This window comes from Harpia harpyja, chromosome 8, assembly GCF_026419915.1.
Source record: "Harpia harpyja isolate bHarHar1 chromosome 8, bHarHar1 primary haplotype, whole genome shotgun sequence".
In the NCBI taxonomy this organism is placed as follows: Eukaryota; Metazoa; Chordata; class Aves; order Accipitriformes; family Accipitridae; genus Harpia; species Harpia harpyja.
Window position 1 is genome coordinate 41,281,283 of NC_068947.1, and position 72,089 is coordinate 41,353,371.

At 40.8% G+C, this 72,089-nt stretch overlaps 3 long non-coding RNA genes and 1 other non-coding gene across 6 annotated transcripts in view; 3 read left to right on the forward strand and 1 right to left on the reverse strand.

The window, feature by feature from the left end:
- The window catches only part of LOC128145067 (uncharacterized), a 16,061-nt gene extending 6,973 nt beyond the window's left edge, over window positions 1-9,088 (forward strand). Inside the window, exons 4-5 of the long non-coding RNA XR_008236319.1 lie at window positions 3,086-3,345; window positions 8,437-9,088. This is a non-coding gene — a long non-coding RNA (uncharacterized LOC128145067). The remainder of the gene's footprint in view (window positions 1-3,085; window positions 3,346-8,436) is intronic.
- A 12,642-nt stretch (window positions 9,089-21,730) lies between these two features.
- On the reverse strand, window positions 21,731-21,838 carry LOC128145335 (U5 spliceosomal RNA). The gene has a single exon (XR_008236439.1). It is a non-coding gene; the product is annotated as a U5 spliceosomal RNA (small nuclear RNA).
- A 3,594-nt stretch (window positions 21,839-25,432) lies between these two features.
- On the forward strand, window positions 25,433-42,900 carry LOC128145068 (uncharacterized). Of its 3 annotated transcripts, XR_008236320.1 has the most exons (4): window positions 25,433-30,775; window positions 31,159-31,339; window positions 38,030-38,095; window positions 38,557-42,900. It is a non-coding gene; the product is annotated as an uncharacterized LOC128145068 (long non-coding RNA). The 3 variants fall into 3 exon arrangements; XR_008236321.1 differs by having other exon boundaries at window positions 25,433-31,339; XR_008236322.1 differs by lacking the exons at window positions 38,030-38,095; window positions 38,557-42,900 and adding an exon at window positions 31,474-35,704.
- A 6,134-nt stretch (window positions 42,901-49,034) lies between these two features.
- Window positions 49,035-51,709, forward strand: LOC128145069 (uncharacterized). Its single transcript, XR_008236323.1, has 2 exons — window positions 49,035-49,446; window positions 49,538-51,709. It is a non-coding gene; the product is annotated as an uncharacterized LOC128145069 (long non-coding RNA).
- The last annotated feature ends 20,380 nt before the right edge of the window (window positions 51,710-72,089 follow it).

Here is a 72,089-nt window from a genome sequence, read left to right on the forward strand (position 1 = left end):
CATTCCGTACAGGGCATAAAATTGGATTTTGGTCACTCAGGGTTAAAACACTGAACACCTTTATTAATAAACTTGCCAGAGTGAGGTTACAGTCTGCAACAGGAAACACATTTGGGGGGTTCTAGTATAAATGAGAAAATGATGTAGCTCAGATAAGCGCTGTAAAACAAAGCCTCAGACTAGATCAGGGCCCTACAATTATATTAACTGTTTCATTGCAAATGTGAGTCAAGTGTACCTTTTGGCAGCAGGGAGCAATCTGAAATCATATGCTCATCCTTGCCGAAGCTGTATTTCTAAGGTCGCTTCTTATTTAGGTGCCTAGCTGCAAAACCAAAACAGCAATGCACTGGCCTTCAAGTCGTAAGCAGTTCCCATTAGCCAATTTAAAAAAAAAAAAAAAATGACGTCGACCTACATTACCAATATGTGTAGCGTGGCAGTTCATTACAAGAAGAAACCTTAAAGTTTCTATTCTCTCAGCTCTGTGCATTTCAATTTCATTTTTCCTGACGAATTGTGGAACCTGGGGCCGAGCCTTTCTCCAGCACGTATGTACATACGTGTGTGTGGTGGCAGGAGGCTAAGTCCCTTCCTGTGAGGCACAGCGATGCAGTTCCTTTACTGAAAGAGACAGCAGAGGTTTGGCTCTGCAATACAGCATTGCCACCTTGAAGATGGAAACTGCTACCCTGGACACAGAGCTGTTGTGCTTGGGTGGAAGGCTGAATGCATCCATAACGGCTCCAGCGAGCCCAAGAGGAACGTGCTGGTGCACTTGCACAGTGCCACTGAGCTCAAGGGGCTCTTCTGAAGAAACAAACTCATTCTCACCTCCACCAGACACTCCTGTTTCTTCCCTTGTGCTGGCACTAATGGTGGTTTGGCCCTTGGGAAGATAGTTCAAGGAGTTAAAGCAGCAGAAAATCAGCCCTACCGAAAAGAAATAGTCTTCTGCCTAATATGGGTTTGAGTCTCTGCAAGAAAAGTAAGGCATCCCATCTCAAGGAGAGGTTGCAGTTAAATCTATTCAGCTGTAAAAACTGGTAAGTAATTTGAGATACACTTATGGAGGTTGTGGCTAGCAGGTTCAAATTTATTGGGTTCCCAGTCTGTAAGCATTATAAAGAAAACATTGAGAGAGCACAATGGGCATTGTTTTGGCTGCTAGTAGTTACCTAGACTGCATTTTCGAGTCTGGGTGAGGCAAGCAAGACAGATTTTGTTTATCAGCAACATACAGATGTCTGGCCGTGCTATAACTGGTTGTCACTTTTCTGCATCTTCCTCTCTCCTGCTTTCTGAGGATTTTTAATTTCTCCAATTATTTCCCTTAGCCTTTGCTCCCTTGTCCCTGAGGGGGAGGCACACTGTCATACTTGAGTGATGACTTTTAGAGCATCTTTTCAGTAATAAGGTTTGGTTAGAAGAACCCTGAAAACTCCCTGTGATGCTTCTGAGCACGAGGCCTACATCTTGACACCTTTGTACTTCTGTTACGGCTTAGACATGGTTTAATGGTGAAGCTATAATGAGCTATATTACAGATTGTGGAGGAATGGTACACATTAGTTTCTAATGTATAAAGGCAGTGTTATAGAATAAGGATATCAGGCTCCAAGTTTGCCTAGTTTTCCCCAGCTGCATTAGTTGGACTAATAGAATGTTACCTCAGCAGCAGGACTCTCCACAGGTTTTGCAAACAGCTGCTTCATAACTTTTTCAAGAGCTAGTGAACTAATAAACAGAGACCTTGCTTATGGTGAGTCAGGCAAATTTGCTGATGTGTAGATTTAGAGAACAGTTCTGCTTCAAGGAACTTCTTTTGTCTTTGTATTTCAAATCAAGGAAAACCTTTTCACAAATAAAACAAGTCAATAACTGATTTCATAGTAATTATTTAGCTTATTCTGTGAAAATATTATCAGAGGCATTCAATTAAAAGGAGGAAGGAGAGGGTATTGCATGCTCAGGCATCCAGCTCTGCATATACAGAAAGTGGGAGTCATCTCCTTGCCAGCTGAACTGTCTTGAAGGTTGCAACCTTCTCAGAGCATCAGAGCTGCTTACTCTGAATAGAAGAGAAGTTAATCAGGTTTTTTTAAGATGCATTCCAAGAGGATTTTTTGTCTCCTTCAGAAAAAGCTCAATGAGTTAATTAGAGAACACCAGGAATGAAAACAGTGGGAGAAGCTCACTGACGTTTGCCTACAACAATGAAATCAGTTAAGTCACTAAAAATCTAATCAGAGAGTTACAAAGATCTTAAGGCCTTTCCCACACTGGGAATACAGTTGTATTAGCTCAGCTTACAACAGAACGATGCTGTTGCTGGCTTAGCTCCACTGTCTGCCCCGACCACCATGTACAAAGATTTTGTCTGAGCTGTTTTACATATGCATTTTGAAACACTGTTACTGGTCTCAGCCATGGACATGCGGGCCTTGTGTCATACAAGCGGTATGCGTAGCATACCAGTTTCCTCATCTGTAACTTCTTTTGTCCCCTCTGGATTTTACTCTGTTCTCTGTATGCTGCAAGAAGCTCATGCTTTCACTGGTGCATGATATCAGCAGTTTGGAAGAGTTGTTTTTCTACCTCGATTTTATGTGTGTTTGGGGTATTTGCATATTAATGCACACACATAATGTGTACGCGCATGTTTATATACACACGCACACAGAAGACACATGCAAAAGTTACTAGCAGGTATGAAAGCTTGAACTTTTTTCTTTTTTTTTTTTATATAAACAGTAATTTACATTAGAAATTACATCATTGTAGTATTCATTGTCAGAGCACGTGACATGAGTTTTTGGTTGGCTGTGGAAACTATTGCCCTGTATTATTTTCCTTTTTACATTGCATTTCCACCTCCCACAGTTAATTCGTTCCAAGAGACTCTGGTTGCCACCATCTTCTGCAATGCAACTTTGACAGCAGGTATTATTCTGTGTTCATCAGCATTGTCAGCTCCACCTTTGGATTTCAGAGCTTACTACTATCTGATTAAAATGTGTGTACATTAATACAGATATGCTCATGTTACCATGTCTTGTCTCTTTTATCTGGTTTGTTTCTTCAGGTGTTTCCTTCTGTCCCATGTTGCCCTTTCCCTTTGAGAGTACAAAGGCATGTCAAAGAAGAAGGAGCACGTAATGAGTCATGCTCCATCGCAGAGAAGTAAAGAAGGCCACTGTTCTTGCGTGTCTTATACACGTTTTCTTTGACAAGTTATCAGATTTTCTTGAAGTCATTACTTGTTCCTTGCAATGGAGATGTCTACTGGCTGCTAAATGAGGTTTTGAATGACAGTCAACATCTCTGCATCCAAAAGCAACGGATGTAAGTATTTACAGTATTTGAATCACTATTGAGTAGATCAGGAAGTAACTTGGGGCACAGGAAGGTGTTCTCTCTCTCTCTCTCACACATAGATAGTTAATCTCATTTTATCTGTGGACCTAGAATTATGTTTATGCTTAGATCTTCATATTCTTCCCTGCAAAGCACTTCTTTTACCAATTTTAAGAATAGGCAACAGAAGCTGGCTTGTTGTGACTTGCCTGCGTAAGTCAGCAAGTGGTGACCTTTGAACATGGGAAGTGTTGTGGTAGATTTTATTCTGAAAGCTAGTCACAGATAATGGAAACACTTGGAGATTTTGCTGTTCGCTAGAGCAAGAGTAAGCTTGTGACAAAACTAAGCGTTTTAATTTTTTCCCTCTTCTCTCTTCCTTTTGCTTCTTTCCCTCACCCCCCCAGTGAATTTGTCCATGGCAAGAAACAGTAACCGGAATTGCAAATTTCACATCAGTTACTGAATATAGGCCAATCTTGGTGTCAGGCTTTGTGTCTTGCTTGAGACAGAGTTCTGCAGACTGAAAGCGTATTTCTCTTAACCATATTAGCTCTGTCATCCTCTGCCCCAGCAGTGACAATAAATGGGAGCAAATAAGAAACTCAACAATGCTTTTTCACCCACTGATTCCCAGTTCAGGTAGTCAGGTATTGTAAACTTGAATGAAAGCAAAACATTTTATCAAGATTGTCTATCTCTCAGCCACTGACAAATACACCTTCTTCATTGTCAAAGGGGAAGGAACTGATAAGATTGTCCCACATTGACCTATTCCCTTATTTCTAGCCCAAGATTTTCCAGCATGCCTGTGCTCTAGGCTGGAACAGAGAAGGGTCAACCAGGTCACTGTCATCTTGGGGCAAAAGCTAGCATTTGCAGAAAGCTCAGATAATTTGGGCACGATTGCTGTGGTTCTGGAAGGTTGAGATGGGTCTCCAGGGAAATTATTTCCCCAGGGCAGCCAGAAATCAGCTGCTATGTGGTCACTTTGACCTAATAATTCTGCTGGGCTTTAAGACAATTTTAAGAATGATGCTTATTCAGTTTTTACATGTCATTTTTTGTATTGTATGGAGGATAGAGATTTTGATTACAAGAAAAATGAACAGGAGCAAAAAGGAAACTACATCGTTCAACCTTTTCTGAGCATGATATGTTTAAAGAGTAAACAAGCAAATTTTACATAGATAAAGAGCACCCTCCTGAAGCAGTAGCAGTTACCTTAGAAAACAGAGATGCTAGAGCCAGGAGAGAGTGAAAACTCCCTTATGCTCAGAAGGCAGATGATTTACCAATGGGACAGAATATAGCATGGGTAGGTTACCCTTCTGAGTACAAACGTTTTTTTCCTGGAAATGGGGGCAAATGTGGAAAAGAAGGAAATAAACCCTTTGCGTCTTAGAAAGATAGCTTCCCAGGAACAAGCGTCCCCCTGCATTAACCTTTGCATGTGCTTATGAAACAATATTTTTCTTTGATGGGGTGCAAATGAACTCAGCAGCTCAGCTGTTAAGATGTCAGAGCTTTATAATATGCTTTAAGGGCTTCTCAATACGATTACGTATTTTGTGTCTCTACATATATATCTATATGTGTAAGTATCAAAACCTTATTCTGCTATTGCGGTCAGTGTCAGCTGGAGTTTTTTCATTTGCTTTGAGGAGGAGAGGGCAAATTCTTATCTGTTACTGGGAAGTGCTTCTTCACATGAGGTGAGACCCTATGCAACACTCGGTACTCCTGTGAAGGAAGGAGTGTCCCCCAAATCACACATATTCAAAGGAAATTGAAAGAAACTCACTTTGTAAGGTTATGGTCTTTCTACATCCCACAGTGGTTCTTGATGTCTTTTCTGCTCTAATATGATGTTTCTAAAGGACACATATGAGAAAGCAGGTCAAATTGGAAGAAATTCACCATTTAGATCTTAAAAGAGCCTTCAGCTGCAGTGGGGTCAACACTTCATATACAAGATGAAACATTTTTATAACAACACTGAATAGGATTTATCATTTCTTTGTAATTCAAACCAGAAAAAGCCCAAAAACAAGGGATGGAAGGAGGAATAAAGGAACAAATATAAGGGAAAAAGAAGCATCAGGAAAGCAACAGAAGACACAGAGGCAAAACAGAGTGTGTTGCACAGAAAAATAAATGCGCTTCTCTGCAATAAATACGCCACAAATGCCTTAAAAAAACCCCAAAGCAGCTCACCTTTAATGAGAATGGCTGCGGTATGGAGCTGTGCATGATAAAGTGTGATAGGATATGTAGAGAAGATCCAAAGACTCAAAAGGTTACTGCATTTTCTTAAGCTTTCTATTCTTTTTCTTGTTGGCATGGCATTGTCAGAATTTTTATCTCAAATGGCTTATTTTCCCCATTATTTGTCTGTTTCAGCTGGAGAGGGTTTTGTTTTACCATTCGTAAGAGATTTTTGTAGTGTGGGGTTTTTTTAGTACTAGCCTAATCTTGTTATACTTGTAATACCATTAAGAGCATTCCCAGCTTTTGGGAGCATCATGTGAGTCTTTCCAAGGAACAGTGCAGAGGAGGCTGAAGAAGGTTGTATACTGAACCATGCAATACATGGGAATGAGGGAAATAGTCCTGTGTGCCTTATTCCCTTTCTGCAGGTCTACCAGAGCCAGGCAGGCAAGCTGGAGGGATTCTTTGACCTTTTCTGTGCCTCATTTTCTCTATCAGTTAAATACTTCCCTTAAGGCTAAAATTATTGTTAAACCCCCAGGTAGTAAATGTAACGTATTCACATGCTAAACATAATTGAAGGCCACAGTCAGCACCATTATAAAAAACCACACCCCTCAATAACCCGTTTTCAGAATGCATAGCCATTGTCTCTAGATTCACTGCAGCGATGGGCTGTTAGAGTGGTATTCTCCAGAAGTCAGTCCCATCTGTTGATAAAAGCCTGGGATTCTGAGCGCTTCCCGAAAGATGCTTCCTGCAGCCACTTAATACTGATGTTAGGGGCAAGATGCTTAAAAATGCATGTCAGATGGCTCACAGTGATGATGCAAGAAGATTTATCCTCCAACAGATGACATTTCATTCCCGTTCTTTTGCTGGTGACTTTTGTCATATTAAGCAAGACAGCAAAAGCTAGGGCAGAATGAAATATGATGTCTTTCCCATGAACATTTCAAAACACACTTGAAAAGTTTTTTTGTTTTGAAAATGAAGTATTCAGTTTTGCAATGTAAAAGGGAGGGATTTTTTTCATTTGCATTGGAAACGGGAAGCATTAATTTTGGGTTTTTTTGCTTTTCAGTGCTGGCTTTTTAGTTACTTGAAAAAATGAACTGGGAAGTAGTTGTGGTCCTCCTAGAACCTACTGAATTAAAATGTGCAAATACATATATGTATAAATTTATAAAAGTGTATATATATAGGGCATGAATATATGTAGATATAAGAATTTGCTTGAAAACAACTGAGAACGTCCCCAAGTCCAGCCTCTGTCTTCTGAGAGATTCTGAAGTGTTAGAGAGGGCCTGGACTTACCAGGTGTGATAACCTTGCCTTGCTGTATATAAGGTTTGCCTGTGTATCAGTGTCTCCTGTGACCTTTGATTAAGAATGTTACAAAAGTTCAGATGGGAAGAAAAGATGTGAGAAGTCAAGTGGATAAATTGGAGAGGGCTCCTGTACACCAAGGCACATTAATAGTCTCTCACCCAAATATCAAAAGACAGTAACTATAAAAGCAGAACTGTGCAAACAGTCTTTCTGGTGGTATGATTCTAGTTCAGCTTAAATCTTCAGCTGAGAGTAACAATTTTTCCTTCCGAGCTCTCTGGTGACAAAGAACAATTGCCCTCTGTGGAGGCTGAACTTTCCACCTCACCTTAAAAGCTGTCAGTGCTTTAATAGATCATGCCAAAAAGTCCTATCTTTCTGACAGATGTAGCATAGAGCTCAGAGTGCAAATAACTTCTTTGCTGTTTGCACTATTTTGTTGCTCGTTATTAAGATTAAGAAAAGAGTTAGGTGCTCTCTCTGCAGTATGGCTTTCCATGCAAATGCTCGAGTGGTCCCTTCACTCTTTTTCCTGAAGCAGCAGTCCCGTGCTGTGGGTGCAGTCACTCCTGTTTCACAGACATATAGCTAAGGCACTGTATGGAATCACCAGTTTCCACTTATTTCAGGCACCAAATTTGGGACACTTGGAAAATGAGTTCTCGGAGTGTTTTACTGTCGTGTAGTGCCATGCCTGTTCAGAGCAGATTCACCTTTAATGTCAGCAGGACTTTGACGTCCTCAAGAGTTTTAAAAATCAAACGTGAGGTATCTGGACAATAGATTACCTCAAATTTAGTAAGTGTGGATGAAAAGCTATGCTTTAGGCAACTCATCTACCATCATAGAGAATCTCACGTTAGCAGAGCCGTGGTGTTGCAATATAATAGAGTAAGCCATGATGCTGGTCCTTCTGTTGTCTTGGAGCACACCCAAACCAACATACTACTCAGGGGAGACGTTCTACTCCCGATGTAATGCCGTATGGAGCAATCTGAGACTGATTCACCCGTTTGTTGACATCTGCATCTTCCTAATCCAGAAACAGACTGAACAAAGTTTAGCTAACTAGGCAATTCCACATAGGATTCTGAAAAACAAAAGACAAATGCCAGTTTACAATGACTTATTAAACTGCAATATATGACTTTACAGTGAAATAGAAAATCTGACTGCGGCTTAAACAAGAAGACAAGAACACTGAGTTTAGGACTGAAAAGTGTAAAACAAGTAAAATCCACCTGGAATTAACATAATTCTTTTATATTAAAGCCCAAATGATCAAAACAAATGGAAATTTTGCCACTGAAAAGAATTGGGAAACTGATCTCTCAGAGAAGTAAAACACCCATCTGCCTAGGTTTTTAGCATAAGTGGCATATGAATAAACATCGAAAAGAGCTGTGTATCCTTTACAGTTCAAATACATAGTAAGCATAATAAAGATAAATGGGTTGAGGGTTGCAACTGAATTAGGGAAATATGAAAAAGGCATGCATTTCTCTCAATTTTTTATTCTTTTACTTGTGCTCTCAGGTTGTTTCACCTCCCTTTGATATTCCCTGTGAAATTCAGTTGTTCTCAGGTCAAGAACAGGACTCTCCAAATTTCAGAGAAGAACCCGCGTTTACTGGAATCCTTGGCACGAGTTCACTAGGAAAGGAACTTCCTGGGTAGAACATTTGATTGTGCCCTTGTAGCGAACAACTAATTAAAACCCTGAAGATAACGTGCAGTGGTCTCTGACAGCCAGCTGACAAACAGACCGATTTCCCTGCCTCTGAATACCAGAGGACAGGTTTGGATCTTGCCTAGAGCCAAGGGACGCTGCGTGCTGCCAAAGCACCTGCAGCAGTGGCAAAGGTGGGTTTCCACATGTGCGCGGTACCACCCCGTGCCAGGGGCTGACGTCCCCCCCACGGGGTCTGTGGCCAAGGCTTGGCGGCTCGGCACCGAAGACCTGGAGGGAGATGAGGAGCAGGGCTCTGCGCTTGGGTGGCTGAGGAGTGCTCTTGGGTTTTCTTAGGCCAGTTTTGGTGATGGAGGAACAGTAACATCTTAAAACAGCAGAGTTATTGAGGGGACGGGGGGCAGTGAAGATCTGTTCGTGGTTTGGCCCGTCAGCATCAGGAGAGTGAAAAGAGGGAACAGTACAGGAAAAAGTACATGGCCCAAGCCTTTTGTGGCTAACAATGATATGCACAAATGTTGAAAAACATGTTTTAATAAAAACTCAATGGTTTTTAAAGCTTTGGGATAGTTTTTTAAATACATTGTTAATGCTTAAGCTGTTTTCTATTTTGGGCTAGCCAGGTTATTAAATTCTAAAGAGGAGAAATTCCCTAACTGACTATGAAAGTGTACCCCAGAAGCAGACTGTGAGGCTCTGTCTCCATGTATAAGGCAATAATTTAAGATACTAGTTTTACGTTCCCTTAGTACTTGGGAGCATTAAAACCTGCAATAATATAAAGGGTTATAAATGAAAAAAATTAGTCTGTACTCAGTTTCATAGACCGATACTGCCTAAGTTTGCAAGCCTCTATGTACGTTGTATGTGATGTCTCTCCATCTGAGTCTAGCGTGAGGAGTTTTGAATGCTGCACCTGGGCAATCCCAAGCATCCAGAGGAAGCTGAAGTATTTGTACGTTCCTAATTTGGGGGAAACTGGAAAAACAGAGAAGGGGTTGGTAGTTTTTATAAGCGGTGACCACACATACAGCTTAATAATTCTCAGCCTCCCAGAAAATGCCTTATGATCTCTAGATAAATTAGGAATCAACAATTCCTAAAATTAAGTCGCTTTTTATTTCTTTTTAATTCATTTTGGATTTCTACTTCATTACTTCTACTTCACTAGTAAGGACAGCTGCAAAACTCTCCTTGGCTACTTCTTCCCTAGCAGACTTGGAACTGCTTTGGGGGATCTGAAGGAAAGCTTTCTGGTTTTAGCCAGCCAAGTCTTTGTCTTCCCTTCACTGATGTGTTTCCCTGGGATACCAGTCTGTCTTAAGACTTTCAGGAAGTGAAGCAATTAAGGGACATTATAATAAAGAGGAAAAAAAGCAAAAAACAAGCTGCCTTTTAACTCTATGCCCCATTAAACTTTTGGCAATTACACGTTCGTGGCCATTGTCCCCTTGCTCCCATTTTTCTTCCCATGCACGGCCACGTGTGTCTGTAGGCTGTGAAGTGCTATAGTCCACAGCCAGTATCATATTCACAGACTGTCGTGGTCTGTGGCTCTTCTGACTGCCCATAGATACTTTTGAAAGTGAAAACTAGTCTGTTACAGTGCAAATTAATGATACTCTAAAAAAATAAGACTGACCTGTCTGGAGTTGAAATTAAATAGTAGGAAGGCCGGGACAAAAGGATTGGAAAGATTAGGAAGAGGTCTAAAGATGAACCCATTAATGGGCCCATTAATCTCAGTGGAGCTGTGGGTCAAGGCAGGATTTCTCCCCTTTGGCTAGCATAGAAATAATGTAAAAAAGCTTATTTGAAAGCAATGCCTTCTGTTAGCCTGGAGACTGAGGGCTACACTGGGGAGACGGGAGTCCAATAAGATGAGGATTTTTGGACATCTGATTGAGAGGAAGAGAGATACTTCAAAGCAGGCACCAAGCAGGCCTAAAATGCATTTACTTTGCATATGGTTTTGTTAGTTTTAATAGATATGTCTGAAAGAAAAAGGCCAAGAGGACAAAGAAACAAGAGAAATAGCTGGCCAGATTGGCTAGCAGAGGAAGGAGGAGCAGAGCGTGAAGGGCAGCCAGCAGCAAGGGGTAGGACAGGAGTGGAAGGGATGGGGAGCAGCTCACCTGCAGGGCTAGCAGCACCTGGAGCTGTGCTGTGCTGCCTAGCAAATCCTGCCAGCTCTGCCAGGGAGGAGGGTATCGCTATGGCATACTGTCGCTGGGGGAGAAGACAAGCAACCTCCTCCTGCCTCAGCAGTTGCTTCACCAGAAAAAAAAAAAAAAGGTCTTGAAATAATTCTGAAAATTAGGTACTGCAACATGGTCAAATACCTTGCTTGAATCTTTCCGCTTTTCATAAACTCCTGGTTCTTAAGTATAAATTGATTGATGTCTGAATGCAGAAAAAAATGAGCTGATTAAACAGCAGAAAGCTCAGTGTAATCTTCATCTGTTGCTGGGTGAGGCTGGGGCTGGTGTTTTATAGCAAGCCCTTTCCCTTCAAGCCTAGTCCTTGATGCTGTAGTTAATTCTTGGCAGAATAGCTTCACTTATGTCCTAAAGATAGTTGGCAAGTTTAAGCTTACGTAGCAAGCTAACAAGAGTGCCGGGCCCTGTGGCTCTGTACTATCACACTTACTTGCACTACTTAGAAATTTAACAGGTTACAGTTGAAATATCTTATTGAGCCTTCACCAAAAGCCTCTGTAGACTTCCTGCAGTGGCTCTTGCTGAGCAGGTAAGGATCTGAGCTCGTATCATTTCCTAGTTTGAACTAGTTTTTAGATTTCTTCTGGCAATCATATTCGTCCTGCTGGGTAAACCGAGGCATAAATCTGAGAAAACCTTTTACACAAGAGGTCATTTTCTCCCTGTTAGAAAAGATTAGTTGTGAGAGTATGTCATGTTCTCCCAGCACGTACTGTCAAAGGACGATGTCTGCATCTTCACAGGAGGCACAAAAGAGTATTAGACCACAGCTGCCTGAAAGCTTAAGCCAAGTAAGGAAAGGGGAAATAATTACAAAGCACCTTTTTAGATGCTGTATTGGCGCTTGCTGGAAAGCAAAGAATAGCCCTGTCCTGCAGAGCTGACATTTGAGGGGGACGTTTTGTTTATTGGTTTGGGGGGTTTTTTATGGTCAGAAAATGTCTTCCTCTGCCCTGGTGGTGGGTTTTCTACCTACCCACTGACTGCCAGGGCACCTCTGCCCCTCCTGCCGCCTGCTTCTGCCCTTAAGCTGATAGCTCACATTTTCAAAAACGTTTGGGTATCTAGCTTGAAGTATCTTTTAAAGTGGCCTACAATTTAGGATGCTCTTGGAAAGGCAGACCTTTTCAATTTGGTAGACCCTGTTTGACTACAGGATGCCAGTACTACCTGGGATGGAATTGTCTCCCCCCACCTCCACCACCTTGTTTTAAATTCTGCCACCCAAATCTCTCTCACCCTTTTGCCTTGGTTCTCCATATTTCAATATGCAGCAGTGGCCCTTAAGCAGTGTATCAGCTAGGCAGAAATTTCTTCCTTGGGCTGTATTTGGGGGTATAATAACTTGCCTTGGGAGGGCCCTACTATTTCTTTGTTGCCCAAAACAAAGTGGTGAATCTGAAGCACTGTGCAGTGCGAGTCATGCTTCACTTCAAAAGTAAGAGCAACTTGAGAGTAAAAATAACATTGGAAAGAAAGAAATGGGTAGGTAACATCCACAGTAAGCACGCACCCTGTCTGTCCTCTGCAGTCAATGCTGCTGTTGCCTCCACTTCCCTGGGGTGTTTTCTGCCTGCTCTGCAAATGTGACAACTGCTGTTGTGTTAAACATAGAGAATGCATAGGGCTAGTAAGACCTTGTTTTCCTGCTAACTCAACAGCATGTACAGGTACCAAGTTCATAGCCATTCGTTTGCTAGCACTGAGTGGGTTTGGACATGTGGCCACATGCCTTCTGACACGTGTCTCAGAAGCATCTATACGGTCCTTGAAATGCCAGAGAGAGGGGGTGAAGAACAAATAGCAAGGTGAGTTTAATTAGCTCACACAGTACTACTGCAATGCTAATGCCTTCACGTGTAGAGTTGGTATTCTGATTTCAGCAGTAGCTAAAAATGTATTTTTGCTTGTTTGATTTATTTTATGCTTTTATGTTTCATTTATGGTTGTTTTTTGGTTTATTTTTCTTTTTTATTTCACACTGGGAAACACTGCAACGCTTACAAGACAGCATGGCTAATAAATAAGCATCATAAAAATTAAGTGAAAAATATTGGTCTCTTCTGTGGGCTTATTTGGTTTTTTATTAGTAATGCTAGCTGAAGTGCAGTCATTAAGATACATACATGCATATGCTGAATATAAACCAGGTGTGTGGGACAGGACTTTGGAAAGCACTTGGCGTTTGTCCAATTGTTTGCCTTAATGTGAATGGCAAAGCTTTTGACTTCCATGGGAGCAGAGTTTGGCTGCTGTTAGGTGCTTCTTTTTATCCTTTAAAAGAGAATGGAACCAATTTCATGCTAGCTGTTCTCAAGTGCATCAAAATGGCTAGTCTTCAGGGGCTTTTCAGACCCTGACCTCCTTGCTAAGAGCACCAATTTCTGCCAGGCATTTATGTGCCTGCCTGTCTGTTTGGAACTGCTTTGAGATCACCAATGTATTAACAGAGACTTGAGAAAAATCTTCATTATTTTACAAAGCCTTACACTTAATAAGTGTCTTTCTGTACAGAAAAACAAGGCTCTTATTCTGAAGAGCTCACAGCCTAAGCAGATGCGATGGCAGCAAGTGGAGATGACAAAGTAAAATGCCAAAGCTAAGTGACAAAGGACAGAAGCGGGATAGCAGTGATTTACTAAGACAATTGGTGAAAATGTGCGCCTGTCAAATTAGTCTTCATATTTAATGAAAAAAACCTCTAGCTGCATAGATGATTGAGGTCCTTCATGGACTGCTTTTCAGGAGATTAATGGAGAAGAAGTCATGGCAGCAAGGAACAACTGAGGAGGGAGGGATGAGGAAGGGTAAATGCAAGAGTGTCTGCAGAACAGGGAAGCTGAGCACCATCAGCAGAGGGAAGGATAATCAGGGGCAGTGCATCAAGGCAAGAAAAGGGGCAGTCACGCAGAACTCTGGCGTGAAGAGGCTGGTCCTGCAAAACCTGACACACTGAAAATGGCCAGACTGATTGCAACCTAGTTATCTCTTTCATACAGCCTTCACTGTAGATATTTCTACTAGGACAGTATTTGTTGTCTGGTTTTATGAGTCTCCAAAGTGGCTGTTCGTGTCACCAGATAGATAATACACTTGAGGTCAGAAAACGTTCCTGGGGAAGCTCTGTTTGTGATTATTGCTTTTGCTGCAGCAAATGAGCACTTCCTAAAATTCCTTTTCTGGTATCTAGGTATTGATGTGACCCGATGATGTCTGACAGCCCTTTGCCCTCCATCATTATGTCACTGGTATCAGTGATGTGTTTTTACTAAATATTGCTCCACCCAGGGGCTGTGCCTGCGGAGCCTAAGCTGTCTGAGTGGGCACCCATCAACCACAAAATTCATTCCCCTACCCTCAGAAAAGCACAAATTAGAAAATGTGGTGTGTGGCTTATGGCTCCCAGCCCTTGCCTGATTATTAAGAGCTAGTCATTTAGAGAGTTGTGAGTAGTTTCAGATCTGCTTGCTCTTTGTTTTGTCGGCACAATCTTTTCTGCTAGAGTACCTGCACGCTTCATCCTTTAACTTACATATTCCCAGGACACCCTTCTTAAGCAAAAAAAGACTTGTTACCATTAGACAGATGGGATATTAATGTACACAAAAACCCCAGCAGTTTGCCCAGATTCATAGAGGAAATCTGCCACCGAGTATTACATTGAAAACATATCTCTGTAAGTGCAGTGACCAGATGTGGAAGGCAGTTTAATATAAAGAGGTATACATAAAGTATCTTCTTGCAAGTTACTACATTGATTGCTACTGGACTCAGCACAGGTGCTTGTAAAGCTGAACTGTTGGATTTGGGTAAACCAGAATAGTAGAATTAATTATTTTGCACATTCAGATTAGCTTAGGCACGAAATGTCAGCTCTTCTTGGTTTTTCAGTACGTAACACTATACTAATGGATATGGGAAAAGACACTTAAAGCTTTTTATGCATTCCAGCAGAGTACTTTATGCACTTATTTGCCTAAAAATGTTGGGTTTGCATCACAATTTGTAACTCAAGTCTCCAGTCTCCTATAAATGATTAAGATGTCTTACATTTGCTGGTCTGGCATCTAGAAATCTTTAATTTGAACAAAAATTTTGCCAAGCTGAATTTTCAAGGAGGTAAAATTCACAGTTTCTGACTAACATTGTGACAACTATTTTTTTACCTTCTGCTCAATTACTCTTTTAGGTTTTTTGTCTTTTTTTAGATTCCTCTGTTTGCCATAACATTTTCTCCAGAGCTTCATTTTCTGAACAGGCGTTCTATTAAATATATCATTGGATTCAATGAGATATACTTGCAATTTGAGCAGAGTTTTTCTGCCTTCTCTGTAGTTCTAAACTGTATCTATTGCGGTGTTTCAAATACCAATCATGGCTGACTTGGTGGTTCAAGCCAATATTTAACCAGCAGGTATTCCTTGTCTGTGGCTGAGGCAGGTGGGGAGTCCCCAGGTGTAACACTGAAGCTGAATTATCTTTAGCCCTACAGCACTCTTCTTCAGAACAAAGGCTAATCTGTTTTATTAAAGAAACATAGGCAGGTATAGAGACTCTTAGAGTGGATATTTGACCAGAGACAGAGACAAACTTTAGAACTTTGAAATTATTCTTAAACAGACTGTGTGTTTGCATGTATTTTGAAGGTAGAAAAGGATGTGGCTTGATCAACCAAAAGTTGTATTTCAATAATCTTTAATACTTTCAGTTCAATTTCCACCACTTACACATGCTTTTCACTTTTACGTTGTCAATGTCTTAATCAGTTTTTACTTTAGGACTGGAAAATTGGACATATGTACTTTAAGTATAAGTTAAAAAACATGCACAGACATTGGAAATATGGTCCCTTTACTACAAAAGTTTCATTTTGATGAAGTCTATCTATCACAAACTTCCTGACCAGCTCTACTTCCCCCTCTTTTCCACATGCATTTAGCTAGCCCCCAAATGCATTCCTGAGACAAGGGATTTTCCTTGCTGCTTCTTTTAATTTAATGTTGATGTCATTCAGCAAAATAAACTCCAACAGAGGGGCAGAAACTGTAGAGTGAGATTGGAAATTTCTTTAGTTGGTCAGATGTGACGGCAGTGTCTCTCTCTGACTCAGGGGAGCATTTTGCGGAAGTGACTTGAATGTGCTAATTTATTCTGAATTTAATAAAGCACCTAGCCAAGCATTACACACTGTGCAAAAACAGTCCAAATATTACCAGACTAACCATCTTGAATGCAAAAGAAGAGACTGAGCCAGACCATAAAGTACAGCTGCCCATATGCAGATTTAGCAAAGTGGTACCTTCTCTACTCCCATCACAGCAACATTAGCCCTGGGAAAAGCCATTCCTTTACTGAAAACATATCAGCACTGCATAAATTCAACCTGAAAAAATATGCCCTTTTCAGAATAAAGCCTGCTATTATAAATTAATTTTTAATAGGGCCCTCATTTTTTCAAGCAAACCAGATCAAGCTTTTGCCCTTTTATTATAGCAGTAACTCCAATTATGAGAGCTGTAATTAAAGGCATTTCAGTGGCTCAAATAGTGCTCATGTAGTAGATTATCTAGACCTTTTACTAATGGACTGGGAGCAAAATAACTTCCTAAGGTATTTCTCCTCTCATCTCCCTTCCAACATGAACCGACTTTGCTCTCAATCAAAGTGGTGCTTGTGGTGTTTATAAAAGGTTTATTATCATGTGTGCCCACGCATGCCAGAATGGCAAGGTCAATATCCATCTTCAGGTGAGGAGAGGAAACAACAGGTGAGTTCTGACTATGTGAGGTCTTGCCTTTCAAAGAGCTTGTACTGTTTCACCATTGATTGAATTGGAGTTGGTGCAAAAGTCTGATGCAGTGAAAGTTGCTCGTGAAGGTACCTCTTATTAGAGAAATAGAGAACCCTGTAACAGCCTGCAGAGATGAGGCTGGGTGTGCTTGATATTGTGTCTGGAAAAACTTGACAAAGGGTAGAATTATTACATTATTTCATTGCTGGGCAAGGAGTTGCGCATGATGGAGGAAAAGCTTCTATTTCCTATTTGGGGTTGTGGCCTGATTGTGGCTGATTACTAGTTATTTTTTTAAATAAAAATCTTTGCTTATTTCTTTGGATTCTCCTGTTCAATTTCTCAATTGGCTTTGATTCAAAATCTGGTTCTAGCAGACAAAGGGTTTTCCTACTATATTCTCTTTCTTCAGATGTAGCCTTCAAGTACTACTGTATGACTGTTCAGACCATCTTTTCATGAAGACCAAGTTGTGTTGTGTTATCTTAGGCTTTCTTATCCAATTCTCTCCCAAAATCATGCTGATGTCTTGCATGTTCTCTTCTTGGCTTGTAAGAAACTGTCATACTTTCAGAGGGGAATCACCAGAAAAGTGTCTCAGCAAACAATGCTGCCAACTCAGTAGCTGATGTGCTTACCAAATATTTCCGCAGTTACTAAAACTGACAAGAATTGTGCAAGTGCTAAAGTAGCAGGCAAAGAATTTCAGGAAAGCTTGAGCAATTCTGTTTCACTGTTTAAAGATTTGCTTCTGTCGTGATTTAGAAGGTCATTCTATTTTCCCTGCAGTGATAGTAAAAGTGAGATCTTTGCCACAGAAATGCCTCTCAGCTGTCAGATCTTGGAGTATGCAACACTAGAAGTGGAAGGTTGAGAATTCCATGGATAAAGATGCCTGTGTAGGTACATGTCTGTGTAGGTAGCTTGTCAGGTTCGCTTAGCAGCCAATACTCTTTAAAGATTGATCTTTCACTAATTCAGAGCAATGCTTTAAAAAATTAAGAAGCATCTTCCAGCTATTTAGTAGGTTGGCTACGATACAGTTAATGGGAAAAATATTTGGCACTTTAAGAGCCTTCAAAGACTCAAGAGAGAAATGGGTTTAATTCTTCCCAAGCCATATTGATTCTTACATCACGCTCAGTTTGGATTGATCTATTTGGAATGAAGGTTTGGCACTAAAGACAATTTAAAAATGTCAGAGAACCACTGAAAAAAAGAGCGAGAAAATGCACATAGAGAAAACTGTCATCATTATTGAAAAACATTGCCTTTCTTTTTTGTACTGACTAGGGTTTGTTTGGTTTTTTTATAAACTGGTTATCTGTATTTGTTTGGAAAAGCATGTCGCATGAGCCTGCTAGAATTGCTGAGCAGCAGTGGGGAAAGATTCCCAGTTACCGCCACCAAGCGAGGATTTCGTGGCAGCTGCTGAAAGATCACTTTCATCCAGATGCAGAGAAAGTGACTTACTGCCTTTATTAGAGAAATAAACCTTCAATATGTTCCGCTCACGGCCTACTGCAATCTGATGGGGCTGGAATAGTGCACTCCGCTAGGGAGGGCTACAGTAGTTTCTTTTTAAAGGTTGTCTCTTTGGCAACGTTGGGTTTACACTGCCAAGTTACTGGGATTTGCAGGCTGTGGTGGCTGCCTTGATGTTTCTCTGTGACTCTTTAGGACAAAGGGATTAGTTTTAGTCATTTGCAAAGGCTTTTCTTCTTCCCTTCTTTTCTTTCCCAACACACACGCGCTCGCAATGTGTGATGGTTTTTCACATGCCTACATAAATAGAGCTGATTGCTATTAACCTCCTGACATTTCTGAAATGATCATCAAATCTTGGCATGTACCCGCTTGCAAGAGTAACTAAGTGTGACTTTGACCTTTCTCCTGAGGAGATGTGTCTTCTGACTGCTGTGAATTCAGAGTGGGATACACACCACATAAGGATTAGAAGAGAAATTCCTTCATGCAGCAGTGCCTGAAGAACTGTGCAAGTGAAACAGGTAGCAAATGCAAACAGCCTGTGAAGAATGCAGAGCAAGGACAGAATCAAGGGTAATTTCACCAGGGGGTTGTAGATGGGTCTAGAAGGGCATTTGCAGCCTTCTTGCATAACTATTTGAAAGGCAAAAATCAAGGGGGGTGGGGGGGAGAAGAAAAGAAAAGAACAGGGGGTAGAGAGAAGCCAGGAGCAGGGTCTGGGACATGCAACAGTTGCTTCAGGTGCATACATCAAACAGAAGGTACTATCCAGAGCACCTGCAGCTGGACGGAGGAAATGGAGAAGGTTGATGTGCAAATGTGCAGACTGAAGGAGTTGATGTGCATCTCGAACTTCAAAGGGCCGTTTTAGACCACAGAGCACTGCCATCAGCATCGGGCTCAGGTGATTTGTGCGCTAATTATGAAAAGTTCCTAACTGAAAAAATAGTAAGTCGAATGCACAAGCTCTTTGTGTTTTAAACAAATCAACAGTGCGTCGGCATACATCTCCGCAAAAAATCACCTGAAGACGTATCACTGGTCTGTTTTGGAAAGGTGGGTACAAGTAACAGCAGAGTAGCTGTTCCGTAGCACAGCCTCCTCTTGTCATGACTTCGGTCTGAGCTTGCAGCAGTCGTTTCCAGAAGAGCTGCTGCTGCCCAACAGACCCCGGTGACAGTATTTAATCATTTGGCTATGCAATTGTTTACACCAGAATCTATCAGCAACACAGGATTAGGAAAATAAACTGATGAAAGGTGGAGGAAAAAACAAGTCTTCATTTCACAGTCTGTCAAGACTCCCTGGTTCCTCTTCTTTGCTCAGACCGTATGGTAACGAGATTATTTTATTATCCCAGTGCAACTGTTGAAAATGGGAAGGGCTGGAAAAACTACCTTTGTGTTTCTGGAAAGGGAGATGGGATTTTTTCATTAACAAGTCCATCTTTTTACTAGTATTGTATTTTTCCCGTCAGAACAATCAGACTTGCTTCTAAACCCAAATTTCCTTAAAGGAAAACCTTCCCCAGAAAATTGCAACGGTGATTTTTATGTCTGTTCATTACGATTTATTATTTTCATTTCGCTTTCAGCAGTTGAGGAGAGTGGAAAATTGGAGCCGGTCCCCTCCGGCAGAGCGCAGCGGTGGCGAGGGGAGGCAGCGGTGTGTGTGCTCCCTCTAGTGAGCTCTGCCCGAGGAGAGAGATGGTGCCTTTGGGCAGCTCCCACTGCTTCACCCCAAGTATCTTCTTTCCACAGGTGAAATTCATGCCAATTCCACTCTGTGCAGTCTGGGGAGCCTGGCAGGCTCTCGGCAGCGGTTATAGCGGCTGTGTTGCTGCCGGAGTAGGGGGCCGCGAAGGGGTCTTCTACCTCTGGCACTGGTTTGCTGGGCAGGTCACTTGTGCTCTGACTTTTCCATGCTTGTATGCAGCGTTTCTGAAAATCCTTTTCAGTTTATTTATACAGCTCTTTCAACCTTCTTTCGACGAACAGCAAGTTTGAAATAAGGAGGAGCAGAGCACTCACTGACTTCCTACCTATGAGGCACCTTAAGGTGCTCAGGTAGAAGGAACTCTTGGTGGAAAATGCTCCCCAAGAAGAAAGTAGTCAATGGTGGAGCGCACTGCCAGCGCAGCGCAACTGTGGTCTCATGGCAGATTGCTCACATGTAACCTACAGCTCTACCCATTTGATCATACTACAGTAACGTTTGCTTAATATATTGATATTGAAGGGGGAGGAAATAGAGAATAGAATGCAATACCTAGTTTTTACTCTGTATTTCTGTATTTGAGTACTGTAGAGATAAGCATATCGTCTTAAGGAGAGCCTAGGATATAAATATCATGTACCATGTAAGAATTCAAATGAGCAGTAATAAAAAACCTGCATGCTATATTTCAGACATGGTTCTCTCTCATCATGGTAAGTAGGAAGGGTACAAATCAGAAGAAGGGGAAATAAATGTTAGTTTTGTCCCAGTTTATCCTCCAGCCTTAAAAAAATGAAATGTAAAAGCAGAGGATCAAATTATTTAAGAGCTGTGTGCGATTATTCACAGGGCTAGCAATAACAGGTTCTGGGTTCGCAAGGGAAGGGTAAGGATTCTGCAGAAATTATTTCTTTCCCCACTTGGACAGAAAGGTACCTTCTGGTTGTTCTCATAGCAAACCTCAGTCTTGAATAGGATAACATGAGAAATGCTGGCATAAGAGGGAAAGGAGTGAAATGTTTGTTTGGAATGTCTTACGAGAGCCCCTGGGAAGTCTGGATTTGGATAATCAAATTATGAGTTAAGTCAGGGAAGCAGAACATGACTTTTATTTAAAACATATCAGTGTCAAAGCTGTTCCATAACACACACGAATCATTAAACCCCCAATGCATCTTGAGCTCTGAGCTGGAGGCAAACCAATAGATTGCACTGCCTTCCCTTTTGGCTTCTGAGAAGGGCAAAAATTATGTAGCCTGCACGGGACACAACAGTCTTGGCAGCTCTGCATCAGCCTACTCAACTACCGTTCCAACTGTGGTGAATGGGAAAGATGTTGACCTCTAGGCACAAATTGTCTATTCATCATGACGCAATAGAAATATCTGAAGGTGTGCTAACATGCAACTTTTAGCTACTTAAACCACATGAATTTTCATGCATCTCCATGTCTTTAACATAGAACTTTTGAACCAGCTTGTGATTTGCCTAAATATATATATATATATATATTTGTATCCCTATTTAAAGTCTATAGAGCACTTTGGTTATGGGCATATTTCCAAATCTTGTTACTGGAGATCAGACAGAAACTTTAATTGGTTTTGGATATTGGAGATTATGAAACTGTTGTGATCACTGGAGTGATTTTATGTTAAGAGAAAAATACATGTCAAGTTCAATTAGTGATCAACACCCACTGTTTCTTTACACAAATTCTGCTGCCACGTATGGCTTTATACAAAATCAAGCATTTAGTAAACCTTCAAGTCTGCACTATCCTTAGTCAGAAATCATTTTCAAACCAGGAAAGTTTAAAAAGAAAACAAAAAAACTCACTAGGCAAAACTTTTCCCAATTTCAGTAGACATTTCATTCATGTACTAGGGAACTTGACTCCAAGAAAATTCTTTTTTTTCCCACCCCAGTTTCACTGGCATGAAGTTTCACAAAACAAGGTTGAAACTCATTAAGTGTTCCTCTCAGAAATCTTTACTAAAAGGCAAAAGATATGTATGAATGGAAGTAGAGTATAAAGACTTCATGATTCCGACGGCTGACAGTACTGCAATAGAAGAAACTAGGCTTATCCATGGAAACTAAACGTTCTTCAGAAGAACTCCCTCCTTCCCCACCCCCTTTTGGCCATACAAGGACTAATTGTGGTGTCAGCTGCCGCGGGAATGTGAGGCATGTATCTGGTGTATCAAAAGAATAGCAACTGCTGTCAGCAGCATTCCTGTTCTCCAGCTACGATTGATGGCACAGGGAGCGGTTTACACAATCTTTGTCCTGCTTTTACTGGGGGGGGGAGCATTTTACATTTTTTTTCTTAAAAACTTTCTTTCAAATACGTATATATACATATCTATCTATATATATGGTAAGTACACTTACTTTTTTGAAGAAATATAGTATTAGTGTTTGCCCACTGCTGGCTACATTCTCTAAGCATCCTAGAAACCACAGATATTTGGGGTTGCAGCTGTGCTCTTTCCTTTTTACTAAGGGTAGTTAGAATTTTCTTCTCAGTAATGATGTGAAAGTTCTGGTCCACTAAATAGAAGATGACTACTGTGTTTGGAATAGGTATATTTTCTCTGCAGCCTTAGCTGAAATGCCACTCTTTGAAGTGTAGTAATCTAGGCGTTAGTCCAATATTTTATCTCAGTTCTTGTATCAAAGCTTGCACTAACTTGTAAGAGAGTTGCATGTGTGGAGGGTGACCAAAATTGGGCCCTAAAGCTTTAGCCAGCTGCAAATCAAGACAGTGGTATAAATTGACTTCTGGAGTTCAGGTGCTCTATTTAGAGCATCTATTAAAAAGAAAAGAAAATTTCCCACTGTGGAATATAGAGCTCCTGTTATCTGCCCCTCTGTTTCACACAAGGTTCACACGAATTGAAACGAGACAAAGTTAGTGATTACTGTTAGGCATGAAGAACTGAGTCCCTGCTATTCTACGTGGTTCATTTTGACAAGATGTGATTTAAAAATAAAATGAGATATGTAATTTTTCTTATTCAGGATGCTCACAAAGCTGGATTTTAGTGCCTTGTGTTGATAGCTCAACATGAAAGAGCATTCTTGTTACCTTTCCAGCAGGCTAAATCTGGTTCAAGAAGACAGGGGAAGCAACCAAAAAATTAATTTTTATGAAGCCGTGATATTAATTTTTATGAAGATTTTTTTAACTGCTAAGTCTTATTCAACTATGCTGTACAAGTGAATGTACTCAGAGCTGTAGATGAGACAATTGAGTGCAAATATAAATCCTCATAGAAGAGCTTGTAAGAACATACCTTTTTATTTTTCTTTCCCCTTCACTGACTTAGATGACTGAAGATATCTGTTCCTACAAGTAACTCAAGAGCCCCAACAGTCCTTCAGACGATTGAATTGCTAAGGATTTGAAGTTAAGAAAGTAGTTTAGACTTTAATTTTGCTTGCATATGTGTATATGCATATATGCAACATGTGATGAAGTTCATTTTGAGGAGGTGGTTCCACGGTAGACAAGATTGCAGGGTCTTGTCCTACCTCTGCAGGAGCTTGCCTGCATTTCCTCTGTTTGAGGGAGAAAAATATTTGTGTGGTGATGGTGTAGTAATTTTTACAGAGAAGCATTTTGACAATATTTGTAAAATACTGATGTCTTAGACAAAAGTTGCTCTGCCAATTTTAAAATGGCAGCCCTGGGATTCCGCATCTCAAATTTCAAAAGGTGACCATTCAGTGGCATAGGAATGGAATTAATATCCAGCTAAACTGGTACATGTTTTTTCTATCCAATGACTTTTTCAGTAGTCATTCTAAGTTCACAGTGATATAAATCAGAATAGCACTCTTTCTTTCTTAAGATGGACCTGCTTTTTCACAAGTTGCTACCTGAGCTGCAGATACACACACAAGTACATGCACACTCACATTCATATGTCATATGGAGGCAGAGGTCTTACTGTAAAAAAAAAAAAAAAACAAAAAAAACCAGAACATAAAACAAAAAGAACAACAACAAAAAAACCAACCAAAATTGTAAAGCCGTGTTTCATTTAAAATAGTCTATAAGATTGTTGCTTAGATGACAGGTGCAGGTTACATTCATAGCAGTCAAGAAACAAAGCATTCTGGCCATTAAGCTTTGCATAACTGTTGGCACCATCCTGGGGCTACTTAACGAAATTTAAAGTAGTAACAGTTGACTCATTTTATCACTTTAATGAGAAAAAAGCATCAGCAGTTCGAGAGCCTAGTAAAAAACTTGAAAGAAATAATTAAATGTAGAGATAAAATTAAGTACACTTTAAGGACTGCTACAATATCTTGTATTCCATAACCATTATGGGTTTTAGCACAGGTTTTCAATTTCTGGAAAACAGATACAGTCTTTATAACCTACCCATAACCTTGAATAGGATGTTTAGAAAAGGTTATTGAAACTAAGCAGCATGTTATTTCTTTGTCAATTATAATATTTAAGGTATGTGGTATGAATTATTTGATCCTGACATAACAGTATATAGACAGAGATATTTTCATTAGTCTCCAATTTGGAATATAGCATGAGGAAAAACATTCTCAAGTCTTAATTTTCCAAGGTTTGTGTCAAAATACTGAGGTATGAGCTCAAAAAATGATTTTGATATTTTTAAAGTTTCTTGGTGTAGATAATAATAGTAAAAATTAAATGCGTAAATCTAAGTTAATTTTTAAAATAGATTTCCTTGTCCAGGGCAACAGTGAAATAATGTCTGAAATACTGTGTGCAGGGCTGGTCATCCACGCCTAAGGAAGCTGAGCTCTGGTTAGAGCAGGCGAGGAGAGACTTTTGGAAAAAGTTTGGTGGAAGGCTATTCTCCTTTTGAAAGAAAAATTAAAAAGGTTGGCTAGTTCATCTAGCAAGATGATGGTTGCAAGAAGATAAGATATTGCCTAGAATACATGGAGCAGAGCGGGAGAAGAGCCATTTAACCCAAAGGACAGTGTTGTTATGAGGATAAATTGGAATAAATTGGCCATGAATAAATTTGGGATGAAAATTAAGCAAATTTCTAGCAAGTTGCAGAGCAGTGGGGTCACAAAACTTTGACCTTAACTTCATCAGTGCAGCAGGGAATTTTGATGAGGCTGCATGAAATGAAAAGAGCCGGGGGCTCCTTTATTCCTGTCCTCTGGTAAACAGGATGAAAACCATCTGGGGATTTATTCTGGATTCAAGGATTCTTAATTCACTTCACTTTCACTACTTTAAATTGGGTTAAGGCCATCTGACTTCTGAAAGAAGCTCTCTAAGCGGGAGATTTAGTGCAGTGAAGCCAAGTCACACCACTCTTGATGCTTTCGTTGTTGATCGTTCCTGGTTGCCTCGTGTCAGCAGAGCTGGTGGTGTCTGTGAGAACTTGTCAGGAGCTCTTCTCTCATCCAGGCTGTTGCCCTAATAATTCAGTCATGCTGTCATCCTGTAACTATAATTGTTTCCTTCCTTTGTTGAGAAAACCTTAACCCAAATCTCATACTGAATTGCCCTGAACGTTAAATTGTAGTTTTGTTACAGTTTGAATGTATGCTATCTTCTAGGCTGCTTCTGGAAGGGCTTCTGACTGCTTTAATATAAGTAGGCAAATGGTTTCTTGTGTTGATACATGTTTCTCTATGCACCACTATGAGTGTGAGTTCTTGGTAAAGACGGCAAAGTCAGTTCAAGTATTTTCTGCCCTCTTCTATTTTAATACTTGGAAAAGCTTTTCCAAATTTCTATTTCTATTCTGCCTGCCCTCTCCACCCCCTTTTCCTTGCTGGAGAGGAAAAGACTGCAATGGAAGAGGTTTTTCTGTTTTGTTTTTTACCCTGGTAACTTCAGCAATCTCGCCAAGAGTGCAGCGCCTCAGACAGTCGGGCTGGTACAGTGAAGAAATCCTAAAGCTGGAGCTAGACCAAGCGGCGAGGGAACTTCTTGACCCAGATTTGCTGCCAGAGAAGTGTTTGTGTAACTATACGGTTAACATAGTGTTTATGCCCATGTTGTACAAGACTTATTAGATAGCTGACAGGTATTAAAGTGAGCTGCTTAAAAGGTTAGGGATTGGGCATGCTTCCCAAAACCAGAGATAGGGCTATTCCGGGAACTTGCTAGAAGGACAGACTCTACCTCTAATGGGTATATCCACCTATTAAAAAGTGGCTGTGTACATTTATGTGGGTTTGGGTTATTCCTGTAGCTCAGATGGAGGATCCCTAGGTACAGCTTAGCACTATCCAAGATTGATGAAATGGGTGTGACTGTAACTCCGTTAATTTTCACTGGCATTAACAGCCCTCTGGGAGTGACCCCGGAGCAGGACACTGCTGGCGTGCAAGGTGTCTGTCTTGTTCTGGTGTTTCTCATATGCTGGTGACAGGCTGGATAGGATGACTTAGATTTGGCTCTGAAAATTTAAAGAGAGACTTTCAACATGTTTGCACCTGATGTTATTGGAAGATCCCAGTGGAAGACAGACCTGAGCACAGTTTAAGATGACTTTCTCCATAGAGGAAGTTACAATTGATCGGGTTTCTTTTCACAGCTGTGCAGCTGTGATTAGGCAGTGCTTTTAGGCAGTTGGGTACAGCAGGCCTTGAGCACAGCGTCTGTAGATGTTTTCTTGTGTAGTACAGCTCCTGGGGTGGTGGTTTCATGGCAGCACACACTGACCCATGTTAGTGCTGGTGTGGCTCTGCCCTGGGAGGGTGTAACACAGTCCTTGAAAGCCAGAGCATAATTCTGTCTTTGACAGCCGGCATGGCCATATGGTCTTCTCGTACATCTCCACTTCTTTCCTCTTCAGTCATACAAACTAGGTAAATACATAGAAGTAAGGACAGTTTATAGGAACCTGGCTTAAACCAGAGATAAAGGACTGAGTGGGACCACTCAGACCACGGAGCCTTGTCCCTACACTTGGAGGCGGGTGGACCTTAGATGCTTGGTGGGATGTCACAAGCCCACGCTGGTGTGTGAGAGGAGAGCAAGATTTACACTGTGCTTCAGCCATGTCCCACTTCAGCACAACGGGAAAGACTTCACTAGATGAAAATGCCTGGATGGTCTCTAGTAAGTGTGCCATGCATAAGACTATAAAGGAAGGCAAAAAGAGACAGCTAAAACTGTCTCTGCCAGTCTTGCTGTGGGAGCAGAAAACGTCCTTCGTATTTTCAACGGAGAACACGTTACATAATTAAAATACTGAATATTTGGCAAATTTTGAAAAATACAGTTTAGTGAGGAGTAATCAGTGAAGGAGGATACTCTTAGAGGGAGGCTGTGCAGAGGTCAACACTGAATTCACTACCATTTATCATATTCAGCGGTGAATGTTAAATTCCTGCTCCTAACATTTACAAGTGTATTGGAGAGGTGCTCTGCCAAAGACTGAAGAAGGGGCAGTCCTTCAGAGAGATCAGGAATACTAAGCAACTAGAGTCCATTTAAAGGACGTGCATTTTAATACGAGAAGCAACCAAATGATGTGTCTGGAAACATAGAACAACATAAACAGAATAGGGGGGAAAGGAAAGCAGTGGCTCTAAAAAAGAGATTAGAAGGGGCATTCGATCAGTGTGAGGGGCCCTACAATGGCAGGAAAGTTAGCATGCACCTTGGACATATGGAAGCAGCAAGGTAGTTTTCTGAATACAACAGTCAGAACCTGAAAATTGTTTCCATTTCATGTTTTTTAAAAGGATACTAAAAAGTGTAGAGTATGAGGAAGAAAGCAATGCTAATTACTTAGGGGGAAGAGAAAAAGCTGTATAATGAGACACTTGCAGATCAAGTTGTTCTTTATACTAGAGCAGACTGAGAAGTGACTTGATTAGTGTATAAATGCTCCGTGGTAAGAACAAATGGATATTAAAGACCTTAATTTAGCAGAGAAAAACACAACAAGAGCTAATAGCTGGAAACTCAATGCAACAAGCTCAAATTAAGTATTAGGCGGGCATTTTTTATTATTATATTTATTTAGCTGTTATTAACCACTGGGGAAGTGAACACAAATCAACAAAGGCAAGGATGGGACATCTTCAAATTAAGAGCAGCTGTATTTGGGGGTGATAGTCTTTAGCCAACTGTGAGCTAGTCTGCTTAATACAGGTGAAATAGAAATACAGGCTACAGCCAAAGATTCTTTCTGTTGAAAAGTTTAGTTTAAGAATTGTGCTATATTTAAAATAATGTAAGCAGTGGGGAAAATTCTTTTACTTCTTTGGTAATGTTCTGAAACACATTACCTGCACCTCTTTTTCAGGTGCACAGCTACATCTAGTTACAAATTATTCTCATCTGAGTGTGTGTGTGGGGGGCGGTTCTTATTAATGTTAAGAGAACTGTTATCAGGCTTTCTTATGACCACATGTAGTACACTGACCACCCTCTGAGCCAAACTCTTCCTAGTTCAGTAGTGTATGGAAGAGGATCACAGTCCACCTCCTTTTGTGGCTGTATTTTACAAGGTAATGAAAGTAAATGCAGAAGATGCCAGAAAAAAAGAAAGGTGTTAGTTTTTTTGTAACATATAAGAAAAGAAATCCAGAGAGACTCATTCCTCAGAATCTGAGAGATGCAGAATTGCTAAGGACTCAGAGCTGCACAAAAGCTGTTTCACGTCTCTGTTTCTTAAAAGTAGCATAAACATCAGTTCTTCTATGTGAAAGTCAGGGGACTACAGGCTTAGTTACTGTGGGGTAACTGTCCAACTTTTGTGCCCAGAGGCAAAATTATGTGGTAGTGGATAAGTAGAGTTGCACCTGGTCTTAGGATGGGTAAAATTTAAAGCCTGGTAAAGTATAATGAAATAAAGCTCAGTTACTCAGCCTTCTTGCTCTCCTTTAAGTGCTGTAGTCTGCAATGCATTAATTATTTTTCTGTCTTTACATTAGCAGGCCCAGTTCTCCATCATATCCATCACTTTGACTTGAACAGTCTTGGTTTTTTTGTTTTCCTCTGGTTCTAGCTACAGTTTAAGCATCTGTTTGGACAGCTTCAGATCTCCAGTAGTTAAACATCCTGTGACTTGTCTTCAGCTGTCACATTTCAGGTCCTTCCAAAAGACACACATCATGTGCTACTTAAAACTTTTGTTTAGCTTGTTAGTTATTTAAGTGTAGCTTAATGGTATGCCAGATGCTCTCCAGTCAGAGAAATGCTTTGCTTGCACTCCCCCATCTGTGTGTGACTCTCTCCTTTTAAATCTGCTTTCTGCAGCAGACTTTCTGAGACAGATCAAATTGCTTCAAGGCCCTGAAGAACTCATGATTCAACATCCCTTTTTGTCCAGTTTACACAGCTTAATTGCCACTTTGCACACTGCTCCCAGCCTCAGCCCAAAAGACATGCAGTAAGGCAAGTAATGTGGCACATTGGCGGGGCCACTGAGAACAGGTTGCTACATCAAGATCCTTGGAGACACTTAGGAGCTTTGGGGAAGATGGATGAAATACAGCTGCGAAGCACCCTCTTGCAACGGAGAGTCTCTTAGCTTTCAAGTATATGGATAGTATCAGCTGTCATAGATATTGATTTCACTGAACATTTCTTTGCCCTTGGCAACATCGCCATTGTGGTACACTAAATATGCTATTTGCGAAGCATCCTTTTCCTTCAGCCCTTAACCAGTGCTTTCTCCATGTGCTTTCCCAACCAGAGAGAAAAATCTTGTCTTTGTAGATTGATCTACTTAAGGAAACGCAGTGCTGCTTCTTGCTTATTAAGATTCAGATCTCTTCTAGATTGCTGGCTTAAGCTCATCTCTTCTGTGTAAATTTCTGGGGGAGCGAGTGAGAAAAAGGAATGGGAGACAGAAAGGATATTTTAGGCAGCTGTTCAGCAACCTGTGAAATAATCCGAGGTCTTAACCCCACACATGTCCATGTCACATACTCCCCATCACTATTTATAACCTTTTTGGCTTTACAAGCAAACAGGGCAGGAATGTGCATGGAGATGAAGCCAGCTATTTTCCCATGCCTAGATGTGGTACTCCAGTTGATGGGCAGAGATACTGGGAAAGAATGTTGTGAAAGCTGGGCGTAGGGAGCTGGTGCTCTCAGGGCCCCACACTACACCTGATTTTTGAAGGGAAGGTGGGAAAAGGACTCTCAGACTCCAGGTCAGTTACTGTAGAGCCTTTCACGAGAACTGTAACTGATTCTGAAAATTCTCCTTTTCAAAAACCTTCAGAGAGACTTTTTTTTTTCATTATACACAACAATAAAATGAATGTAAAGAGAGTTCATATGTGGGATATTTCGCATTAAATTTTAAAGTTAAAGCAGTGCCAGGCTGTGTGTGAAAGTAATTTCATTAATTTTATTCAGTAGATGATTCTATCAGATACAGCTTTTATATCTGCACCAAGTTTAGTGAACTGTAAACGTAAGTGGTAAATTGGTGATGTAGTACCTTTTAAATTATGAAAAAACGAACATTAGTTGTAATACCTGGTACAAATCTGCTTACTGTAGGTAGCTGCCATTTTCAACTAGGTGAGTCTTTAAGCTGAACAGTTGATTGCATTTTATTCACAGGGAAATTTGATCCATATTTGCCAATGCATTTAGCTATTTACAGGATGTATTGCTGATGGAAAATGTCGTCACCTGTGTGACCTGAATCAGGAAGTATAACATTGGTAGGTAGGATACGTTATTTTTTTGATAGCTATTTCCTGTGTAATGCACCTTTATTTTTTCTCTACGAGGGCTCTCATTTAGAAACCCAGAGTCCACTGCCCACCCTGACAGAGTGCTGTTCCTTGACTTCTTTGGCCTATCTCTCAAAAGAAGGATGCTATAACTAAAAACAGGGCAGACACCTCGGTTACTCCAGACTCACAGAGTCTTTAAAAGGTGGAGAAGGTCAGTTCATCAGGGTGTAAATCCAGAGGATGCTATTCCAGGAGGACTGGTACAGGCTGAAGTCTGTAAGAAGGCCAGGTAAGACTTGTGTGGTGGTGTGCCAAGTCTTGTGTGTAGCAGTCCCATCTGTGGCTGTGGTGTGTTACAAGCAAGAGGAAAGCTCAGAGAGGAGGGTGGGAACAAAAACGCACTCATCTCTAATAAAACGGCTTTTAAGCCCTCCTCTCACTCCCTCCTCAGATGAAGGTATGTGCGTCAAGGAGAATTGATACTGAGTTTTGAATGATTCTGCATTAAATTTTACTTCCCTGTTTCTTGCAACTAGCTCCTAGTTACTTAAATGCTCTACGGAAGAGTGCACTATGGAAACCAGCTACATTAGGTGGTTTGTAACACATGGCTTAGATAAAAATGGTGCTTGTTCCAGATTAGCCCATGTGAAAAAAAAGTTCCTCCTCTAGGTAAGAAAGTCACCTTCCTCAACGGAAATGAAGTCCTTTTGTTCTCACGAGTTGTCTAAGTCTTGCTTGGAGAAGACCGACTGTCCCTGAGTGTTGGAGAGTGCCACTGCAATCTTCCGTGACTGACACTCCTGCCTCTCTGCCAGGATACAAGACCACAGATCGCCATGATGCTGTTCTGGTGGGTGTTTTGCTGGGCTGGCTGGGGTCTGTGGAGCCTCGGTGGGGAGAGAGGTTGTGGATGAGTGAAGGGATCTGTCTGCTCACTTTCACAGAAGGTGGAAGCTGGATAATCTTCCTTCTTGTGTCCTTTAGGTATGGGACTTCCTCGCAGGTGGCGGTTCCCTTCAAGAGCTCAGCTGGCTCTCCCAACCAGCAGCTGTGCTGTGCTACCACAAAACCAGCGTGCTTTACTGGTGGGCGCTTGATAGAGAGGTGGAAAGGAAAAGTGAGAAGAACTCGGTGCATTTTGAGCACTCTGTCCTCCCCTCTCCTGGAAGAGAAAGGCCACGCAGTGATAATGCCCACGTGCTAGCGGAGTGGAAGCAAAGATAAAGCATGCAGGACAGATACTACTGTCCCTGTCATTGCAGAAATCACGGTAATGTAGCACGTGGATGACTGTATGTGCAGCATTATCATTGTTCTGCTATACTGTCCATTGTGTCTCTGTATTTCTCAGACTCTGGGAATATCCATATTAGCATTTTGGTTTGGGTCAGGAGTTCACTTTAAGGTGAATGACTTTATTATCCCTGCCTGCCAGGCTTTGCTTCTCCTTGCCAAGTGGTATGACAGCACAGGAGCTGAATTCATGTCAGCTGAAACCTAACTGGAAGATGCAGTCCAGCAGCTAGTGGGTGGTTAGTCCACAGGAGCAAACTAGAGCAAATTAAAATCTCACCAAAACATGTATAATCTGAATTTCGAGTCCTTAGCACTAGCCATTTCCCTCTTTATGTCCTCTCCTATTGGGCTGCTCTACTTGCAGTTGTCAGGAGCATATATTAGAAATTAACTGTGTTTGCCCAGTTTTCCTCCGGGACCTGATTTATCGTATACTGACCAGCTTTCTGTTGTTTCTAACTTGCTTTTTCCCTTCTCTTTGTCTTCCACTTACTACTATGAAAAGGCCAGTCAGTGAAAATAATTGAGTGCTTCTCCACAGTTAATGTGATTTGCTCTGGCCTTGCAAAATCTGTGCATACTTTCTGACTTGATACACCTTGTATTTTATGCATCAGTGTGCAATGATCATTTGGTTATAACAATTAAGCTGGGGATCATCTCCATCAATCTTCATAATAATCTTCTATCATATTTTAACAAATGAGATGAGAAATAAAACAGCCTTACTCTTGTATTAGCATGGTGCAGATGTCCTTTTAAAGTTGTAAATTGCACGATGCAGCCTAATAACTATTAACTGCCTACAAAGGCATGTTAAGGAATGAGAACGTAAAAGCCAAATGCACTTGTTTCAGCTGATAAGATTTTTGAAACAGGAGAAAAAAAGCCCTTATGTGAAGGTGTGGAAAATCAGTTTGTTGAAGTGTTATAATCTTTCCATAGAAGGATTGGGAAGGATGACTTAATTGAATCCTCCGTAGAGGCATATCTTAGTCTTTACCTACTCTGTTATAAAATTTACCATAGGAGTAAGAAATGGTTACAGCTCAGGCAATACAGATATAGCATGAACACAAAGAGACAGGCTTCCTCTGAAGAGATGATAATGCTATAGCCACAGTGACGTTGTTCTCTAAATCCTGTCAAGCTGCCTTAAGAGTGGGTGGAATCGATAAAACATTCCTATCACAAACAAAAGGCTCATTTGTATTACCAAACAAAATTAACCAAAACTAAAATTCACGCTCTAATGGTCTTGATGTAGGTTCCTCATTCATTTCCTCAGTTAGATATTTCCTGGATAACTTGTGATGTTCATTGGGGAACGACTAAAACATTTTACACATGGTGTTAAAAGATTTTCTCCTGGTACTATCAGGGAGCATTAGGACTTTCTAGGCTTTGAAATGTGGAAGCTACTGATGCTCCATCATCTTGGACATCCTATCTCTGGCAGTGTAGTAATTATACTGTTGTCAAAATGCTGTGTCTAATGCTGAAGTAATGAAAAAGCAAGAATGCTTTCTTCAGTAAAAGCACATATTCCTACGTGATAAATTGCCTTTTGAAAAGAAATGCTTAGCAAACTCAGGAAAGTTGTCCATTACTCTGTGATCTTCAAGAAAGTGATTGATAAGTATTTTCAACTTCGCTTCCCATTGCACCGCTTAATGAACTCACTTGCACTCGGTTGCTCCCCATTAAGTTTTGTGGTGCCCAATTAGGCTCTTGCTTTGCTTACATGGTTCCAAATATGTAGCCAAACTGAAGGCTTATGGAGAGCTAAACTTGGCCATTTGCCATTTTTAATTTCTCACTTGCATTTTGTTTGAAGAAGTCAGCGTGTTTTCCCCACGTCATGCAACAGTGAGGATAAGAAATAGATGAAATTGCTTCTTCTTCACACTGAATAAGGAACTTGATTCTAATAGGGTACGTAAAATCAACTCAGAAGGCTTTTGGGAGGTTTGAGGATCGTGGGGGTTTTAGTTAGAAGGAAAGCAAAGGTAGAAACTTCCTTCTTCCTAACACATTACATCTCTGAAGGCAGTTCCATGAAGGTGATATTCAGGAGAGTTACTTAAAAGCGAGAAAAAGAGCGTACCAAGAAAAACTGGGTTTGAAGCTTTGCACCAGAGCTGTCAGGAGGACCTTTAGCGTCAAACCTGGGTTCTTGGCCAAACACTGGTGTAAGCCCCTGGCTGTTGCAAGAACTTCCAGAGCAAGTTGTGGGTGAGGTGGTAGCAGACAATGGGAAAATACAGATAAAGGAGATAATCTAGGTAGAGTGACTCTGGGAAACTGATCTTCACTGTGCACCTTGGTGGTGGGAGCTGAGCCCGTTTCCCTAATGGTCCTTCAGCCTGGCTTGAAGCTGCCTCATCACTGGACCAAAGGCAGTGCAAGTGAGGATCTAAGATCCCAGACAGATTATTGTGCTGGATTTATCTCCAGACTACAGGTGCTACTGCCCCTATCTCTCTACCCTGAGCCTCAACAAGTGGCAACAGCAACATGCTGTACCTCATGACCTGCTGATGGAAATGCCAGAGGATTGAGCTTGAGCTGCTGATGGAGACATCTGAAATCATGACTGTGAGCGCTGATCTGCTATAACTGAAAAGCAGACAGGGCTCCTGAAGGATGGGGCAGGAGCAGGCTTAGCTGCTGATGCAGCTGATTCCAAGAGGCTTCATTTGGGGGAGCCTCAAGTGTTTATTCATGACCAGAATAGGAGCATTTTAGTAACAAACCTTTAAAAACATTTCTTGCCTCTTTTCCCGTTTCATTCCCTGAAAGGGTTCCGCACTCACCCGCATGCATCTACTTTTAGAACGCTTTCTCCATTTAACGACTACGTTCCACTTCATTCAAAGATTAATAGCAGTACAATTATTAATTGCAAATTTATAACCTTTTGCTCAGGTGGGGAGAGTGTAACTTCTCATAAACATTAGCTCCAGATGAAATGTCATGTTGAAGGTCTCAGCTGTGAAGCTGTGCTTTTAATTAATTTTCAGATTTTCCGTTCGTTCTGAGAGATATCACAGGAATTTGCAAACACTCATTTAATCTCCATGGGCTGAATCTTACTTTCATCCTCCCAGTGACTACGGTGATGGTTTGTTTGCGTGATGACTGCATACTTGTGCCCATTGGCACAACAGCATCAAAGGCTTTAGAAGATGCTAGGGGCCCTTTCTGCAAAATCTGAGGTCAGAGGGACCTGCCACCTAGCTGGAGGATTTGACTGCAAAGACTCCCAGCCTAAGAAGCTGCAATAAGGAATATGGTTTAGAAAAAAATGCCATCTAGAAAAGTCCATGCTAAGAGCATCCTTCAGCCCATATAGCTAGCTATTCCAGTGTTTATCTTCCTGCTAGAAATTGCTATGGAATAAAAATCTGTCTACTGTCAGATCATTTTTGCACAGTGATCAACATTTTTTGAGTTGATCTTTGAGTCGATCAATAAATTGAGATGATATGAGTTTTTGAAGCCACATGTTGCAGGGTTTTCTTTTCCAGCCCCAGGATTTTCTTTTTCTTGGCAGTACTCCCATCTGTTGGAATTGTTCCAGTTTTCCATGATTTATTATAATAAAAATAATTTATGAACGTTAATGAATTGGAGAACCCTTCAGCTAAGCAATTTTAGGCTTTATGGGGGTGCGGGTAAGTTAACCAGACTTGTTGATTATTTATGCCCACATTTAATCTTGGCAGATGTGGTCTTTTTAAACTTTTTTGCAATGTTTCATATTATATAGAATAGATGCATTCTCATTTTATAATTCTCATTATAAAATGGAAATATCTACTGAACATTTTACCTTTTCTCTGGTGTTATTTATGATTTATGATTTATGATTGAAATGTATTTAATCCTTGGTCAGGCACTTCTTGTTCTTATTAAAAATTCCATCTTATTGTCCTTAATTATTTTGCCTGTTGAGATTTCACTGAGTTTTTAAATTGCTGTACAAGTTGGTCACACCTCTTAACTACTTCTTCAGTTTTTCCTTTCTTTAAATATTCATTTCCTCTATATTCTTGTAAATAGGTCTCCTTTTCAGTAGGATTTTTTTTACTGGCAATGCTTCCCTGCCCCCTCCCCTATATAAAGTGGTGGGGGTTGGAGGTTTCCAGTACTGTATGAGTCATTCCTAATTTATAGCCCTTGAAATTTTTTAGTAGTTCTGTTAGCAACTGTTCTAAGTTGAGGAAGAAATAGCTTTTTAAATTTTTCCCTAGGATATATACTATGGTTGATTTTGCATTCTGGGTACACAGTGTAGATGTATGCTGACTGTGATTTTCTTTCATGGGTGAAGACCAATTTTAGTTAATGCTTACTTCTTTTCTGTCCATTGAGGTGAAATTCAGTTTTGAGTCATCTCACATTAAACAAAACAAGTCCTTTTAGTAAGAAATTTGTCTGTTCTTTTCTTTTTTCTTTTTCTTTTTTCAAACTCGAAAATTGACTTCTAGCTTTTTGAGATGTGCAGCAAAAATCCTTCAGCTTAAAATCAGGCATGACTTGTTCATTCTGCACATTGCAACTGAAAGTTTAAGGAATAGTTTGTTTAGTTTTCTGGTGGGATTTTCTCATCTGGGATAAAGCTCACCCATCTCTTAATTTTAATCAGTTGCAACTTTAATCCTTGAATATTTTAAATTTATTAATCTGATTCAAATTAAGAGATAAGTGCTAAGTATGGTGGGCCCCAGCTTGCAAAGTTGCATTGGAAAATGGAGATACCATGTGCCAACTCAGTAGTAAGTATCGTTGGTTTATTTTTAAGTGTGTGGTCTCTGTGGAAGCAGAGCATCTTGATGATAATGGTTTCTCTGACATATTTATAAATTGTAATCAAGCTATGAAAAATGCAACAATGAAAGTCATGGTGCCTGGGACATGGAAAGTCAGGCAGATTCCAGCTCAGTTCTCTCTCCACTGTAGCATGAGAAATCAGTATGTCAAGTCTTTCTGTAACCCCTAGACAGGCCTGAAAAATATTTCTTCTTACATATTCACAGATGAGGCTCATCACAATTGGTATTATATTCCCCTAAAATTAAATACTGTAAAAAAGTAAGGGGAATGTGCTTGAAGATTAATGTATGTGTGTTGATATTCTGGTCATACTCAGATGTTGCTGGAGAAAAGGTCCCTTTAGCCTGACCCCGGTCTGATGTGGAGGTCTATATCGCATAGATGCCTCTGTGGCACCAGTCTCGGCTGCCTTCAGCAGGCCACAGCTTTCTAAGCCTTGGTAGCAGGCAGAAGTTAAAGATAACTTAGTACTTCTCTGTCTTTTTTTTTGTGTGTAACTGTTTCCAGCCTAAGCGCTTTGCTTTGCTGAGAGTAACTTGCTTTACATTTTTAAGCATCTCAGAATGAAGCCTAACAGGCACAAGGGCCCCCTATTTTCTTCAAAACAATGGGTTCAAATAAATTAGGGTTGCAAACAAACCCATCAGGGTGTCAGCAGTCCCAGATGAATGTGGGCATCCCAGAAGCTGGAATGTGTTTCCTTGACACGTTTCAAGCACCAGGGGAAGGCTCAACCTGTAGCATGGCATGCCAAGGGGCAGCGGGGGGAGGTTGCACAACTCATTCCCTGGCTCGCAACGGAGCATGGCAACTGCAAAAATAACCTCCTCGTTGCAGCAGGGAGTTAAAAACAATGAAGATGCTGTAACAGGTAAAAGACCAAGACCCTTCCGTCTTATTCTGTAGCATGTGTGAGCCATTTATTTTAATCTTCCCATCATTCCAGCAACTTTTAGTTAATTCTAATCAGATTTTTTTTCCTCATATGCGAACATTGCTAGCCCCTTTTGTTTATTGCCTGGCCGCAAGCCTACATACAAATATGTGTGTATATATATGTGAATACATTAAAAAAAAATATACAGACATGTATATATATGTGTATGCGTACACATGTTAGAAAAACATGTTCCTTTGTGCTTAAAGTTACCGCATATGTAATGTTGTGGGTCTGACATGTTTTGGTGGCTGGACTGGTGCTGCTATATCTTTATCTTTTCCTTTTTTGAATGAAGTTAAACAATTGCTTCTGGGACTAGACAGCCCTCTGTCCTTTACAGTCCCCAAACCAGCCCAGCCACCTTATCACCTCCCTAGATTTGTGTCAATTGTTCCTATGTGTTATATAAATGCTTATAAGCTGTGGCAAAAGCGCGCAAAAATTCTGCTCTCCTTCTCATTGCAGTCAGATTCTCATAGCCTTCTGAGGTGTTAAGTATACACGAGGTCATTTTACCCTGCATAATGCCAGGTAAATGAACTAATTTTCATTTGTGCTTTAGGGAAGGGTGTCAGTATCTGTCCAAGATTTTTACACAGGGTGAAAGACAAGGTTGAAATAAAAGCACAGTATGGATATCCATTGGTTGTTCTCCCGGTCCTAGAAAATTTCTTGGGGAGGGAAAATAGGTTTAAAAGAGAGTGCTAGGATGTCTGCCTCTGAGAACAGTTAATGATCTATGTATGAAAGCTGCTGCTCCTGGATCACAAACACTTTGTTTGGATTACTTTTGGATGCAAATCATGCAGAAGTCAACACAAGAAGCTGAGTAACCATACAAAATACGCTTATTAAAGAAGAGCTGTGTTCATTGACCTAGGAAAAAAAAAGTTTTTAAAAAAGTTAGTCCTATTATTTATCATCGCTGTTTTGTTCTGCTGTTTTACTTTTCTCACTCAATTTGCTATTGCCCCTCTTTTCTGTCGCTGTAGATCAGAGCTCCTACCTGCCTTAACCTTGGGACTTCTGTGTGTAGATTGAAGCATCTTGTCTTTTTTTTGGTGCCCGGCTTGCTCTGTGGAAGAACAGAACTTAGCGTTTGTACTGAAGCTGCTGACTGGCAAGTCAGGCTCGGGAAGAAGCTCTTAGAAGTGGAGTCCTGACCTACCATTTAAAATATCAACACATGACTGTGACTGTGAAAACAGCTGTGTAAATTCCTGTTGCTGGAAGCTTCATCCCTGGGCAAACTGACATAGACTGGGGAGAAAAAGAGGGTCGAAGAGCTTAGGAGAAGCAAACCCCAAAGTTTTAGTGCGTTTACAGATGCAATCTGAGGTCCTGTTCTTGCAGCCACAGTACTAGATAAGACCTTGATGATTGTTTTAGGTTTTATATTGCTCCCTGTTCTGGAAGCGCACAGTTCTTTTATTGAAGATGAATGATACTAGAAAGGGTTTTCTGAAAGGGGTAACAGCATCTGCTGATGTTAACTGAATCTCTTCCCCTTAGGACAGTGAGGTTGGGGGGGGTGGGTGTTAGTGATCGCAGCTTGACATTAAAACCCAGTTGTGTGCCTGTGCAATCACTTTAATCTCCAGGCTTGGTTTGGCACAGGTTCCCACTCTCTGTCTGTGCTAGGGAGGCAGTGAATCCCAGCAAGGGGGAAAGAAAAATGCTGGACATTGAAATCTGCTCAGCCACCACATTTGCCCAGCCCTGCGTACTGGAGCCACTGGTGTAGAGGCGGTGGGCCCGCTTTCCAGGGCTGTTCCTCTTCTCTCCTCTGCACATGCTCTCCACAGTCACCCGCCATCCAGGAGATAGGAGAGGGAGGCGTTTTTCTTGTGAGAAAGTAGAGTAATGCAATACATTCAGCTGAGTCTGATCACTCACCACTGAGGGAGTATATTTTTCTCAGAGCTGTCAGCAGAAAGCAAGAGTGTTACATTCGGTTTACAGGCAGTAGGCCTGTAGTCTCAATTATCCAACATTTTTGGTGGATTTGTGCCAAATTTGTGCATCTCGGTTCGCACGGGCGTGACCAACCTTCCTATCTATGCTACCCTGTGATTTTGACTCTTGTTTTGCCTTAAAATTTGAGTTCGTTTTAGGCCATCATGCGCAAGAAAGACGACAGCTGCATCAGTGTCTGTCATTAAAGTCTGAGAAGTTGAATGGTTTGTTGATGTCAGCAGGGTTGTTTTCTATTTTTCAACAATGTGAAAGAAAAGTCAGATCAATTATGCATTTCACTCCTACACTACTAATGGATGGACAGACAAGGGTTTTTTTCAGCTGACATCTAGTGTTCTAAGTAAAGAGATTATTCCCCTCAGTTTGCTTCCTTCATGTAATGAATGATAAGTAGATGAATCAGTGAGGTAAAATGTGTGACAGATAACAAATAAGTTACAAACTTTGTTATTTTGAGTGGATGTCCTGACACGGGGAAGTAGGCACATGCTGGTGTGCAGTGTTGCAGTCAGTTCTGATTGTACCTTGATATTTAAATAATTTGCACTTCCAACTGATTTCCTAGATGTTCCTAGGATTGTAGGATCTTTTCAGGGCCCCAAAATCCTTGGATAACGCTTCTCAATGAGCTTTAAAACTAAATTTAACATATTTAATTTTTTCAAGGAATAAGACTTTATTACAAATTCTAATATTTGTAGTTAACTCCTAAACTCCCAAGCAGTGCTTTGGCTTGCAGGGAACTGCTCTCAGGTGGCACAGAGGACAGGCAAGTGTCGTGCAAACCAGCCTCTCGGTCACTGACTGTAATATCAAGGCAACAGCAGAGGTGAGTCTTTGTTTCATTGCAAATTAATATTGCGCTCGTATTAATAAAGCACCTGGCCTTTTATTTACACCACGAGTGGTGGGGAGGAAAGGTAACAATTTTTTTTTCCTTGTGTAGTCCATGAGCTCATGATGTTCTGTGATATGGATTCATAGTCACAGATTAGCAAAGCCCTATTTATTTGCCTGTTTTTAAATGGCACCTTCTCAAAGCTCTAGCAGGTGCATTCTGACTAGTGCTAGATCTTCTCTTCCATTTTCTTGTTCTCTTAAATTGTTCTCTGATAGGATGGTCAACAACTCTGGCAACTAGTCCCTCCATTGACTCTTTAGGGACATATAAAATAATAATAAAAAGCATAGTAATATCATAAAAAATTATAACTTTATATGCAGTATATCTTTTTTTTACTAACCTGAAAAAGAATGTAATAACAGCTTATAGTCACAGGATGTAATTTTTTATTTCAGTTTATGGATTTCAAAGCAATCTTTTTTTTTAAAAAAAAGGGTAAATAGTGTCCATCAGTAACTGCTGTCTTTAAAAAGAAATATTTGCCTGATAGCAAAACACAGTGCTAAACATTTTTAAGTTTCCAATTTGTCTGTGCTGGCCAGGTAATATTAAAGCCAGCTTCCTGTATTCATAAGATTTAATTTAATACATCCATTGCTTCTGGTGTTCACTTTCTGTGAATAACTCCTGAAGGATACAAAGAATTGACACAGCAAAAATAATACTTGCAGCAAAGGACAGACTTAGAGCATCTAACAAATTTAAATGGGGAAGTGTCTCCCACTGGTAGCTCTAATGCTTTGAGTTCTGGAAATATTATCAAGGCTGGCTCAAAGCTTTATTTTATTGCAACTGTGTCACAATGTGTTATGAGATATTTGTGTTATTTTTCACGTGGTAAATTGGAACTGTCCTATGTATGAAAGGATACTGTCCATCAAAACGAAATTTCTGGAATTATTATATATTATTCTCTTATTTTCTGTTTGTATTTTATTTATAAATGTTCACTTGTTTTGAAGGATCAAGAATACAGAGAAAGTTCATGAGGGCTATAGTGAAGCTATTAATGCTGTTAATGAAGTTATATAGAATAATTTTTTATTACTGATTAGCTGAAAAAAAGTACTAAGAGGAAAAATAAGTACCAGTGTTCTGAAAAAATGCGCAGAGCTTACAAGCTGACTATTTTTGCAGTGCCACTAGACTTCTGAATTTATTTTTAATATCCTACCTGTTTTCATCATTCTTGTTCCTATTAGGTCAGTAAAGAGGGGAACATCCAGCCTGACAAGCCGGTCCTACTGGTAAAGTACCTGGGAGCAGTGGTTCTTCACATCATAGCTGTCTTTGGTATTGAGAAGGGGTGGTATTCTCAGGTTGTGGTCCATATCTTTGGTACCTTGTCTTCAGCTAGCGTTGCCTTAGAATATTTAAGATAGGCTTTGGTTTTTTTGCTGAGTCCAACCAAGGGGGACCCTGAAGGAGTTCTTCCTTACATACAGGTTTCTTAGGTTAGATTGAATTTCCTTAACATCAAATGCCTTTTAGGCTGCCCCAAGGCTTCCAAGACAATCACAAGACATTGCCTGCTGTGACACAGAGCCTAGAGAAGCCCCTTGCTTTCCTGGATCAGCAGGTGGAGCAGCCACAGGGTACGCTATCTATACTCTGTGTTTAGAAGACAGCTCTCCTTTCCATTTAAGTGCAGTCTGTTGGACAGTGCTCTCTAGGATGACAGTGCTATCACTCGTTTTCTTTAATATGAAGCTGCCCACAGACAGCAAATTGTTACCAGAATCTTCTGGTGCACTTAGGGGAAGGGGTGGGGGGTGGGGGGGTGAAGCGAGATGTTTAGACACAGTCCACTCTTCATATTGATTATTTATGGTTCTACTGCTACATGTTGATCCACTTTGTTGTGTAGTTGAATAGGGTCTCATCATGTCTCATATTTTATTTAACTTGGTGTGCTTTACTTACTGTGTTCTTTTAACCTGCTAACTTCAGAAATATTTATAAAGGAGATGTGGTTGTGTTGTTTTAGCAACAGTATTCTAAAGATGAGGTAAAAACAGATGTGCACATTGAGACACTGTCTTTTATTTAATCAGCTGGCATAATTGGGAAAGGTAGACAAATTTTCAGGCACACCAGCCTTCCTCAGGTCTGAAACAGAATTAGCAGACTTCAGAGCTAAACACAAAATGAAAACAATTGCTCAGGTATGTACCGGGTAAACTACCTGTAAAAGAAAAGGCAGTTAGTATGTGTAGAGTGGAGAAAGTTGGTAAGGCAGTTATCTCTCTAAGTGAAAGAAAGAAGCAATAATTTATAGCCTGTGGAACATGGAAAGGTTAGTGGAGGGGAAAGGAAATGATATTGTGCCATGAAATCAATATCTCTACTGAATCCATGCTCTTTAGTGACCAGCAAGTTTAAAATGTTAGCTCCAGGCTTGTCTTTGGAATGCATTTTGGAGATCTTCTTTAAAGATCAGGACTGAGAGATCAGAGGTGGCATGGTTGTGAAAAGTGTTCTTTGTATAAAATGGGGATATTATGTTTGTGTCAAAAGTCTATCACAGAGCTTAATCTCAGAAATATTTTCCCACAGGATGAACATTTGAGGTTGAAAAGGATCTTTTAGGTCAGATGTATGTTTGCTTTTGTCTGCAGTACAGCAGATAGTGTAATGTATCTTGTTAAACAGGATTTACTCTTGCTAAGTCTATTGACATCTCTCTTTCATCTGTGAGATAGCTGTACCTAAGTGCTACTGCTGGTGTGTTCAAATCCTGAAGTCTATACTTAGTTTTTATTGACTCGTCTCTGAAATTCCCATATGTTGTTCTTAAAACCTGAGTCAATCTACTACAGTGTGACAGTACCTCACAAGCGGGCAGGAGAGTCCTAGAGCATACACCACTGCCCCAGATGTGAAATGTCCTGGTGTGCTCTCCCCACTCTGGAAAGAATGTTTTGATAAGAATAAGGATTTCTCAGCCTCTGGAAATCATCTTGCAGTGGCCGCCATACGTGACAAACCTGGCGTTTTCTCGTTCTGCTAGGTTCCCTTCTCGCCCTGTGTCTGTTTCCGTTGCCTCTCATTAAGCTTGACTCCTTAGAGCCTGGAGAAATGCCAATAAATGGGACCTTTTTGCTGCTCAGGTGAGTCCTGGGCTCTTCTCCCTTCCAGAAGCCCCATTGCTATGGTGGCAGCTCTGTTGTCACCTCACCTTTTCTGGCCCCATACATGCAATGAACAGTGGGAGACACTGAGCCACGGCACCCTATGCCTGTGACATTATGTGAGTGACCTGAAGCTTATGACATTAGGGTTGGGTGCCAGTTAGTGGAAGACCTGGATACCTTTTCCTCACCAGCACTGCTTCAGGAGGGAGCTGTCAGGAAGGTGGGATGACAATTCTCTTATTTCTTCTTTTCGTCTCCCTAGGAATCTTCTTGGCCTGTACTATTATTCAAGAAGGTGTGTTCACCTTAAAGTAATATCTTCTCTTTGACAGCAGCCAACACGGGGTGTTTCACAGGGATGCATAAGACTCTGAGGGTAGATATTTCGGTGTGGTTCTGTCAGTGCCGCGCGGGACAGGTGTTATACTGAGACAACAGCCAAGGAACAGTGGTAGGGTATTTCCCCAAGCAATGGTGAAATGAGACTACTGAAGTAATTAAAAGGTCGTTTTACTACTCTGGTGACCCCTGGAGAGTCTATTGCCATTTCCACATTAAATAAGGCACAATTAGGTCTAACATATTGTCTGTCTTTAGAGCTCCTACCTGAGCTGATGACAGGGAACAAATTAATACCGGTTGGATCCAGTTTAATTAAACCATCTCAAAGGTGTTGCATTGCTTTGGATGTTTTGATTTTGTTATTATTTTTGTTTATTGCAAAAGCATACTATTCTTGGTCTGCCTTTTGCCAGAAATAGGATTATTCAGTCAAAGTTTATATTCCTAAATAAGAGACTGTGATACTTTAATTGAACAGTATTACTGCATATAGATGGTATAACTGAGGCTGGTAGAGATATTTCCACACTAGATTTGTGAACATTTTCAGTCAGACCCTTACCGTCTGTTCCTCAGGAAACTGAGCTTGTGATAAGAATGCCACACATGGAGCATTTCTTGTTTCTTTATTCCGGATTTTCTGTGACCATACCCGATTATTCTTCCATTACTACATAACTAGTGTTATAAGCTATTATTTAATAAGTTAGACTGAAAGTACAAAATTATTTTATTGAAATATTTTATACAATTTTGCAAGGATGGAAACCTTAATAATGAACTAATCACTTTGGCACACTCATATGGGTTAATAATTCAACAGTGTATTAGTTATGCCCATGTTAAAAGAATTCCTTTTCTTTCATGTAGCAGAAAAGCCATACTCTGGTGTCCTGGTTTCAGCTGGGATACAGTTAATTTTCTTTCTAGTAGCTGGTATAGTGTTTTGGTTTAGATTTAGTATGAGAAGAATGTTGATAACACTGATGTTTTCAGGTGCTGCTCAGTAATGTTTAGTCTGAAGTCAAGGATTTTTCAGCTTCTGATGCCCAGCCAACAAGAAGGCTGGAGGGGCACAAGCAGTTTGGAGGGGACACAGCCAGGACACCTGACCTAAAGTGGCCAGCGGGGTATTCCATACCATGTGACGTCATGCCCAGTATATAAACTGGGGGGAGTTGGCCTGGCAGCGGGATCGCTGCTCAGGGAGTAACTGGGCATTAGTCTGTGAGTGGTGAGCAATTGCATTGTGCATCGTTTACTTTGTATATTCCAATTCTATTATTATTATTATTATTATTATTGTCATTTTATTATCATTATAATCTTTTTCCTTTCTGTCTTATTAAACTGTCTTTATCTCAACCTGCAAGTTTTATTTTTTTTTCCCCAATTCTCTCCCCCATCCCAGTGAGATGGGGGAGAAGCGAGTGAGTGGCTGCATGGTGCTTAATTGCTGGCTGGGGTTAAACCACAACACTGGCCAAATCGGTACCTTTATATTTACTCATGTCTTGGTATTTATATGGCTCTTATAGGGCCTGTGGTTACTATAGTGCCTTATATGGTTACCGTAGTGCCTTTCAGTGCCTTGAAATCAAGACCACGTGTTACTTTGATAAAACTCAAGTGTTTTTGTTTCAATTTTATAGACTGAAAAGTGAAAAATGACAAACCTGTAGTTCTGAGGTGGCCCAGCCCCTGCCTGTGGGTTCTTACCAGATCTACTTGATCTGTGGCTTTGGACCACTCTGGATGCTACAGGACAAACAAGTTGAAACAGCTTTTTATTTTACTTAACCCTACTTATGTGTTGGACATGCACAGCAGGTGTCCTCAGAGTGTGTATGAGGTAAGTTACTCGCTTGCTGGTCAAGGCAGCGGCAGAACTTCACCAGCTCTGAAGGCACTGGTTCCCTCCTCAGGCTGATGAAGATGCCGAGAGCACTGCTATACGCCAAGGATTGTCCCTGTACCTCAGTTTTGGAGAGGTACATAAGCAGTTTCCTTAATTCTGCTTGCAGAGTTTTCCCGGGGGCTATTGACACTCTGTAGTCTGCCTTTCCTCATTCAGACTTGGAGCTACACGAGGGCTGACTCTGAAGCTCATTCCAGTTCGTTTTGTTTCGGTTTTCTTAAATCACAGTATTTCACAACTAAATTTGGTTTGGAAGTGCAAAAAAAGGTGAGGCTGAATTATTAAAACAAGTCCAAACATATTGTTTGACTAGAAACAGTATTTCACTCTGTATTAAAGTTCTAAGGTTTAGTTTACGTTGTTTATCCTATTTTCCAAAAATATTATTTGACCTCTGTAACAAAATTGAAAAATCTTATTTCTAAACACAAAATTACCAACCATAGCACTTCATTCAAAACAATGATTTTAAAATTGGGGTTTTTCTTTAATTTTTCTCCCCCCACTTATCCTGTTTGGAAAATATTCTTTGGAATTTAGTTAAATTCATGTAACATTTTGGTCTGTTCAAACCTGCATATTTTGGGAGGTTTTATTTGCCAGAAATACTTCACTCCATTCAAATTGCATGCGTCTGGATAATCTTTTTCTTTGGCCCACTCTGAACCCAGTAAGCAAATTGCTTTACCTCCTTTGGTACTAGTGATGAAAAAAGTGATAGTAATAGTGCATACCTCTGTGATGGGAGGGCAATGGCCAATTTTTACAGCCAGTATACCATGTTTTTCTGAAGCTGTCACCTGGATGCAAGTGATCTCTAGATCCATCTGTGCTGTTTCTTTCAAGCTGTTCAGTAGATTCTTCACAGCCCTGTGCTTTCTCTTTTCTTGTGGTCTCATCACTGTAACTTAATAAATCCTCTCTCCCTGCACAAAACCAGATGATGCATAACTTTTAGATGCTGCTTCCAACTTACACATTTTCTCCTGGTTTTGAATTTTTTTTTTTCCCTGAATTTGACAGGTTTTCAGCTCCAGTAGGAGATAAGTATTTAATGAGGGCAGTATAGCTCGGTCTTCATTTTTCTGCACTTTCCCACCTCTTTGTCCTCCATTCTGATTTTCTGTTTCAAAAATTAAGTCACTTTCACAATTTCTTTGTAATGTATCCTGTCCACCCCTTGCTCTCCAGCATTTCTAGGAATTCATGCTGCCGCCTTAATTGACCTGTCATTTATAGACAGTATCTGTAACTCTTGGGTGGATACTTGTAGCCATTCTGAATTCTGATGAACAAAGCAGAAAATTTCAGATCTGCAATGCTTTGGAGACTATGAGCTGTCTGCAGGCAAGACGCAACTATTTCTATTCAGACTGGTTACTAAGCTGTCCTTGCTCACCAAATATACATAGGGAACTATGTATTTTGAGTGTGACTTGAATTTGGTCAGCTCAATCTACTACATCAATGCTACAGCTAAATTAATCTTTTCACATAGGCAGCTACAATTTGAGGTAAATTGAAATTGTATTAGTCAAGGGCAAGATGCCATCATAAAATCCTGGCCTTACCTTATTGCTTAATTAGTTTTATAAATATTTATTTTTACAAAATGAAGACAATGGTATTGAAGATCTTAGTCCTTTTTCACTCCCATGAAGTCGTAATCAAGCTTATCTCTCATGAGAACAACTGTCTCTTTTCCTTCCTCCTTCTCATGTACACTTACTTCTTCAACTCAAGGCTTATAAGCAGATCATTCTAAATGACTATGGTATTTAAAAGCAGATATGTATGTGGGTGTAATTGCTTCTCAGAAGCTGAGATAATGCTGTTTACTAACAACATTTATGTCATTTCTACTTGGTACACATCTGTGACAAATTTTCTGCCAAAATTACATTATTTTTATATTAATGTTGCCTATAGCATCCACAGCTATAGTATTCCTTGCCTGAGCTTCAATAGTAGAGCTGAAAGAGTTAACGTGTTTGGTTGCAGACGCAGTGAATTTACTAAAAGCAAAGCTGGATGAAGGATCAACATCATTTCCCTGACATTCCTTCTTCATAGTCATTGCACATGATCTGTTAATAATAACCTTTGGTAGAGCTCTACTGGAATACTCATTATTTGTCCTTCTCTCTACCCTCAACAAAAATATGGTAAAATCTGTGCAAAGAGCAACATGCACAAGTTCAGGGGAGTCACAGCTTGCTACCCCTTGGAGGCCCTCAAGAAACTGCTTGCTAGTGTTCAGGTATTCCCATTTAAAGGATCATCATAATGCTACGAGGAGTGCCTTGCTATTAAAGTACCCAGGAGTCACCCTTAACTCAGGTCAAGCTCAGATGAATGCAAATAGGAGTTTGTTTACAATGTCCAGAATAGAGAGCATCATTCAAAATATTGGCAAAAGATGCGTATGGTGTAAATAGGAAGCTGTTCTGCTAATCTGTTCATGCTAAAACCAAACAAAAAAGTCCCCTTCTATATTAGCCAAGCTGTTCATACTGCTTTTTGGCTCAAATGCTAGGGAAGGCACTATTTTCCTGTGTGCTCATGAGAACCAGTAGGTGCAGGACCTTCCAAGCCAATTGCATTAGACATTTTATCTAGTTCCCTGGAGTCCCTAGGGTTTCCACTTACATTCAAATCTGCCTCTCCTTTCCTTCCCCATTAAGTATGCACTAATCCAATAAAGAAAGAATCTAGCCCTTTTTTCCAGGAAAAGATTACTTAACACCTACCCCCTTTGGAAAGACTAATATAACTTTTGACAGATCAGGTGCCATCTCCTAAACATGACTGCCTCTATTAAACTCATTAAGGGCATAACACCTTCCCCTGGCTCCCCCACTCTCACAGCCTCTGAGCAAGTACATTTCACTGTGAAATGTCTCAGGCCATTGAACATTGCATTTTATTATCAACTACTAAATGGACAGACATATCCCAGGCAAACAATACCCATTAAATGAGCACATGCCTTCCATTACTGGTTGTTGATTTAGAACAGATACTCTGTTAATCAGCCATTTTAGAATGACAGTCAGTGGGTTTCAGGCAGACAGACTTACAGCTGAGGGAAACCATAACTGAGGCTTTCATGCAGAAGGAGTTATAATGCTAAAAGACAACTGTTGAGAGAACTTTGGTGGTCTTAAATTGCTCTGTCTTCCCTTCATTAGGAGATTGGTCAACATACAGAATTGGAGCATCACAGCAACCTTCTCAGATTTACACAGTTGTAGAGACCATTAATGCAACACCCCATTTGACTGCCTGTGACTTCAGGGTCCCCTTCACTCCACAAAAGTGGAATCATATTGACTCACAAAAACATAAATAAAAATGAAAAAGATCATTCCAGCAAAGCATGCTCTTGAAGAAGTCAACAAAGTGAAACACTGGTCTCACCTTCATGCTAAACCCTGAAAGATTTCCAGCATCTCCTCCGAAGTCTTGGTTCTAGCTGTGACCCTGCTCATGTCTGCTTTGTAGAAAAATGCCTCTAGCAGAAGACGATTTCACTGTAATCCCTAAATCAAAACAAAGTGGGAAATACACTGCTGTTTGTGTCAATGTCTAATGCTACACAGCATGGGTGAGTGCATGACATTATTTTGCATGCTGGCACTTGTAATGGATCAGACTACAGAACAATTACCTTTACTATAAAATTGTGTCTTTTATAGTGTTTTCAGTTTTAATGAAGATCAGCTGTGACAAAGCTACATGGAGTAATGGAAGAGAAATCGCTTTTTGAAAACAAAAAGCTTTTTAAAAAGTCACAAAGGGACCGGAGGAGCCATGAGTGCATTTTCTACCTTAACATTGCGGCATTCCTCTGTGGAACCTTCTGCTGTCAGCAGGGAATGAAAAATTGCAGTTGACATCTACACCTGGCATTTGTCTCCAGTAATGGTTAATGCAGGGACTGTGTTCTCTTGGCTTAGTCTCCACCTGTCAGCTACTCTTTAGGAGAAAAGAGAGCAGGGAGAAACCAAATAGATTTAGGCTTCCTTATTTTGAACCAGGTTTCCAGTGAAATCTATAGGCAAGGGCCAAATCTGCATCCTTAAGGAAACGATTACATTGTGGCCCTGCTTGTCTCATCTCCTTCAGATCTGCTGTTCCATCCATTCATCTGTTATGGAAATTTTCTGCCTGCCTTTTCATTTCAGGAGCTAGAAATCAATTTTTTAAATTTGGCCCATCCTTCAAAGATTATGGAAAGCCTGTGACATAGGTGTATTTTGAAATAGAGAATGCACTTCTATGTCTCTGAGACAGAAAGTAAAATGCTGCTGAAAGCTGGGGCCTGAAGAGTGTTTCCATTTGCTACAGGAACAACAGCTCCTTGGCAGAGACTTAATGAAGCAGTAAAGATGGAAGGTGGTTCCTCTGCGTGTTGTTTCACCCTCAGAGGAACATCCCCCAGGCTGATGGCTGTGGGCCTGGTGTGGATGTAATTGGTCTCAGATTCCCTGTCTCCTCCTAACCCAGAGATGCTCTATTACATCCTCAGGGATCACCCGTGGCACGATCATGTTCAAGACCTTTGTCCTGAAAGCTGGTGTCTTTTTTTCTTGCATCGAGCAGGAATGACTGCAACTTAAGAAGGCAAAGCAAAAGTATCACGCTAGCTAGCTTTTAAACTCGTTGATGTTAGAGATTATCCATATCATTTTTTTGGCACGTTAGGCGCACAGACTCTATGTCTACTTATTGTAGCTCCCAGGAGTACTCTGTAGCTTCTAGATTTGGATGCACACTACGGCAGTAACCCAGCTCTGTAGTTTTTTGACGATCATCCCCACCATACAATGGAAACCTGGGCCCAGTTCTTCCAAGGGAGCTGGGGCACGCTCTGGTCCTCTTCCATGGCTGAGACTTATGATTGTCCAATGAAAGGTGATAGTTTGCTTTTCCACCGTGGCAAGTTAAAATATCTTTGAAAGACAGCACAGAATGCAATAAAAGAAATAACAAGACTAAAGTCTGGGCCAACACTGTTGCTGAGCAGAAAGGCAAGAGAGTTGTTATAGCAACAGATGAAGGAGGTTTTTTTAACAAGTGTAAGCACCTGAACCTTAGAAAGCTAATGTAGCTGTAATTGAGAAAGTCTAAATGGTACCTTTCAGGCTTACGTGCGTTTGCTGTGCTTTCACATCAAGCTGACCAAACCTGAGCGCCTGTATTATTTTCATCACAGGCCCAAGCTTTTAAGACCTGTTGAGGATCCAAGCATATATCAGTCCAGCCCGTAGACTGCTTTAATCAGGACATGCGGCTCTTGGATTAGAGTTGTTTGCACAATGCTCTGGAGCACGCGCAGACCAAGCTTGCATCTGCCCGCAAGGTACTGTTGCAGGCATGCCCTGACTGAATTTACTTTGGGGAAATATTTCTCTCTTGTTTTGCTGTCATTAGCAGTGCTCTAAAGATGAGAGTGATCTAAAGCAGAGCATCAGCTGCTATTTGTCACCGTGCCATCTCTCACCCGGCACGGGGCAAGTCTAACCCACTCAGTAATAACTAAACATCAGCCCCCTGAGCCCGGATTTGCTCTAGCATTCCTGCCCCTAGTAAGGCTCAAATAGTAGTTATTACACGAGTAGGAGTTTTTCCAGCGCACACAAAACCAGGGGAAGGGATTAGAAACAGCCACAAACAAGGCGTAGATAAATAAACGTACCGCTAAAAGCCAATCAGTTATTTGACCTCAGGTTCATATTTCTGTAAACATGTATCTTGGCAACGTATCATTCAGTTTCTCAATACGATGTAATGCAAGTCCTTCCTCATTTATCTCAGCTGTCTTGTTGTGTTATGTTACAAATGATTACAGTTAATTCTGTGTTTAATTGCGCTTAGCATAATTTATTTGCTATCCAGTGATTTTAACTGTTGGACATAACAAAATATGGTTGTTTTTTCTTCTGCTTCCTTCTGCTTCTCATTTGTGGATGCTGAAAGCAGCTGGACCTGTTCCATGTGAATGGAAATAATTACGAGCATGTACAACAAATTCATTAATCTCAAGAAGGCATCTTGTGTGGAGCTATTCCTGGAGTATTCTTCATGAATTGTCTTCCTCTTTCCTGCCCCTCCAAAATTACTTCCTTTTAATTTTCCATCACAAACCTGTTTTCTGTGAACCCATTTCCTTCCTCTTACTATTGGGGATTGGAAGTAAAATGTGTTTCAACTAAAATTGGCAATAATGACATGTTTCTTAAACCAATGCGCCTGTCCCAGATGTTCTGGAGGGAAGGAAAGCTCTGAGTCTTTCAGGGGCGATTGGAGCACTGGGACTGTTTCACACAATGGGAGCCCAAAAGACAGCAATTTTGTTCCACATCATTGCCCCTTAGTTTTTAAATACATTTATCCTGGGTTCCAAATGCAGAGCAGTCAGGACCCATGCATTTCATTTTGTGGAGTTTAATAGTCTGAAAATAATCCATGTTTCTTCTGCTATACCCACTTTTATTTTCTTCTTGGTTTTGCTTTTTAATCCCTGTGAGCAATTTGCCAGTCCTTTAAACAGACTATCAGTAAACCTTGTTCCATTGGTGCCTAAAGGTACTGCTTGCCCTTAAAGTCACTGTCTGATGAGGGACAGTCTGTTCAAATCTTATTCTCCAAAGTTCCCAAAGTGCTTGAGCGGGAGAAGTCCACACATAAAACCAAGCCCAGACCAGTGTGCTGAAGTCAGGCAGTGCCTGTGGTGTGTGTGCCGTGATGGCTTTCAAAGAGGATAGCAACGACGCAGCCAGCATGGCAACAGATGTGTACATATTTCATTATATACATATTAGCGTACATATTTCAAGAGGCTGGTTATCCATGCCCTTTCAAGTCTGAGCACAGGGACTTGTGTGCATAACCCTGTGGTACAGTTAATGAACTTTCTGAGACACGTAGATGAAAACTGCTCCTCTGTCTCAAAATCAAAGCCGATAAGGCCTGCATCGTTTCCTTTTAAATACAGCTGGGTTTGATCATATCAGGGAATATTTCCAGCTTATCCATATTCAATTTGTGTTACTTCTATTTTTTATTTACCACAAATACACTCATCTATGTGAAAAATGAGGCCAGCATTTGATCAGCACTTAATGGAAGCCTTTGAGGATCTCTCAGCTATTGTTCACTGTTATCTGTCAGCAGAATAATGACAAAGTAGAAGAGAGTGCATGCATTGTATCTAACGTGATTAGTCTTCTAATGCTGGGGATGTAGGGAAGAACACAGTCAGCAGGTAAAATACACCTCTGGGTAAATACATGAAGAGTGCAAGGCTAGTCTGAAATACAAAAACCATAGAAAATCAGCAGTTTCTTCAGCTGTAGGTTGTGTTTTTATGTACGTAGAGTACTAGTTTACCTTGGGGAAGAACTGCAGTGAGATTGCATGGAGATTAAGTGTTGGGAGGAGGAATGCAAGAAAGTTTGGTATGGTAAGTCGTTATTGAATCTTTACACCAATTAGATTTTGCAAAGGTACAGTTCAGGCAGTAATCAGAATTATGAGAGGTCAATGACGGTAGAAATTCAAGAATGTGTTTATCTTATAATGCACTGTAGGCCTATCTGCACCACCGAAAAAATGCTGCCAATGAAAACGAAGTCAGTTAAGAGCTGAGTTATATCTGCTACTCAGCATCAAAGTGAAATTTTGTGTTTCATCTGAATTCTGAGTTCTTGCCCATCTTCCTGTGAAGGGTTTGATGGTGGAATATGATTCAGCAATATGCTCTCGCAGCCCAGAAAGCCAGTCGCATCCTGAGCTGCACCAAGAGAAGTGCGGCTAGTTGGTCAAGGGAGGTGATTCTGCCCCTCTGCTCTGCTCTGGTGAGACCCCACCTGCAGTACTGTGTCCAGCTCTGGGGTCCTCAGCATAAGAAAGACGTGGACCTGCTCGAGTGGGTCCAGAGGAGGGCCACAAAGATGATCAGGGGCTGGAGTACCTCCCCTATGAGGATAGGCTGAGAGAGTTGGGGTTGCTCAGCTTGGAGAAGAGAAGGCTCTAGGGAGACCTTATAGCAGCCTTCCAGTACCTAAAGGGGGCCTACAGGAAAGCTGGAGAGGGACTTTTACAAGGGCATGTGGTGATAGGACAAGGGGTAATGACTTTAAACTGAAAGAGGGTTTAGATTTAGAGATTTAGATTAGATGTGAGGAAGAAGTTCTTCATTGTGAGGGTGGTGAGGCACTGGAACAGGTTGCCCAGAGAGGTTGTGGATGCCCCATCCCTGGAAGGGTTCGAGGCCAGGTTGGATGGGGCTTTGAGCAGCCTGGTCTAGTGGAAGGTGTCCCTGCCCACGGCAGGGGGGTTGGAACCAGGTGATCTTTAAGGTCCCTTCCAACCCAAATCATTCTATGATTCTATGAACATAGAGCCTTCCGTTCACTTTTGTGAATAGGCTTCAGATCTACATGCTGAACCTAATTGATTGTCAGTGCTTTCACGTGCATGCCTGGGAACTGGATTTCTTGATCCAGGAGATCCATTCTAGGTTCATATGAGTCAAAAAACCCCCATAATCCACTATCTGCATATGCAGATTGATCTTCACATCTTCTGTTTCCCAGAGGATAGTTCTTTTATTTGCAAATTGTCACTATAACTAGGGCTGGTCAGGAACTTCTCAATTTTTTAATTATTATAAATTGCTGATAAGAGTTGTTTTTAAAACCTCACTAACTTTTTTTCCTGGAATACTCCAGTATTAGTGCTATTGGTAAAGAATTATCAGTCCATAATGCAATTTTCACTTGAAAAAGAGACAGGCACAATAGTAGGTGTAGCCAGGGAAATCAGCAGTCTTTAAATAAGTTTGGTAGAGAGGGGCTTTACTCTCTGTTCTAAGTATTGCTAGTGACTGGCCTGGGTACCTGTATACAGACTATTCTGAGCTGTGGATGCACATAATGCTCATCCCTCTTAATGCTCCCCATCAAACTGAAAAGCTGTGCAAAGTCTTAGGTTCATATGAATTAAAATCCCTTTGCAGCTTAGAAACATTTGAGGATGAAAAAATTCTTGTTGGGAAGAAAACTTCAGCTGCTCTTTCCTGACCTAAAATCATATCACTGCTTACAGCATGCCACTGCAACATTATTTTAAACTGAAAACTTGTTTATGAATTGAGTAGTTTTTCTAGTGCCATGGTCCTTAATATACCCCAATTTTGGAACTGTGGAACTAGCTTACTCCACGCCTTCAAAAACACATGCACAAAATTTAAGAGTTGTGTTCTCAACATTCTGAATTTTTCTGGTGTCTTTTATGAGTAGGGCTCACTGTAAGTTCATAACTAAGTTCCATAGTAACACTTGAGTTCTTCATTCAATATTCCGTATTTTCGACCTAATCCAAAGAGCAGATCTGATTCATAGAGAACAGACTTGTGTTGGCATTAATTTCTAAATCAAACCTGAAGATGGCAAACTGCACGTGTGTATAGGTTCACACCAGGAATTAGGGCAATAGCCTATCTTGTAGATGGTCCCTGGCCAAATATAATTTTCTTTAAAATGTCCTTTCTCTCCCTAACTATGATGTCTTTGGTTAGGTAATATATTGCAAGTGAGAAAAAAAAATCAGCTACTTCAGTAGAGACACACATTAATTTAATTGCTGTTATTGTATATTTCCATATCAGCAAAGTATAATCTGCATTATTTTTCTAGTGTTGTAACTTTTTCTAATATCTTTTCCAGTTCACTAGCATTTCCAAGGTGAAAATCTCAGCTGTTTTCTGTTATAGTCTCCCACCTAGGAAGAAGATGTAAGATCAGCCGTATCAGCAGTTTGTTGCTGGCATCGTGATTATACTTTCTTCATCCTCCCTATGTATGCTAATGCCTCTTTCTGTTCCCTGCTACAACTCTGCTCATGAACCAGTCAAGCAAAACTAAAGCTTCCAGGCTTACTAGCAGCAGGATTCTTCTAGGCAAAGGAGTATGTGTATCAAAACAGTCCTGTTACCAGCAAAAATCTTACTGACCAATTATTGACACCTTTGCACAAATTTGGTTATGTCAGGGTTTTGCACTAAATCTGACACAGAATGAGAAAGCCATGTAAAAAAAAAGGGTAAGTAACTGCTCACGTGAATGTAGCAAACTTCATTCTGGTTCTTCACTGACTTTAGACTTTATGACTTTTGAGAGCGTAGAACTTCATACTGTCCTAATTAGGATGCCAAGGGAAAGAAATTATTTAGATTTTTGTTTAGTATTCTGTAGAAGTGGTAAGTCCTACAAGAGTGTCAGGTAGATCCATGGACCTCTCCAGGGAAGGAGGAGAGCTAAGAAAGCATGACAATAATTTAATGCATACAAATGCTGGACAAGAATAGTTATATCTAATGAAAATGCTGCTGTTGTGATAGGCACTGTTTTAATTTTGCTCCAGTTGCGGGTCATATTTCCTGTATTTGCCCCTTTTGTGGGTGTCTTCTGTGGAGTTGTAAATGTATAATTAATGCAGCATAGCAATGTGCACTAGCCATATTATTAAAATTTAACATGGCATTAGCTTTCAAAAAGGAGTAACAAGTTGAAGCGAAAGCTGTAAAAAAGTGAGTTTCTGTGAGGAGTTCCATCACACAAAGCATTGAAATTTATCTCAATATTATTTTATTAGAGCTTTTTAATTACTATGGCAGATAAGCAGGACTAGCCATTATCTTTGCAGAACATTTGTATTAATAATGTCACGCAATTTGCAATGATTACTGCAGAATACCCTGTCCCTGTTAAGAGCTTAGTTTAAGCTGATATGCAAAAGCCAGTCTTCTGCAGGGCAGAAGGGTCCCCATTCTCTTTCACTGGACTCCCAACTCACAGTCATTTTTCTCAATTGAACCATAGTCTTCCCTTTAGCAATATGGCCAAAGGAAACATAGAATCCCTCCCTGAGTACACCAGTAATGGCAAGTTCTGAATACATGCATGGTAGACAGAAAATTAGTCACCTTTTTTGTTTTAAAGCAATCCTGCTATTTATAGAATGCAAGACAAGATCATTTTGTAATCCAAAACTATGCTTTTAATTACTTACTAGATACTTTTTTGGGTTGGTTGTTTTGGGGGTTGAGGGTTTTTTTGTTTAGATACATAATACAAAGCCCAGCAATTTATTTCAAAGTGCAGCTTTGATAGTTTACTTCATAGTGGGATATTTGTAGCTATAATAAGGGATGAAAAAAAGAAAAAAGTTCACATACCATATATTCTAGCTTAGCTATCATCTTCAAACAAATTAAAAAGTCAAGCACTAACACTGGATTTGAATTAGAAGTAGCAACAGTCTTCTCATAATGCTACAGAACTCACCGAAGCCCTTTGTGTACTGTTCCTGGTTTGGATTGATATGCAGATTTAAATATTTCAGGCAGGAGTGATTTTTTTAGGGAATAAACTAACCAAATAATTTTTTATGGATATCTTGTGTCCTACATGGTTCTGTAGTTTTTCTGTGGGAGATCCTGTCTCTGTATTCAGAACACATATAACGAAACAATAAGAAATTCAGGGATTGTAGGAGCACCACAAGAAATAATACCCATTTCAGCTTGTAATGAGTTTTTTAAAGAACTGCTGAGAAGATTTCAAATATCTATATTGGCTGCAAACAAGTTTTTGTCCTTGAATTATCTTGACTTCATTCAATTCAGGACAGTTCAATGTTTGCATTATAACTTCACAGCACTCAGAATCAGACACAGAAAAGGGTCGTTAAGATCCATTGCACTCCCTCTCCTTTGCTGGTCGTTGTTCCTTAAATTATATTTTTCTGTTGTTTGCCTGGCCTGGATAAAGATTTATTAGGCTGATGTTAAAAAAGGAACAGCTACAGGAAATCAGCCACGCAGCATGAAGATGAGAAGGCTTCAGATTTTAGAAGCTGATAGATTTGGGTCCTGGTATTCATGTCAAAATATGGCACGAGTATCTTAAAATACATGGGTGTGACTCCTACCAGTAAGTGTAGAATTGTCAGTAAGTATGTCCACTTGTGTCCTCCGTGCATGAAAATATAAGTACCTTATAAGACAATCAAGTTTATGACCTTAAGAAGCTGCAATTGTGTGCTGTGAGGAATGAACAATTTTTTGGGATGCTGATACAAAAGTAAGAGAATACTAGGTTGAACTCCTAGGTGCATCTGTTTGGTTTTTTTCCTTTGAACTCTGAGTCTTAGATCCTATTCAGACAGTTGGAAAAAATCCAAGAAGTAGTTCTTGTAATTTTAAAAGTAAAATAGACTGTAGTTTTTATGTGTAAACTTGTAAGATTTACTTTTCGTCTGCTGAATAAAGGGAAAGGCTTTATCAGAGGGGGAAGTTAGGAATTGTACAGCCAGCAATAGAATGCTGGAAAATTGGATTTATGCAACTGAAGATGCCATTACTTGCTAATTGTAGTGCAATTATTAACAAAATAATAAATATGAGGATAATTTAGCATTTACCAGAAAAAACTGATGTGATAAGTGGTTTACTCAAATATTTATTTTAAAAAGCATTTGTGCAGCTCTTTCTGGTCACGGTCTGGGGATCACAGAAATAATTTGCAGGCCAATGTGAAAATGGCACAGTTGATAAAAAAAACGAGATAACGTGGAAGTTGCAGATTTTGGTGGAGTTAGATGGTTTACCACGAGTTTTGACTCAAACAGGTTGGATAGTTGCTGGTAAGAGTGTCTTTGCCTAAAATTCCCTTCTTTCAGTGTGTTTTTTAATATTATTATGTTACATTGTAGTAGCTGGTTTTGAAATATTAGAAAGTCTCCACACTGCCCTCCAAGCTTTTAAAGCCAGAGCTCCTTCAGTGAAATGTTAACTATTGGCATCTCCTTTCATGTAAGCATGTTACTTTATAGTCTCATCTTGTCTTTAAAGACTTTTTCTCCTTGATTTATGCAGCCTTTGTCTTCCTCTCCCCTGTTAATCAAGTGCCCCTGTAGATCGTCACGGTCATCTTTTAGTCCTTTGATAAGCACTAGAAAAGGGAAAAGACTTAAAATACTATCTAAAGCATCACTGATGGCACATGAGGTAGTGCTCCTTGAAGTGAGCAGGGCTGCCCATGGTTGAGGGCTACAGTCTCTCATCAAAACCTCAGGGAAAGCTCTCCATAGCTGAAATTCTTCTTTACAACCGAAGCAGATACAGACAGCAAACTGCAGCTTAGTGGGTTATCATGCTTCAAGTTCTCTATGCCAGCTATGCTGAAGTAACTGTCCTTATGCTTACACACAGCATATGTGAGGTAGTGCTGCTTATTCTGAGCTTTTATCACCTGGAGAGTCCTGGGTGCCTGTTTGCTGAGTGCCTTTGTTTTGCTTTTTCTTGACAGAGACATTGGCTTCCCAGAAGAGGATTCACACCAGTCTGTTAGCTCAGTGCACCCCTCCATATGGCCACACATTCCTCACTGTTTACAAAAAGTTGCCACAAATGAGTTGATGGGCTCATCCATTTCCTCTGAAATGCTGCGGAGAAGAGAAGCCCTCACCCAGGTAGAACAGACACAAGATACAGCTCCGTGATGCACAGCTTCTGGGGAAGGGGAGGGGGCAGGGGCAAAGGGTGAAATGCAACCTTGAAAAAGAGGTATTGTCACAAACCAGAGCTCTATATGGGCTGTTATGAAGAAAATTAACTCCATCCCAGCTAGACCCAGTACACACGCTAGGAATGTTCAGTTCACAAAGAAAAGAAATAAATAGCTCATTCCCCCTGACCCTGACCCTATCTGCAGCCAGCCTTACAAACATCCCTGTGAGATCACCAAAACCCACCTGCCAGTTTTCTCCAGCATGTACAGCTGGACCTCTTCTTCAGGCCAAATTCTGCCCTAATTGGTGACACCTGTACAAACACACTTGGCAGTGGAGTTTGGGTGGGACCGATTTCCTCCTGATGTTTACTTAGGGCCATGAGTGGCCAAGTAGCAACAGCATACTTCCCTCTGCAATGTGGCCTCAGTTAATTGGCAATCCAGAAAAAAATACGGGAGAAATCTGTAGTCATGGCAATCTGCTACTATGATGGTTAACAGGGCATGGATCTGCACAGTAAACATAACAACCTTAAAGCAGCTCTTCAGAGAGGCAACATACTTGGGATCATTTTTTTTCCCCTTTTTTCTCTGTCTCCACAGGATGCCTTATGTGGAAAAGCATAAAAATACTAAGCACATGTAAATTTGTGAGCTGGAATTCTCCGGTCGCAGTTAGACATATAAGCCAAACCTGAAAATAAACCATTTAAAAAATAAATCCTGTAGGGAAGACAAAACAAATGTAGAGCAGCCACTGTCAGAGCAAATACTTTGCCTGTTATTCATATACTTGCACACCTGATATTTCCTGTGGGTTTCAGTCAGGCCTGCCCTCCACATGTGGCTACTCTCCAACAGTCTTCAGTGTAAAGGACCAGAAAGATAAGCTACATAACACGAGCACAGCTGGCTGTGTGTGGAAGGATGCTCCATATTTTTTCTTCCCCAACATTTGAAAGGTAGCACGGACTAGTTAATACCCTGGAGCTCTTCCTTCAATATTAACTATTACTCAGCTAAAAAAAGAACATTCCTGACTAGAAAAAAGGGTCATGAAGACCGTTCTTGGGTCCAATGGCTTACAATGAGCTTTTTTCTTGTTGTTTGAATTTTTTAAGCTATCAGTACAGCATCAGTAGCTTCAGTACACTTCAACTTCAAGCTGATCTTAGTTCTACTGTTTTCTGTAACTCTAGAGGTGGTATTTGCACAGAGCAGGATGAGAAATGCTAGTCACAGGGGTAATTCTGTTTTCATATGCTCCAACGTGACCATTGCAGGGGAATTAAGCAAGTCTGGAGGGACTGCAAACCAAGACCAGGTGATGATTCATCTCCCTTGCCTCTTTCCTGCCTTTATCTCATGCTCTACAGCTCTTCAGCTGTGTCAAAGCATCTTCCTAAATTCTCCAAAGCCAAGGGTAAGCCTGCATCAAGAACGGTATTGCTTCACTTTCATCACCTGTAGCTTTATTATACAGATGCGTCTAAACAAATATTGCTGAAGTCATACCCTTGATAAGTCACAGCTCAGGGAAATGCCTCTTCCTGCCTGCAGTGGACTTGTGTCTGTTTCTGCAAAGATCCTCAGAGCTGAGGAACAGGCGTAAGGGCTGGATGGAAGGTCAAGGGTGAAGTGACTTTTCAGAAGAAACAAAACACCATGAGTCAGAGTCTGGAATGTGAATAATTTGAGGTTAGTTTTCTGTATGTTCCTCTGCTGTTGCTTGAGACCATCTTTCTGTGAGGTGCTGTGAAGAGACTTTGCTGTTTTTCTGGGATGGGAACGTGGTTTGTTGGAGGAATTATGTATCAGAAGTTTCTACTGTGACAGCAGAGAGGCAGGGTGGGGGGAAGAAGTTCTTTGAGTTTGGTTTTGGTTTTTTTCCTTTGATCAACTGGTCCCTTCAAAACAGTATGGGCTGATTTATTTGTCTGAACTATGTCATTGGTATTCTATTTATCTACAGAAAAAGTGCAGCTGAAGCTGCCACAGGTATAAGAAATGCTTTTCTATTTTAAGCACCTGCCCATCAAGTGTCTTACCATAAATTCATTTCAAGTAGAGAGATCACTAAGTGACACCTTTTCATCACTATCAAATTAGATTTGGACAAAGGATGTTGACATAAGACTCATTGACTTTGCCATCACTCCTAAATTACAGACCTTTCCTATCTCTGCACATGATTTAAGGAAATACAGTTGTGCCCTCAAATATGAAATGGTTTGTTGGGGTTTTTTTTCAAAGAAATAATTTAAGGCTTGGATATCAGCTGCTCTTTCTTCTCTCTGTGAGCAACCTGCTTATCAACAGGAGGAAATACTTAAAATGGCTTTTGCAGGATAGAGATACTGGTCTATGGTGTCTTTTATAACTGTTTTTTAAAAAGGCTGGTAAGCCTGACTAGGGTATCAATGAGCAATTAGTGCAGTGCAGGCTTCTTTCTTCACCTCAGACATTAGTTTTTGACAAAGTGATGATGGGACTGTACGTAAATAACACTTGAATTGCAGAAGAAACACCATCGTTTCCTAAACAGGGCATGGGGAATGCAAATGGCAGTCTAGGATAATGAGCAAGTGTTAGCTAATTAAATTTTACCTGTGCGTGGTATATTCTGACTCTCGCTCGTGTTGTAGGTAGAAGACTAGACATGGGTGAGTTGCTTAAGATTAAAATAAAAAATAGACCCAATATAGTAGCTCTCTTCTTCAAACTCAATTAAAAGTAGTTACCATTTTTTAAAAACTTTTCAAAGGCAGGGAATGGCAAGATTACACTTTTGCATGTTCTTACAAGTTCCTTTCTCTTGGCATGCAAGCAAGTTGCCAGTCATCGTAGAAAATGTTTTGGCAGTACCTTTCTGACATCTCTGTGTGGGAGGTGTAAGAAGAAATAGGGAGTTTGCTCTGTGCCTTAACCATTCTTTCAAGAAGTGATTTTTGAGCTGGAGTTGCTTTCTGGGAGCTAAGCAATGGGGGTTGTCAGAGATTTCCAAAGAAGGGAATTGCTAGAGTTATAAAATGGCCTTCTTAAAAAATTATTTATTCATTATTTTTACTACTTGAGCAGTAGCCTGATGTGAACAGACTTGCGTGCTGGGTATGACCCTTCTTCCACCAAACTCCAGCCTCCTGGGACCCAAGTTCAGCACCTCCGATGCCTTCAGGGAGGCTTTCCTGACTTGCGCATGGGTCCTTGGAGCCCTTTGGGTGGGGGACAGCAGGGAAGCCAGGAACAGAAAGCAGGAGTGATGCCCCCAGCACACTTTTCTCTTCCATGATGATACCTAAAAGCCCTGGTGAGCTAGGTTCCTTTGGAAACAAGACTGCACAAATCCTGCGAGTTCAAACCAAGGGTGGACCATCTCTGCTTCCTCTGGCCTCGTGGGTCCCCCCAGCTGCAAGCTGAGCTGCCTCTCCAGAGCCCTGGCTGGCTTCTCCCTCTCCTCTCCTGGCTGGTGCTAACGCAAACCCAGGAGATCACAAATGTGCTGCCCCTTGTTTAAAAAACACACACCACCATTTGACCCTACTAAGTCTCCTCTGTTCAAGCTTGTGTGAGGCTTTTTTCCACGCCATTTCAGGCTTACAAGTAAGCAATACCCCACAACCCTGCCCGGGTTTCATCAGCAGGTAAAGCTTTAACGCAGGGTGATGCCACTTTCCATTTCTTCTCCCTTCCTGCCGCCACGAAGGCAGATATTTCCAGCAGTGGCCGCGGCCAGGTGTGTAATCCCAGAGCATGGCCCGAGCCCTTTTTGGGTAAAGGCTGGAGTCTCCTCCCTGACCTCTTTTCAGCAGACTTGCTTCCCCCCATTAATCCTACTTAAGGTAGGAAGCAGCACAGTGACACGCTGTTATCATTGTTCATGTAACGGTAAGCACTCTGCTGGGTTACTAAATTGCTCAGGCTTCCCCATGTTAGCCTTGAGACAAAAAAAACAAAAAAAAAATTAAAAACCATAGACTAATGCAAGTCACAGGAGGCAGGAGGAAAGAAGGCTTTTGGAGGGGGAGTGTGCAAACCTATTTCCTGGAAAAGAGTGCTCTGTGTGCAAGGTCTTTAAACTGTGAAGGTTTTAAAGGGCACAGTCACAACCCTGCTGTCAAGGAGCTGTTGAACTGTGGCAGGCTGCAGACGGGCTGCAGTCAAAGGAAACTTTGAGTCTTGCTTCGAGCTGGTGTGAAATTAAAAGCCAAAGGCCAGGGCTGTTTCACTACCTTAAAAAAGAATAAATGAAGGGGAATTTGAATGTGAGAAAGCCTGGTATTTATGAAATGGTTGTGATGAAAAAGGGATTAGTCAAAAATCCAGCCATTTTTTGAGAGAGAAATTTTTTCCAAGACTTTCAATTTGGTCATTTTTCCTATTTAGTATCTTCTGTTTGGTCATTGTCAAATGACCAGTTGCCAAATGACAGTACAATAATAGATTATTAAGGCTGTTGGGGGGGGCATTGGGGTTTTGTGTGTGTGTGTGAGGTTTTTTGGTTTTATTTTTACTTTGCAAGCCATGCAAGCCATGCAAGCCAAGTATTGGTCTAAGGAGAAAGAAGTGTAGTTAACCTGGATCTGTCTTCCGTTTACTTTGGAATGAAAGCAGAGAGTTGAAGAATAACATCTGTCTTCAGAGTCTTGGACTTCGACTGAATTAACACCCTGGGAAGGGCTTATCTTTGGCAATTCACTGCCCTCCTATTGTTGCAAAGTGAAAGGTGTTTAACTGATAGCACTAATAGCTGTAGTGCTATCCCAGGCAGACAAACACCGCGGTCGCTTGTTCCCCTGCATGGTTGATGCTGTTAACACCTGAACTTGGTACTGCTGGGAGCTCAATAGCAAACGTTGTTCGTCTGGTTTTATTGGGGTGAAGACAGAGGAGAGTAAAAACAGGCAGACGTGTGTAGGTATGTGAATCTGTGTCAGGGACTGCAAGAAAGCTGGAATTAGTTCATTCTGCTCAGCCTTGAGCCCAGATGCTAGAGATGTTATCAGACCTATACTCATGGTAGGCAGGACTTCTTTTTTTTTTTTTATCATTACTTCTCAGTAATGATAAACAGCAGCTAGTGTGGTCATTCACCACTTAAGCTATAACTTTCCAGCTTTTAACACCCTACAGCCACTATTCTAACTTAAACAGCTATTTTATGTTATTTTTTTAAGGCCTTCCTCAGCAAGCCCCCTTGGTCACCCTCTCCTTTGCTCCTGGGCAGCATTTGAGTGTTTCCCAGCTGTGGAAAGGCTCCTTTCTTTCCCGAGGTGTCTATCTCGGGGCTGTGTGAGTTTCCAAATCCCAGAAAACAGGATCAGAATCACAGTCTTTCCTGTGACCCCCATTCCCCTCCACCTGCACATTCCACATTTCATCTTTTCTCCTCCCTGCCCTCCCTCTCGCTGTTCACTTCTGTGTGAAATGCTTGGACACTCACCTGCTATCTAGCAATCACTTTCCACACAAACCAGGTTCAAGTGAACTCTGAATGAAAGGATTCATCTGCAGCATCCAGAAGGGAGAACACTGGCACAAATGTTTATAAAAGTCAGTTCTGAGGAAATGCAAGGAAATTGCTGCAAATCTATTGAAACTAAATCTAAAAGGTCACCCTCCACTTTCCCATTTCCAGCTGCCTCACACAGATGCTTTTCCTCCTCAGCAGTTCTGCACTCATATGTGCCCCGGGCTCCAGGCTGCATCTGCCAGAGATGAGCTCTTGCCAGCTAAACCCACTTGTTCCCATGGCCGATCTGCTCTCCTGGAAGGAGACACAAGCTTATTTTTTTGACTCAGTTTTTACCCTCCCAAACCATATTTCTTTCCGACGTGTTCAGGAGGATGTGTTTCCACTAGAGGAAGACTCCCTCTCCTTTTTGAAGGAGGAGCTCAGGGGAGTATTCCTGTAGCATGTTATGTCCCATACCTGGTATTTAACTAGCTTATTTAACTATTTCTGGAATTACCAAGGAGTAACGCCTCCCTTTTCCTCTGCTGTCTTCCCAGACATGTCAGCATTAACCTTTCAATGTGAAATGTCTCTGTCTGCTGAATTTTCTACTGGATACCGGTTCAAAAATTGACCACAACGCTTGTCCAAACCTCTAAAACAGAAAAATACATGCAGCCTAGTCTCAAGAGTTAGTTGATTACCATCACGCTCATTACTGATTTAGGCTGACTATTGACTGATACTTACTTCTGATGGGTGATCTTGGGCTTTACAGAAGGTGTTAGGATTGAGACTTGGGTTTTATCAGATGACGTGTAGAAGGATGACTTCCACGATTGACATCATCTTGCAGGAAGAAATTCTTGAGTCTTCCCATGCAGTTTTTAAAACTTGAGGCTCTTTTGGGAAGGTTATTTCTTTCTCACAGCTATGATAATACTATGCAGAGGAAGAAAAAGTCAGTTGTACAGTTAATTCAAACAAGCTGGAGCTTTATAGGACAAAACGAAACTCTGTCCGGAAGCTGTTGTAGCCTAGAGAATCACTGGTGGTGGCTGGTCTTTTTACAAGGGTGTTTCATTAAGTCATTTTGCAAATTTAAGTTAATTTCAAAGCCTTTTGACCAACTTGATCTCCTTTGAACATGCTCGAAGAAAGTATTTACTGTGTAAGTGGGCCAAGTGTGGCCACAAGGCTGTGGGCTACTGCTAAAAAGTGGCTAGAACATGGAAGGGAATTTGGGTAATTCAGATGGGTATTTATGCATATGTATGTAAAAATTCAAGTAGTCTGTGTTCATTCTCAACTTTCAGCTGGAGCTCAAGTGGCATGAGTGTCCACGAATGAATATTTGTGGGCTAAGAATTTTAATTGTTTTTCTGTTGGTCAATGAAGTGAATACCCAGTAGGGGCTGTGCTTGTTCCACTTAGAAACAAAGACAATGCAATATGATTGCCAGGAAAAATTGCAGCTAGGCACTTTACAGTAAAATATGATTCTGTAGTTTCTAAAAGCTGTAATTTTAAAAAAAAATATAAAAGCTGTAAAATTAAAAAAAATACATAAAAACAACTGACAAAAACCATAACTCTGATTTCCTTGAAATTATTCAAACTTTCTTCACTGACATTGAGCCCAGTAAAGAGATGAAACTGAATAACTGAACTTCACACACTAAGAATACATTGCTAGCCTATTAATGTATCTGTCTATTGTAATGATCTTTCTATTCTACCTATGCAATCTTTGCATAGATTCATCACTTTCCAATGTTTCTAGTGATGAAATACCTGTGCAACTGCTATTGTTAATTATTTCTGGAGGCACAGTCTGGCACTGGAATATCAGATTAGCAGGATGTCCATACATGCCAAAAAACACCTCAGATCTCATTACCGTCTTGTAACTTGATGACACTTTCCAACCTTTTTCTGGAAAACCATGTTCTCGCTGTGAACTGTTATGCTATCTTAACAGCCAGCTTTTCTGGGTTCCAAAAAAAATTTGGTGGTATATATTTACTTGTGTTAATGCAAGTTTGGAGAAGTATAAAGCCCACGGTTTAGCAATCACTGAGTGGTCCCTTCCATCTAAAATGCTTGCTATGCAATCTAAGCAATGGGAAAAAAAAAAGAAAAATTAATCAAGCATATATACAGCCTGTCCTCAAGGAGTCTTTCCGTAAAACTGTTGTGTAGTCATGAGTTAATAACAATCCTGTCATGAGATAATGAGACAGAAACACTTATAATCCATTATTTTCATTGGACATAATGATTGGTAGTGCTGTTACTCATCATATGATCTTGTACTAGAAAGATAATGAATTCACGTCTGTACTCTTCAGTGCTGTGAGCCGTTTTCTGTATAAACACACATGCTTCAGGACGTCCAGTTTTAGAGGATGGTAAAATCAGCTCTTGAACTTGATTGAGTCCTAATGCTGCATGACTTGTAAAAAAAGACATATTGCTTGTACTGGAGTCAAACACAAAGGACAGATCCAGTCCTTTGTTAGCGAACTTATTGGCATAGATAAGCTCCTTTCAGTCTTTGCTCAGAACCAAAACTGACAATTTCAACACATTTCTCTCAGAGTTCCCTTTCTGGACTAATAGTAGCAGCAGTTTCAAGCTAGCAGGTTTCAAGGCAGATTAGTTCAACTTGAAAAAGATTCAGAGAAAACTTGCCTGGCCCAGGCTATCCAGTGAGCTTCTGAGACAAATGTAGTTATCTATTCCTCGTTCTCCTGGAACTCATTTCTTCCAATCAACCAGCTACAATGCAAATGATACAGCATTTTTGTGTGTTAATCTCTGCTTACTCATTAAGTGTTCTTCAAGAAACTGATTTTAGGAGGGTGTGCCTAATGTTTTCAGCATGTGTGCTGGTTGTCCCTTCGTTTCCAGGCATGCACTTTTAAGTTTTAGTTTAGACATGGAAAGGTAGGCTCTGCCCACCTCAAATAATTCCCTCCCCTTCATTGTCACTGCTCCCACTACTAACACAGCTTCAAAGCTTTCAGTGCGGGAAAGAGGGAGCTGGCAGACAAGCAATTCTCTGAAAATCCTTCAGCGTCTATTCCCGGTGTCAGACTAGCATGTCTCAATGACAAAGTCCATTGTTTCAAGGAAAGAGACTTTTTTGTAATTTTCTTATTTTGTAATTGCTGCTGCCTATGCTGTTCCTGACACAGCTGACCTGATAGATCAGGGCAGACTGAACTTTTTAGTGAGGCACAGAGTAATCTGTGGTTGCTATAAACAGTACCTGTGGATATACTTTGGCTAGATCTAATCCTTTGGCAATTATTGAGGGAATGAAAATGGACTTTAGCCTGGGGCAGACAGGATGAGAAAGGAGTAGGGAACTATGTAACCCTGAGTAATGAAAAGAGGGATTATTTTCATATTTATACGAGAATTATTTCCATAGTCCACAAAATATAGTGACTCTGATTGAACTGTTTGTACGCTTAGCAAAAGGTAATTGACCCACATGACATACGAGTAGAAGCATGAGTGGGGTTTTTTTTCCCCCTTAGGTTCACTATAGTAAATGGCTATAAATAGACTCTTCCTCATTTCTGTAAGCACTTCTAAATTAAAAACAGAAAGTCAATACACGTAGCTTTGGTATAATGTAATGGTAGCTGCCTTCTGAGGTACTATAGCATAAATCAGACTGCATCCTGCCCATGGTGTAACGTGGGAAGGTATAGGTCCCATTCCATCAGAAAGTTTGTGGTAGATCTCTTGGCACTGAGCCACCTACCTGTGGTTGTTTTCTTGTCCTTAGACAGTTCTACCTCCATTTCGAGAGTGCCAGACTAACTGCTTTCTCATAGCACCTTGAACAATCAGGCCTTGGATTTATGATAATAATATTGACAGCAATTGTAAGGATGTTTTTAAGCCTTCCCTGAACTAGCTCCCTACTGCGCAGCAGCTTTCAATCACAACCAGGACATAGTTGAATTATTCAGACAGGATCTCACATGCTTATTCAGTCTTGCCGAGGAGGCAGTGACTGGCATGAAATCACCTTAGCAGTGGTTGTATGACCGAGAGTAAGTAGTTGAATAAGAAATGTCACTCCAAGCTGACTATCTTGTAACGCCTTGTAGAGAAAGAAGCTTTTATGGGTCGATCCTAGAAGGCTGAAGTGCACCAGTCTGTCCCTTTTTCCTCCCCTATTCCTGCCTGGACTTACACTGGCATAGGGAAAGCTTGCTCCCCTAGGGAGGTGATGGTTAAATTCACATTACAGGGCTCAGTCAGTATTTGTTTCATCTCTAAGGCAGCCAGGCGCAGCACTCGGCCTGCCTAGTGCTGTGGTAGACCGTGACTTCGGTCTGGACTCAAAGGGAACAGACATTTGCTGTGTCACCACATGTCGATCACCTTTGCAGATATCCAGCTTGATACCACCCAGCTCTCATAAAAAGAGTTGTTACTCTTTTTCCAGCTAGTGGAAAGTAGACTCTGCGGGTTTGATGTCATCTTGTCTGAAATACGTAGCTCTTCAACAGTCTTTGGGGCAGAACAGTAATTACTGATGTTTGTTTACTTAAGATAATAATCACATACAAAGAATGTTTTTTCTTTTCCTGAGTGAACTTTTCAATTTTGGATAACTTTCTATCTTTACATTCTAACTACTGATCTCATTGCTTCCTATGGATGATGCAAAACACTACTAATTTATTTTCTACTCTACACGGAGTGGTTACAGCAATGCACCTGTCTCAGGTGCGTGGTTTGTATATTTAATCAACCAACATAAAATTGCTTTGAACACAGCTCACTTTTGCTGGCATTGAGGATTACAGCAGCAGGTATAGATTAGATTAATATTTTGTCTCAGCTGTTTTGGCTTAAATTAAGAGAACAGAAGATCAAGCACAAAGCAAGTGCATAACAATAGTGTGATGCAAGCTCAGAAGGTTTATGCATTAAAATCATATGAGACCATGTTCAATCATATGAATTACCATAGTGATGAAGTAGTGTGTAGATCTTTCATTGAAAACCAGGTGCCACTGTTCTGTTTGTAGAAACCATTTCAGATCATAAAATAAATTCTTCTTTCCCATTACCTCTATATAATCACCTCTTCTGCTGAGCTTATAGAAAACAGTGTACCTTAGTACTTATCCCACATTCAGCATTTGTAATGTGGGTTATATATAGGTTACCTGTGTTCTACAGCTTCCCCTATTTGCTTTGTTTGGAATGACTTGTTTTCCTCATTAAAAGAAAGCCTGTGGAGTATTAATCTTTTTCTTTACTTATTATTGGAGAGATGGGTTTTCTTACTTCTCCTGTCACATCAGACTACACTTGAATCTTTCATCTGGTTCTCTGACAAAGCCAGGCTCCTATAGTTATGGTATTTGGGTAGGCACATGTTTATCCCCTATGTCTAGCTGCAGTAATTTTTTAACCTGTGGGCTGTTTTCAATTCAACTTGACAGAGCAGCAGAGATCACAAAGGTAATTTGGTGGTTCTAAGCTTTGCAAAATTAGGGATCCAAGAAGCTGAGGGAATAGGCAAGTGCTCTGACTGAGGAAGGGGCTCCAGCATGATTCAGATCTGACTCGGCACTGGGGAAGCCACATGGGAGGGAGACCCTGTAAGTGCCTTACCTGGGGAGGAGCTTCTGCTGGAGCTAATAATCACCCATGAGATACTTAGGTATAGTGATTTCCGTCATTCTGCTGATCTTAGATAGTCAACTTGCTCACATCACTCAGAAAAGAGTTGGAAACTTGGGACTGCCTGGTGGATGTTCTCCTGCATCCGTCCAGTTAAAGTTTATATGGAGAAAAACCTGACTTCAGCTTTCTGTGACTCCTCTTCCTCTCTGCCTATTCCCCCTCTCCCCCAGGATCTCTGCTGTCTCTGGCCTAAGGGAGCTTTGGTGTTTGTGGGGGGGTTTTTTCCTCAACAAAGTTGCAGTATTCAGAAACTAGTTAGAGGAACTGCTCTCCATTGCACTGGAAGCAAAGATCCTGTGTCCTGAGGCCTCTATTTCCACTCTCATGACCAGCAGAGCGGTACTTGAATTCTTTTTAGTTTAGCCCTGTTCTTTGGATTTGTCATCTATAAGGTACTGCCTGTGTATCTGTGCTCTGTAGAAAAAGCAAGGAGATAAAACCTGTAGGTGGCAACATGAAGATATGTAGGAAAAGGCAGTAAAGAAGGGTACAAAGTTACTTGCGTTTAAGTGCTGAAGCAGTATGTAAAGCTAAATAAGGGGAGCAAATTCACAGGGTAAATATTTTTCCTGGTTATTAATAAATGCAGAGGAAGGAGTTTAACATTCAAATGCCTGTGAAAGCCATTTGCTCATTGTCATGAGTGGCATGTATTCTGATAACATGAAATAAGCACCTCATCTTCCACCGCTACTCATGCGTGCACAATTCTTCCTATTTAATTCAGCAAGACTAATTATCTGAATTAGTGACATTAGCTTGAAGCTACAGCTTTGCAGATTGAGGCTCTGGCTTTCAGAACAACTTCTTTAAAGGAATTAGTTATGTCTAAGTACAACAGAACTGTCAAATTGCATCCCCTGGCTTTGTCTGATGTTTTGGTCACAAAGCCAGACTTATGCAAGACTGTCCTTGTGACAATAGATTTAAGGCAGTGCTTATTCTAATTTTATGGCTCTGACAACCATAAAATGGCTCATAAAGGTTGGGCAGTTACCTCCACCAGCTGATAGTAGAGGAGGTAAGATGCACTTCGTTTTACCTTCCACCTCATTGGTGGACTTTGTCGTCTACACTCCAGGGATGCCTGTTGTCTGTTTGCAAATCACCTCCTGAACTAACTCCCATTTTGGTTTAACTTACCACGCAGGCATGAAAACTGCAGCCAATTCTCAAGCAGATCCCAAACCCCTGCCTTGGCAGCAACAACGTCAATTAGAGAAGCAGGGCCAAAAACAGCAGCATTTCAGGAACTGATGTGCAAGTAGCTTGGGCATTGCTGCCTGCACAGCAGCAATATCTCTGGGACAGCAAGGTGCTCAGATGGAGGAGGCAGATCCTTTGATTTTTACTTTATATCCACTTAAAATAAAAGGCAATGCTTATCCTTATAGTCCTGCTTTTTGCTATAAATTGAAGAGTTTCAGTAACTCTGTCCTGCCTGCACTGTTACTGAGGAAAATAGTGGAAGGTTTAGGGTCTGGAGCACTC